We start from the raw sequence: 72,089 nt of genomic DNA on the forward strand, positions 1-72,089 counted from the left end.
TTGTTATATTAAGATAACTTCCATCTTAAACCTTCATAATTTGAAATTGTTCTCATTATAAAACTTTCTAGTCTCATGGTTGGTGGTCATATCTTTGAACTTTGCTCTTCTCGACGTTCTTTGTAATGTTTTCAGTGATGACACCAATTGTTGGATCCACACAACTATAACAAAACACAAGACCAAAAACGAAAGAAAATGACTACATTATAATAAAAGATTCTACATATAAAGAATATGTATTAACACAACATATATAAATACAAATATATATATATATATATATATATATATATATATATATATTATCTGGTCCTTACATTTATGTTTATGTTTTTCTTTGCTCTCTATATTTTTAATCAACGAAGTACTAATATTTCTTAAATGAAGTCAATCTGTCCCTCCACATTGCTCTACCTTGCTCCACCTTTCACTACCTTCCTCCCTCCATTTTCCTCCATCGTAGTTAAGAAAACAAAATTATGATTTTAGATTATCTTTGGGTGTAATTTAGAAAAGAAAATTAAAATTTAAAAGTTTGCCATATTGCTTTGTTGTCTTCTGGTGAAGATTTTTGTTTTTAAAATTGCATAAATAAGGTTCCTTTTGATGTGATGGTGTTTTATTGTATGGAAATGGTACAAATTTGTACTTTATGGGCTCAAGATCATCTCAAGCAACACATCAAAAAATGTATCAGGCCCACCCAACATCTTTTCGCCCAATATCGTTGAGATTACTACTTTAAATGTGACTGAGAGCATCTTGACCACATCAAATTTCGGGATTATCTCGGACGCCATGAACGCATACTTGATATCATGATGACGGAAATCATATTTGTGACGACAATTTTTTTCTTTCTTTTTTCTAATTATTATTATTATTATTTCTAATAATATACTTATAAAATTTAAAGGCAAAATTATACATAAAATATTCACACATACATATATATATATATATATATATAATACTATATGCATCTTATATTTATACCATTTAGTATATCTCATATTTCTTACATTACAAGAGGGAAAAAGAAAGTTATTTATTTACAATTCCCCCTCCTATATTGGTTTTCAAACAGGTGGAGGGAAAAAGTTATGGATAGGGTTCACTTGGACTGTTGGGGGTAAATAGAAGGTAACTCCGATTTGTCCTTCGATGACAATCGACGCGTTTGGAGTAGAGAGAAAAGTAATGGTAGAGTTTCCCGTTCCCTGAAATGTTACCGAATTATTCACTGCATTGGTTTCACATGCATGTCCTGGAAAAACAGCCACAATGTCGACAAAGAAGGGATCATGCATGTTTGGAGCAGCCATCTATGATAAGGTTATAAAATTTTATTTTTTACACACAATCATAAAATAGGGAAGTGAGACAAATATCACATAAAAAAAATACAACATATCATAATAAAATAAAATGAAATGAAAATTCTCCCAATTCAATAAAACGAGATTTTTATTATACTTTTGTAAATATATTGATTAATTTTGTAATGACTAGTCAGGATAAATGAGCTCATGACCAACAAAGTAACTCAAAAACATATCATCTTGAGTAATACTAACTCGTTTAAACCCCCAAGGTCATACATCCAACTACAATAATCAAATCTTTATTTATCATAAATTTTATTTCAATATTAAACCATAATAAATAAATAAATAGATATGATCAATGAATAATTAAAATAAATATAAATAAATAAAAAGAGTCAGTACGTAACTGAAGATAAATATAAATAAGTAAATGAGAGTAAATATAAATTGCATAAATAGGACCAGTGCACAACTAGATATGAATATAAATAAATAAATAGGAACGAAAAATAAATATAAATTAGAATGAGGTTAGGGACACATCACTTAAGATAAATATAAAGACTAAAGTAATTATAAACAGATAAAAAAAATAATAATCAAAGTAAAAAGATAAAATGATAGATGTCTCCTCCCCTTACCTTATTTATCGTGGAAATTATACCAAGGTTGTACTAAGACTTCGTTGATATATATATTTTCTTTCTTTCTTCCTTCTCACATGCATAGCTTCTTCTTCTTTTCCTCTTTTTTTTCTTCTTTCGTTCTCAATATCTCTCATCTCTTCCTATTCATCCTATTTATACTCTTATTTGTAATGATTACATTAGTTCAAATTTAACACATTTCCTTTAGTTCTGCTACTTCCGTTTCAATCGTATTACTGATTCGCATATTTTTTTTCCTTCACAGTAACATGATAAAATGACATTTATTGTTACTTTATCCTTTCATATTTTATTTTTTTAATAGCTTTTACGCGTTATCTACTTGTCACCCTTTTATTCTATTTTTATTTTTCTTCTTGCTTTAATAGAATTACCTTATACGGCAATAATTTAATATTGGTAATAATTTAATATTTATTCCAATGTATAAAATCTTATAGTTTAATTTGAAAATATATATTTCATATATAAGTGATTTAAAAAAAATCTAATTAATCTTATTAGGATATATTTTAAATTTATCTTTAATAATTCTTAAATTATATGAAAATGATAATTACAATTTCATATAATATTCTTACTAAAAGAGTATGTATCTTTTATTTATTTATTTATATTATTATTATTTTTTTGGATGTTACAATTCTCACCTACTTATAGAAATTTTGTCCTCGAAATTTGTTTTTCATTGACTAAAATAACTGATGATAAATTCCTCTTATTTTTTTTCTTTTAATTCCCATGTAATATCTCTATTAGCTTCATTCCAGATGACCTTCACTAGAGGGATTTGTCTGCCTCTCAATTCTTTGACCTTCTTGTCCAGAATCTGTACAGGCATTGCGTCAAATGTAAGGTTATTCTTTAATTATACTGTATCAGGTCTTATCACATGAGTTAGATCAGAAATATATTTTCTTAATTGAGACACATGAAAGACATTATGAAGGTTGGAAAGGAACGAATGTGAGCAAATTTGATAAGCAACATGACCTATTTTTCTAAGAATTTGGTAAGTGCCAATAAACCGGGGAGTAAGTTTCTTTGATTTCATCACTCTACCAATTCCAGTGGTTGGTGTTACTTTCAAGAATACATGATCACCTTCTTAAAATTCAAGAGGTCGTCTTTTCTTGTCAGCATAACTTTTTTGTCTACTCTGAGTTGTTCTTAATTTTTCCCTAATCATTTTGATTTTCTCGGTTGTATGTTGAATCATGTCAGGACCTAATACTGAATTCTCACCGGTCTCAAACCAACACAAAGGTGTTCTACATTTCCTTTCATATAATGCTTCATAGGGTGCCATACCTATGCTGGAATGGAAGTTATTGTTATAAGTGAACTCAATCAAGGGCAAGCATCGATCCTAACTATTAGAATTTTCTAACACACAAGCTCTCAGCAAATCTTCCGTAGATTGAATGGTTCTTTCAGATTGTCCATCAGTTTGGGGATGATAAGCTGAGCTAAGGTGAAGCTTGGTACCTAAGGCTTGATGTAAACTTCCCCAAAATTTTAAAGTAAATCTAGGGTCCCTATCAGATATAATACTTATTGGAACTCCATGTAACCTGACAATTTCTTTTATGTACAATTCAGTCAATTTTTCCAATGAATACCTAATGTTAATGGGTAAGAAATGAGCAGATTTTGTTAACCTATCCACAATAAACCATATGGAATCAAATTTTTGAATGGTTCGTGGGAGGCCAACTACAAAATTCATTGTTGTACTATCCCATTTCCATTCAAATATATCTAAGGATTGTAGCATTCCTACTGGCTTTTGGTGTTCTATTTTAGCTTTTTGACAAACTAGACATTTTGCTACATATTGTGCCATTTCCTTTTTCATTTTGGGCCACCAAAACATTTTCTTGAGATCTTGATACATTTTTGTTGTGTCTGGATGTATGCTTAATTTGCTTTTACGTGCTTCTTCTAGAATCATTTCCTTAATTTCCTCATTATTGGGTACACACATCTTGTCCTTAAATCTCAAAGTTCCGGTTTTATCTATGCCAAAATTCTCCCCACCCCTTTGACCTATTAATTTCTTTTTCTTATTAATTAACTCATCACTTTCTTGTGCCTCATGGATTTGCTTTTGTAAATTGTTAGTGATCTGAATGGAGTTTAATTGCATTTTATCATGGCTTAGGGTGACCGACAAATTCATGTCTCTAAACTTTTCTAACAAATTCATTTCATGAATCATTAGTGAAGACACATGTAAAGATTTTCTGCTTAAAGCATCTGCCACTACATTTGCCTTTCCTGGATGGTAATGTAATTCAAAATCATAGTCTTTTAAAAATTCCATACATCTCCTTTGTCTCATATTTAATTCCTTTTGGTCAAACAAGTATTAGAGACTCTTATGATCACTAAAAACTTCAAACTTACCACCATAAACATAATGTCTCCATATCTTAAGTGCAAAAACAATGGCAACTAGTTCTAGATCATGGGTTGAGTAACTTTTCTCATGTGTTATTAGTTGCCTAGAACTATATGTCACTACCCTTCTATCTTGTATAAGAACACAACCTAATCCCATTTTGGAAGCATCACAAAATATAACAAAGTGTTCAGTAGGATCAGGTAATGCTAAAACAGGAGAAGTGGTTAATCTCATCTTGAGTTCTTGAAAACTATTCTCACATTTTTCCGTCCACACAAAAGCTTGGCCCTTTTTGGTGAGTTGGGTTAAAGGCATAGCTATTTTAGAAAATCCCTCAATGAATCTTCTATAATATCCTGCCAAACCGAGAAAACTGTGAATCTCAGTCACTATTTTTGGTGGCTCCCATTGTATAACTTCTTCTACTTTGGTCGGATCCACTGACATTCCCTTATTGGAGATCCCATGTCCTAAGAATTTTACTTTCTCTAACCAGAATTCACACTTAGACAATTTAGCATACAATTTCTTTTCTCTTAAGATTTGCAAGACAATCTGAAGGTGTTCCTCATGTTCCTCAAGAGTCTTAGAATAAATAAGAATGTCATCTATAAAAACAACCACAAATTGATCTAAAAATGGATGGAAGATCCAATTCATGTAATCCATGAATATTGCAGGAGCATTGGTCACACCAAAAGGCATCACTTAATATTCATAATGACCATACCTAGTTCTGAAAGCAGTTTTTTGTATGTCTTCTGCTTTTACTCTTATTTGATGATATCTTGACCTTAAATCTATCTTAGAAAATATAGAGGCTCTTCTTAATTGGTCCATCAAGTCATCTATTCTAGGAAGAGGGTATTTATTCTTTACGATGAATTTATTTAATTGACGGTAATCTACGCACAACCTAAAACTTCCATCTTTCTTTTTAACTAACAAAACCGGAGCTCCCCAAGGTGACACACTAGGACGAATAAACTATTTTTCAAGTAACTTTTCTAATTGTTTCTTCAATTATGCTAATTCAGAGGGTGACATCCTATATGGTGCCATAGAGATTGGTCCAACTCCAGGCATTATATCTATGGAAAATTCAATTTCTCTGTTAGGTGGTAAACAAGGAATATCATTGGGAAAGACTTCAGGAAAATTTTGAACAACTGTTATATTTTTCAACTCATCTTTCTCTTTTACTTCTAAAGAAGATAATAACAAGTACCCTTGAATTTCATTCCTTAAAGGCTCACTTTTTGAATTAGTATGTGATTTTAGACGATTCTCAGAGTTTGAAAATATCACTGATTTCTTAGCACAATTCAAAAGGACTTGATTGGAAGATAACCAGTCCATACCTAAGATTACATCTAATTGAGATAAATGTAGACATATTAAATTTACAAGGAATTTTCTATTCTCAATGAACAATGGATAGTGTAAACAAACTCTATTGGTAATTATCGAGTCATTTGTGGGAGTTGAAATGACCAAACTAGTTTTTAGAAAGGAGGTCGACATATTAAGATGTTGAACACAATAATTGGAAATGAATGAGTGAGTTGCACCTGAGTCATACAATACATTTAAAGTTTTTCCTTTAATAAAACACGTACCTTGAATTAGATAATGGTTTTCAGCAGCTTCAGCTCCAGTCATGGTATACACCCTTCCTGTTGTGGTAGGTCTTATCTTGGTTGCAGCTGGATTGAAATGTGGCTTTTGTTGTCCACACTCAGAGAATAGGTGACCAAGTTTGCCACAATTGAAACAGACTGGTCCCTTAAGATGACAATCTTTTGCAGAATGACCTTGTCCACATTTAAAGCATCTGATATGATCATATACAGGTCTACTAGAATTTCCTGATGAAGAATTGTTGGATTGGGTTCTCCATTGTGGGCGATTGTAAAGTTTTCCCTCAATATGTTTATTTTTATTTGTTTGGGGTCCAAAATACTTTGATTTGATATTTTGGTTGTTCTCAAAATCTTCCAAAAATCTACACTTGTGAATAAGCATAGAAAAATCAGCAATTTCTAGTATTCCTACTACTTTTCTCAATTCATCCCTAAGTCCATTTTCAAATTTTATACATTTCATCCTTTCCTCTGGGTGATAAAAGAAAGTAGAGTATTTTCCTAATTCTTCAAACTTGGAAGCATATTCCCCTACTGCCACACTTCCGTGCTTCAACTGCATAAACTCTATTTCTTTTGCTCTCCTCACATCATTAGGGAAATATTTTTCTAAAAACTTTGTTCTAAATACATCCCAGGTAATTATTATTCTTCCTCCTTCAAGTAATCTCCTGGTATCATCCCACCAATATTCAACTTCTCCTATTAACATAAATACAACATAATTCACCTTTTGGTTGTCAGCACAGTCCATAACTCGAAATATTTTCTCCATCTCCTGAATCCATAATTCAGCCTTTTCTTGATCATATCCTCTAGAAACTTGTGGGGGTTTGTTTCTCCTAAATTCAGCTAAACCTTGTGATTCAAGGTTTCTTTCAGGTCTTTGATTCCTCATTAGAGCAGCAGCCGTGTCTCGGATAGCTTGCATTGCTTCAGTTAATTCATTGTTCCTCCTAATGTTTGCCATCTAGAATCGTATGAGTTAGTAAATAATGAGCACATTTCACAGATCTCGCATGAAACGTTGCTCTAATACCATATAATGTGACGACAATTTTTTTTCTTTTTTCTAATTATTATTATTATTTCTTATAATATACTTATAAAATTTAAAGACAAAATTATACATAAAATATTCACACACACACACACACACACACATATATATATATATATATATATATATATATATATATATATAGTTACAATACTATATGCATCTTATATCTATACCGTTTAGTACATCTTATATTTCCTACACTACAAGAGGGAAAAAGAAAGTTATTTATTTACAATTTCTCCCTAATATATTGGTTTTCAAACAGGTGGAGGGAAAAAGTTATGGATAGGGTTCACTTGAACTGTTGGGGGTAAATAGAAGGTAACTCCGATTTGTCCTTCGATGACAATCGGCGCGTTTGGAGCAGAGAGAAAAGTAATGGTAGAGTTTCCCGTTCCCTGAAATGTTACAGAATTATTCACTGCATTGGTTTGTCATGCATTTCCTGGGAAAACAGCCACATTGTCGGCAAAGAAGGGATCAAACATGTTTGAGCAGCCATCTATGATAAGGTTATAAAATTTTGTTTTTCACACACAATCATAAAATAGGGAAGTGAGACAAATATCACATAAAAAAATATAACATATCATAATAAAATGAAATGAAATGAAAATTCTCCCAATTCCATAAAACTGGATTTTTATTATACTTTTGTAAAGATATTGATTAATTTTGTAGTGATTAGTTAGGATAAATGAGCTCATGGCCAAAAGTAACTCAAAAACATATTATCTTGAATAATACTAACTCGTTTAAATCCCCAAGGTCATACCTCTAACTACAATAATCAAATCTTTATTTATCATAAATTTTATTTCAATATTAAACCATAATAAATAAATAAATAGATAAGATCAATGAATAATTAAAATAAATATAAATAAAAAAGAGAGTCAGTACGTAACTGGAGATAAATATAAATAAGTAAATGAGAGTTGTAACGTCCCATTTAATTATTAAGCGAAATTAAAGGAAAACGTCACACAATACAAGTACAGTAGCGTAGTCCTGGGGTCTTTAACACAACCCCGACAAAACTCAGGCACACCACGATGCCAAAGGAAAGCTGAATACGAATACAACATAGAGTGTAGCGTAGAAATACAGAAAAAGATACATGGGCCATAGCCCTAAAGAAAACATGAAGGAAAGAAGCGTGAGAATCTAGCCCAGATGGCTAAGCTGCTGGATCACCGTTCCCTTGCTGACCACGAGAACTTCGCCCATCTGCTCCCATCAACCAAGTCGATGATCATCGCAAGAAAGAACAGTCACATACAACACAACCATACAACGAAACGGGTAAGCTAGAGCCAATCAACATATTCACATGCAATCAAATATATTTTCACAGTCCAATATGCATACATCATCCAAGCATGTTATGACCTTCCAATCAATACACTAAGACTCGACTCGACTCATCCGGATACGTATAACTCGGTCGGATTCAGCGGATGCTTGCACTTGTGGTGGATACCCCTGCTCGACCCTGAGCTGCTCGATCCTGAGCTATGTGTTACCAGTGTTACGATGAATCAAAAATCTCTCCCACCACAAGGTTAGCCCTTAATGAGTTTCAGGCCTCCTGCTACTCCCACCACAAGAGTCAGTCCGCTCTAAGTGAGACTAACTGGCTCCTCGGAGCGTCAGGATGCAACCTTACCTTGAATCCTTACCTAGTTATACAGATGGGGCACCACCATGAACACCCACTAGCAGGGGCCATGGAATTACGTCCCGACCACTGAAGCGCGACCCCGGAGGTCTCACCTAGAGACCCCAAGGAATTACACGCTGACACGGACCAACGTTCGTAAATCAGCAATAAGAGAATAATAAAATTATATTTTTCAATTCCATATCAACCCTTGGAGTTTAATCCTCATATCAATCACATCCCAAATCCATACCTCTGATCATCACCGCCCCAATGAGCCTAGGGCCTCGTCTCATATTAATCACGTATCCCTTTAGTTTCAAACCGCATACTCATTTCATATGTTAAGTCCCCACCACACTCATCATTCATTATTTATGAATCATGTCACGCATATATAGCAACTCATTAGGCATATATTCACACATTAGTACATGCATCTTATCATAGTGGTCATACCCAATCAAATCCAAGCACAAGAGAACAAAAATGCAATCCAACACCACACTGTTTCGCCCAAACCCCTCGCTCAGGCTGAAGGGTCTCGCTCAGGCGAGATAGGCTCGCTCAGGCGAGCCCCCCTTCGCCTAGGCGAGGGCTCAAGGAAAACCAGGGCCTGGGCAACACGGGATCTCGCTTAAGCGAGATCCCTCTCGCTTGGGCGAGTTGCCTGCTCGCTCAAAAGTTGAGCGAGCCGCCTGGGCGACTTTTCGCGCAATAAACCTAGGCGAGCTCCCTGTTTCATCTCGCCTAGGCGAGATGGACTCGCTTGGGCGAGATTAACAGGTCTCGCCACTGTTCTTCACTGCCACAGCCATGTTTATCAAATCCATCAAGCACAACAAGCATTTAATCACACCAAAACGAAGGATTCATTCATGAAATCATTAACTCACTCAAGAACAGCCAAGACAACACCTAAAAGACTGAAACCCTAACTTCCCGTACCTGGAAAAGGGTTAACGGAACCTCGACACGGGACCTCGGAGTACGGCAGCTCGCGCGCTGAACTTGCGGACTGGCGGAACAGCGTAACAGTGGAAGAAAAAGGGGGTTAGTTCGATTCTAAACGAGGAAATGTGAATAACAGTTTTAGGAAGCAGTCACAGTAGGGTCAGGATCACTTACATGGAGTGGGAACTGAGTTTGAGCTTGGGTGAAGGGGACCTTAGGGCAAACCCTAGCAGAGCTTTTCGTGAGGGTAAGGGGTGACAGCTGCTGCGTTTCTGCGAGAGTGAGAGTGAGAGTGGAAATTAGGGCAACCTGAAGGGTTTTATACTATGGGCCGGCCTTAGGCCCACTTACAAGGGCAGCCCACTAATCTTTAGGGCAGAAAAGAAATGGGGCCTTACAAGAGTAAATATAAATTGAATAAATAGGACCAATGCATAACTAGATATGAATATAAATAAATAAATAGGAACGAAAACTAAATATAAATTAGAATGAGGTTAGGACACATCACTTAAGATAAATATAAAGACTAAAGTAATTATAAACAGATAAAAAAATAATAATCAAAGTAAAAAGATAAAATGATAGATGTCTCCTCCCCTTACCTTATTTATCGTGGAAATTATACCAAGGTTGTACTAAGACTTCGATGATATATTAATTTTTTTTTTCTTTCTTCCTTCTCACACGCACAACTTCTTCTTCTGTTCCTCTTTTTTTCTTCTTTCGTTCTCAATATCTCTCCTCTCTTCCTCTTCATCCTATTTATACTCTTATTTGTAATGATTACATTAGTTCAAATTTAACCACATTTCCTTTAGTTCTGCTACTTCCATTTCAATCGTATTACTGGTCCGCAATCTTTTTCCCTTCACAGTAACATGATAGAATGACATTTATTGTTACTTTATCCTTTCATATTTTATTTTTTTAATAGCTTTTACGCGTTATATACTTGTCACCCTTTTATTCTATTTTTATTTTTTTTCTTGCTTTAATAGAATTACCTTATACGGTAATAATTTAATATTAATTCCAATGTATAAAATCTTATAGTTTAATTTGAAAATATATATTTCATATATAAGTGATTTAAAAAAAAATCTAATTAATCTTATTAGGATATATTTTAAATTTGTCTTCAATAATTCTTAAATTATATGAAAATGATAATTATAATTTCATAAAATATTCTTACTAAAAAAATATATCTCTTTTATTTTATTTATTTATATTATTATTATTATTATTTTTGGATGTTACAATATTGGCCTCATCACACTGCAATAGTATCGATAGTAAAAAGTTTAAGAGCTAAGACATTATTAGGATAATATTCAAATTAATTATGTTAATTATTTGGTCTTATTGAAAGTCTTACCTCGACTAGAGATAAAACAACTTCATAGTATATAACTGGAGTGCAAACTTCACCTTAAAAGTCGATTTTATGGGATTGAGTTAGATTTATACTCTACTTTCTAACATGGTATTAGAGTATGGTTAGAGCCTAAAAGAAAACATAGGGGAGCTCGAGCTCTATAATAGAAGATAAATTGGATTTTGACATTGGGAGTTTTTTTTTTTTTTAATTGGCTAAAGTTTATGAGAAGTCACATATTTCGTGACACTTTAGTTCCATTAAAAAAATACAATAGTAATAATAAATTATTTAATTCAGTTTTTGAATATACTTATTTTTTATCAATTTCATTATGTAAGAGTATACACCACTGGGTAATTTGTTGTGTTATATTTTTGATTAAACAATCTTATCTTTTAATAAATAAAAAATAATTTATTTATTTAATAAAATAAGTAATTGAAAAATTACTCTTCATTTTAAAATAACTAGTACGAGACCAGTCGGTTTTTTTATTCTTTATATTATTTTTAAGTAGTATTAAAAAAGAATATAATTATATTATATTTTAAATGACAATTATTTTTATTTATAAACATATAATTTTAATTAATCAATTAAAAATATAAAAAAGAAATAGTTATTAATTATGAGTAATAATTAGATAACAAATTAAATTAAATAATGAATATATATACACGTGAATGAAATATATGTTCTGTATTCGTAAATAATATATTTAATAATATTTTTAATATTAAAATGAATCATAATAAATAAAATAAAATAAAATATATATTCTGTGTTGGTAAATTTTATTAAACAATCTTATATTTTAATAAATAAAAAACAATTTATGTATTTAATAAAATAAGTAATTGAATAATTGCTCTTCATTTTAAAATAACTAAATAATTTCTCTTTTCAAAAGTAATTGCTAGATAATTATTTTAATATATATATATATATATATATTAAATTATATTATTTTCGTATTTTTCAAATAATTAGTCATATAAAATAATAAACTTATAAATTATATACCTATACTATACTACTAATAAAAGGAATTATTTTCTTAGTACCCAATTCTCTTACTACCAAACGGCATAATATCGTCTAAAACCCATGGACAGCTGAATATGCTAACTTGAAAACCGTTAAACCCTAGCTGCTGCTTTTTCTTCCTCGTCGCTTGGCGCTCTTCTTTTCTGGGGCTCCGTTTTCTCCTTAACCTTGCAGAATAAAAAGCGTGAGAGGAAACGAAAATGAATATGAACGAAGAAAATGGCGAAGGGAGCGCGAGGAGGATCCAAGTGCGGTTCGTGACGAAGTTGAATGCGCCGTTCATAGTTCCGTCCACCGCCATCGCAATCCCTGCAGACCTCACTCGATTCGGCCTATCATCTCTCGTCAACGCACTCATTCAATCCAACGGTAATTTCAATTTTTAATCTCATTTTCAAACTGTGCCGTGTTTGTTTTGGTTATTTCAAGACTACTGATGAAATTCCTTGGTGGTTGATTTTGCAGATTCTGATTATCAGCCTGAGCCTTTTGATTTTTTGATCGATGGCGAGTTCGTGCGGATGTCGCTCGAACAGTTTCTTCTGGCTAAGGGAATCTCTGCGGTAATACTTTTGAAATGATTACAAATCCTGTTCTACTTATCTTTACAATTGTATGATTGTCTGTATGACAGAAAGTGAACAATGTACATTGGTTTTATGTGTGTAGTAAGAGGATGCGATTTTTCCGAATAGAAATTGAAGCTGCCTATTGATGTTTGTGTCTATTTTATACACTCATTGTTATTTTCATCTTTAAGTTCACAAATTTAAACACTTATACTGTGTTTGGTGAAGAGGAGAGAATTAGGTAGGAAAGGAATAGAAATAGAAATCGATAAGAAATAAAAAAGTAATCAATAGCATTTTGTCGAAGAGAAATAGATTAGAGATGAGGAGAGAGATGGAGAAATGAGTAGAAATAGGCAATACCTCATCAGCCTGACTCTGAACGGGATAAAACTGGTGAACCTTTGGTCTGATCTAATCTCGTCCAAGGTATTTTGGTGCACCACTTTTCTGACTGCCATGCTTCACATCAGTCTGCCTACCACACCCTTTCTTCATGCCAATCCGCTCAACATCTACCATGCCCTGCTACTTTCTTATGTGTTCTTAAGATATATTGTAAAGGAAACTCCAAATTTTATTGGGGAGAGATGCTAATGCGTGTTTTAAGATCAATATAGTCACTACACTGATACATATCTTTAAAAAATGGAAGACAATTTTTTAGTACTCTATTTATGATATAAAATATATATTTAATAATATAGTGGGTCATGCAGTTCAACTAGTAACCTCCTGTTTCAATCAGTGTTCCACTCATCTAGTACCTCCTTGACTGGTCCATAACCGTTTGGTTCTGATAACACTGAAGATAGGTGAGAAACGGTATTGTGGGTCCTTCTACCACACCATATAATCTCAATTTCCCCCTCCTCTCAGTCAAACAAGGGTTTAGAGTTATTTTAAGATGACAAATTCTTTAAGTATGGGACTAAAATGAAATTAAGTGATTATGTTCAGCGACTAAAATGATTGACAGTGTTTAAGTTCAAGAATTAGAATTACAATAAGTGGTTTGGTCTAAAGACCAACTTGACAGTGTTATGTATGTACAAATGTAAACTTTAGCAGAGATTTTCTAATGTCAAGGCCAATGTGACAGAAAAATTACACTTTTGGGGGTCACTTTTTAGATTTTAATACTTTCAGAGACTGAAGTGACATTAAATTACACTTTCTAGAACCAAAGTGACTGTTGACCCATTTTTTATGGAGTTTAGAGTTTCCATGGATTGCAAATATATCTTGGGGAATTACATGTTTAGATAAGTAGAATTACAACAAGTGGTTTAGTCTAAAGACCAGAATGATAGTGTTTTGTGTGTACAAATGTAAACTTTATCATTTTCTAATGTCAAGACCAATGTGATAGAAAAATTGCACTTTTAGGGGCCTCTTTTAGATTTTAATACTTTATAGATCAAAGTGACATTAAATTACTCTTTTTAGAACCAAAGTGACTGTTGACCCATTTTTTATGGAGTTGTTTGGAGTTTCCATGGATTGGAAATTTATCTTGGGGATGCAAACAATAATTACGAATTTCTTTTACTTTATTTCTTTACATGGGAAACTGACCAATTGTTTCCTTTTGCTATTATGTAATATAATCATCGCTAACTGTTTTATGGAAAGGTAGCTAACTGTTTTTTTAATGATCAAGTATTGGAAAGGTAACTGACTGTTTTGAATGGTCAATTTATAGGAAAGGATATTGGAAATTGAGTACACAAGGGCGGTGGCCCCACGGAAGGAGGAAGACCCGTCTTTACATGATGACTGGGTCAGTGCTGTTGATGGTTCTTCTTCTCGGTAAGCTTGTTAATGTGTCATATTTTGATGGAGTTTCTTAGTTTGTGTTAATATATTCTATATTAACTCTTATGTTCGGTACTGCTGCTGGCAACTGTAATATGCCATTATTTTGTACGGGGCTCTCTGTGTGAAAGATTTTATCAAGGTTGAATTTAAGTCAGTGTGATTGGTTTTTGTTGACTTCAATCAATTTGTTAACCATATTTGGTGATAATGGAAAAAGTGATTGGAAGCAGTAGTTACTGCTTGGTTTATTTTTGCATTGGCAGTAGCCAGAGGACACAAGCCTAATTTTGAGTAGTTTTTTTAAAGTTTTGGCGATTGGGTTAATGAATGTTATTGTAAAGCCATTTTTTTAACTCATGAGTTCCCATTTTGAGGTGTATTTTGAATTGTGGTTGATGGTGACAGTGGCAGTATTAAGGGGAAACAGCCTAACCCTCTTTGTGAATAGGTTCTTTAGAGTTTTGGCCATTGAATTAATGATTAGTATTATTGTAAATACTTTTTGTTTGTTTACCTATAATTTTCAGTGATATAATAATTTTGATTTTAGTTTACTAAGTTGAATGGTTTTTTACCTGTATCTCATTCATTAAGAATTTAAAGTTGAGTGTTACTGTTTCTGCAGGTTCTTTTTGACAGGATGTTATGATGGTTTAGGGAGGTATAAGAGTCTTACCCAGTTTTGTTCTTTTAGAATTATTGGCATATCATATTATTGATTACTTTCTCCATTTACTTGGCTTCCACCGTTATATGATTAAATTATATTTTAGGGTATGGAAAGGTGCTGGATTATGCACTCATATATTGGAGGGACATAGTGACGCAATCACTTCTGTCAGTATCATCAATCCAGAAGGTAAGGAAGACAATTATATTCTCCTAAATATTGCCAATTTTGTTTCTGTCCATTTTTCTGATTGCTAGTTGTCATTTTTTTTATTGATATCCAATCTATTTCTGATGAGAAAATTATGTTTATATCTAACAGTAAAATAAAGCTTATGGCTGGTTTTCCTTGGCACTCTATTAATTTTGCTATTTACATATTTGTTCTTTCCCTATTCCTTTGTTAGACTGTGATATTATGCTTTATTTGTCATTAGTAGTATTTTAATGTTTTAACTTCCTTAAGGGATACTTTCATTTATATGTACAACTGTAGTCAAAATTGAATGAGTTTCTGAATGGAAAACTGGGGTGAGGGGGGGCTGGTGGAGGATCATTAACACAATTTATATGATTGAACTAAGCCTATCGTGGAATGCATCCTGGTGGGTACGTAGAAAGCATGTCGGCCAAAACATTCTGAATTAAATGATGTTGAAGCATTTGTGCTTTAGTGGGTGGGGATAGCAACATTTGTTGTTTCTGTGTAATCCTAATATTGTTCCATAATATATATAGTATTATGATTGAATTGGTACAACATATGAATATCTGTACTGTAATCAGGTCTGGAAACTGTTACGGTGGCTACTGCTTCAAAAGACCGGACATTGAGGCTATGGAAGGTAACTAAAAGAAACTACTAAACTACTGTTTCTTATGCTGTGCTTATGCTTATTATGTTATATTTTCCCATTTGTATAAAAGCTCAATACAGAAGAGCCTGTAAGCCAGCCTATGAGGGTCAGGGCTTACAAAATCTTGCGTGGTCATAAGTCTGCTGTACAGAGTGTTGCAGTGCAGACTTCTGGAGAAATGGTTCGTATTTTCTTTTCTATTTTTCTTCACCTCTCTCTCCTTGGTTTATGAGTACGGTAATATAGCAGTCTGTAACATTACTCTTCCTTGTTTCTCATGCATAGGTTTGTTCTGCTTCTTGGGATTGCACCATCAATCTATGGCAAACTAATGACTTTAATGGAGAAGATGACCTGGTTTCTAAGAAGAGAAAAATTGGAGGTCAAGTTGAGGAGTCTCAATTGGAGGTTTGTAGAACTTCCTTACATCTTATTGTTTAAATTATGCTGTCGAAATTGCAATTTGTGTAGTCACACATATTTCTTCCAAATATTTTGCATTTTGAAGTTTGTTTTAACTTTGACTTCTAAGGGATCATCAGATGTGACCCTTTGCTCTTCTTTCTCTGCATATTGTAATTGATGAATGGAATAGTAAAAAGTTAAGTAGGATGCTGTGTTTGCTGGCACTAGGGGCCGGAGGCCATGTAGGAAGATGTTTTGAAGCTATTCTAGAAGAAATTTGATCATCTAATTCTGAGTTAAGTTCAAACTTATGTTAATAACTATTGTAGACTTGTAAAATAGTTATTTAAAACCTTGTAGATTTTGTTACAAGCTTATTTGCCGTTTATTTCCCTTTTGATGTATGAATCTTTTGTCTTCAATGACATTTGAGAAATAAGTTTTCATCTGTTGTATTGTATTGTATTGCAGGGAGAGGCTTTCACTACACTTGTTGGCCATACACAGTGTGTATCTTCTGTGGTTTGGCCACAACGGGAGTCAATATTTTCTGCATCATGGGATCATTCTATTAGGAAATGGGATGTTGAGACTGGCAAAAACTTGACAGATATAGTAAGTTGAAAAGTTAATGCCCCCCATTTTTTTTTTTTTAAATTGTACACATTTGAAGCGTTAATTTTTTTTCTATAGACAGAACTGTGACATTATGCCATTTGATGTCATTTGATGCTCTGCCAATGGCTAATTATTTGTGTATAGTTAGGCAACTAAATTAGAACTGGTTTATGGCACACTTATCAATTTTCTGCTGTTGTTCATTCTATGAATGTCAAAATTGTCATTTCTTTACCAATTGTTCTTGTGGCTTGAACTTATTTGTTTCTTCGGATAAGTTTTCTCTAGTCCTTTTACATAGTGTACTAGATCTTCTACATTTTTTCCCGGTCGATTATTGATTATGATGTTTTTACTTGGTTCTGGTAGTAGTCCAAATTTGTCTTGTTATGAAGCAATCTTTGTTTTGGACCTTGTTTAATCTTAGTTTAGGATAAGTATGTTCTAAAACATAATTAAGTGCTTACTGGGCTATAGGAATTGGAACCAAGATTGAAACCGCTAGCTCGCCTAAGTTGTGGTCACTCCTAGCCCATCTAAGTTGTAGCCTCTTTTGGGGGTTGTATAAATTGCAACCTCAAGGGTTATGATTTAATCCTACATTGACTACAGGTATGACTGATAATATCTTATAAATCAGTTTTATGGTGTTGAATAAGGTTTAGTGGTTACTGCTAGCTCACGTATACTGCTGTCTCCTTGGGAATTGCCTAAATTGCACCCTCAAGGGTAGCGGTTTTAGTCTCACATTGACTAGTGATATGATTAAAATAGAAAATAAATAGGGTACAAATCTCATTTTACAAGTTGATTTTATGACTTTTTTTGTCTTAATCTATGTTCTATGACTCTGATTCAATATGATGGATGTCATGTTTTCTGGTTATGAGCTTCTTTTTTCATTTATTGGTCTAAATTATATTCTATGCAAAATTACTGTTGAAAAATAGGGTTTGGTACTCAGAAATAGAGTAGGAACACTACTATAAAAGTCAATGTTTTAGATTATATTGTCTTCTATGTACAGTTCTGTGGGAAAGCTCTCAACTGCCTGGATATTGGTGGGGAAGGTTCTGTTCTGATAGCTGCTGGTGGTTCTGACCCTGTCATTAGGATTTGGGATCCTCGTAAGCCAGGTGATAAAGAAACCTAGTTGTCATTTTTCACACCTTGATAGTCAATTACATGCATAATGGTATCTTATAAAACATTCTTTTTCTTTGCAGGCACTTCTGCTCCTGTTTTTCAGTTTGGTTCTCATACGTCTTGGGTTTCAGCCTGCAAATGGCATGACCAATCTTGGTTTCATTTACTTTCTGCATCCTATGATGGGAAAGTTATGTTGTGGGATCTGAGAACTGCGGTAATATATCTTTATTCTTCATAGGAATTTTTTTCTCCTTGTGTGATTATATGTCCATCTTTGTGCTTTTTCATGATTTTTCTCCGTTGATGTTGCAGTGGCCACTTTCTGTCATTGAATCACACAGTGATAAGGTATAAAACATTCTTACCATGTTTTTGCTTGAAAATAATACCTTTCCACAACTGAAAATATTTGTGTTTTATGCTCGAGAGTAGCCAAAATTGTCATTAATAGAATTGTCATTCTTTAACTCAGGTATTGTCTGCTGATTGGTGGAAAAGTGACAGTGTTATCAGTGGTGGAGCAGACTCCAAACTTTGTATTTCTTCAGAAATCCCTGTAAAGTAAGGTAAACTTAAATCATATTAGGACAATTATTTTTTGAGGCGGTGGGATATTGGCAGATATTTCTTGTGGGGAACGAGTCAAGTTTTGGCCAATTTTGTCTTAGGCTAGTCACAACTGTCAAGTATATCATCAGTTGTTGTGAACAAAGTTTTATTTGTGTCTTGCTAATGGCTATTGATGTAAACACTAAATTATTCATATAATTTTGTACGACAAATCTTCTAGCATTTTACTTATTTGTGCTCTATAGTTTTTATCTCATTGGGTTATTTCTGTAAACACAACTGTCAAGTGTTTATCAGTTGTTGTGGACAAGGTCTCGTTTATGTCTTGCTAACGGCTATTGATGCAAACACTAGAAGTTATTCATATCATTTTGTACGACAAATCTTCGAACATTTTACTCGTTTCTGCTCAATAGTTTGTTCCTCATTGGGTTATTTCTTGCATTTTGGTTATTCATAATTCTAAAATACTCGCAGTAATCTCGATCATAAAGTATAGTGCTTATTGAAGGTTTTCCTTTGCCTGACTGGTTCAGATCTTGGTTGTGGCCATGGAGCGGTTAAATTGCATTCCTCGTATGATTCATGCTATATTAACTTCCAAGAAATAAATATATTGTTGTATGTTCTGCAGCTATAGAGAATTAGTGAAATATGAACTCACCATCGATGTCTATCATCCATTGTCGATCATCATTGGGATGCTCTATCCCCCACACCAACTATGCCGCTGACACAGGAAAGAAGGCTGCTTCGAATTCTTCTCTGCAACCGCAGACCATGGCTGTTTTCTTTGACTTGAACTTGGTAGTGGTCAAAAACAGGCCTTGCATTCATTTGGTAATGCTAATTCTAATGGGTTTTTATCTCTTCGACTACAGTTTTTTTAAACACTCAAATTAAATTCTATTTGAAATCTACCATTGCATGTGAGTAGTTTTATATAATTTTCAATTTAACGGCTCAATATTCTTAATTTTCTCGTCACGAACTCTGATCTTAGCATAATTAAAATTACAGCACAACTTTCAAAAATAGAAACATCACAATTTAAGCTGCTACGTAATTGACCTGAAATATAATATAGATCAAATAAATTACACACCGATACCAAAGCCAACTTAACCATTAAAGAGAACGCTTCTATCTTGAACACTGCATGAGTTAAGACAAGAGACATAGATAGCTATACTTTCAAGATTTCAGCCAGCTTAACAATCTACCGACATTCTCTGAAGATCCACCACCTTCTGCAATGTTGTTCATGACCGTCTCTTTAAGTTCTAGACTTCTTGTTCTTATTTGTTCATCACTTGTCAAACGGTCCAGTTTTTTCTTAATCTCCCAGCGTGACACAAGTCCATTTTCATCAGAGTTCAATCCCAATCCAACTTTCAACTCATTACAAATGTAATTCCTGTTGCGAAACTGGTCAGTAAAATAAGGCCAGCACAAGAAGGGCACCCCACTATACAAACCTTCTATGATAGAATTCCAACCACAATGGCTAAGAAAGCAAGCTATGGAAGGGTGGTTTAGCACCTTCAATTGAGGGGTCCAACCAACAATCTTACCTTTACTCCCTAAGAATTCATTGGGAAATGCCATCTTATTGTCTTGTCTTACAACCCAAAGAAAGGGTCTATTGATGAGGTCAAGCCCAAGAGCTAGTTCATTGAACCGGTTTTGGTCAAAAAGAGTGAAACTACCAAAGGCAACATACAAAACAGAAGAACGAGGTTGTTGATTTAGCCAATCTATGCAAGAGTGATCTTCTTCCCAGAACTGTCCCAATGATCTTGCAGTTACATTTGTATTGTCATAACTTCTCAACAATGGACCAACTGGTAGGAGCTTTGGAACACAAGATAATGTACTAGGTTCAAGTTCATATGTGGTATTGCAAATGCACCACTTAGCAAGATTTGAATTCTGCATACAGTGCACCAGATACTTGAATATTTTCTTCTCTGTTGTTGGGTTATAGACGTTGGACCACCAAATTGCTTCTGTCTCCATCGAAGGCATGCTTGGTGATATTTGAAACGTCCCTTTTGTAATTGGAAATCCTACAGTGTCAACAAAAACAGAGATATTATGTCTGATATGACAGAACAATTTAACCTATTCATTTCCTAATTTCACAAATAGAAAAATTGATTAGTGACCTGTTGTGATGTACATACCATTAGAATCTATGATGCCATCTTGAATGAGCTTAGGGATGTTGTATTTCAAGGCGAACATAGCTGCTGATGCTGTGCAGAAGAAAATTCCTTTGATTCCCAGCTTTCTCCCTACTTCCAATGCCCATCCCATTATGACATCAGCAACTATGCATGTGATTCTGTCACCACCATTCACATGAATATCTTCTATGAGCTTCTCTAGCATGGAAGGCATGGTGCTTACTATAGAATCACATAGCTTACCCAAATCACTTCTGTCATCATCAGCTTCTAAACCATCAGGGATTGAAACCAGCTTTATGGTTGCTGATTCTTCAAGGCTTTCTTGCTTTCCCACCGAACTCATCACCCTCTTGTGGCTGACATCTGTGTTCACAAAACTGATTTTGCATCCATGTTCAACCATCTTTTGTGAGAAGTTCATGAAGGGATTCACATGTCCTTGGACTGGAAATGGTACAACCAACAGATTTGGATTCTTCATCTTGGTTGCCTTGCCTTTTTTGTTTTGTTTTGGTTTTGAGGCTATACTTAACACTATTTGGGAATCTCAGTGGTTTCCACTTCTCATATACATATACTAGGTTTTGTTTGTATGCTGAAATAATACATAAAAAATGGAAATGATATGTAAAGGAGAGTAGGAGTGGTTTATTTTAATATTAATGAAAGCAAAAACAATATAACTTTACTTTGTTATTTGGATAAATCTTGTTATAAATTTTTTTAGGAAAAAAATATTAAATCAATCTTTTGGTCCTGTAATTGAACAAATTTCATATTGTTTATCTACTTAAAGATAACTACTTTTAGGATTCCTGTATATATTACTTTAACTTCTATCTCTAGATTTAGACAATAAAAACCAAACAAAGTTAAAAATATATTAATAAAAACTAAAAAAAAGGATAACTCATGTGTATGAATTCAAATGACTGATTTTAAAATATGATCAATAAAAGATGAAATTCTACAATTTAGGATTAAATAAATAATTAAATAAAAATTAAAATGAAAAGAATTTTTTTTTCTGTGTTAAGTCAGCATCGTATCACATGATAGTGACAGTATCATGTGTTATTGTCACAAAATATTATTACTGTTACGTAACACGAAACTGACTTAACATGTGACATTTTTTTTAAATATATATAAAAAATAAAAAATAATATAAAACAAATAAAAATTTAAAAATTATGAACTAATATGTGACTTATCTTTAATAATATTAATAAAAATAACTAAATTATATTTCATTTTTAAAAATAAAAATTTAATTAGAAAGAAAATTGAAGATCGAATTGAGATTTTTATATAAAATTGAAATAAAGACCTGATTAAACCCATAAAATAATTTGTCAAAGTTTTCTCGTATCAACTTCTTAAGAAAATATTCTTAATTTATGTATAGACTAATTTATATATACTAATGATTTTATTTACTGTGTTTAAAAAATGTTAATGATGGATGTCATCTCGAGCACGCTGCGGACAGCGCAAAACTTGGTAATGGTTAGAGGATAAGAACGAGTTATATAAAAATATTATATATCCAGTAACTTGATCGTGAATTGTGATTTTTAAAATAACCCTGATATATAAAATAATTTATATACATCAAATTCAAATTAGTGATCGGGTCGGATACGGATAGTACTTACTCGTAAAAAAATATAAAGTTCGTTTATTATCTGTTTGTTTATTCATCGAGTATTTACTTAAAAAATATTTGTGAATATTTTTAAAATTCGTGGATACTAGTGGATATTTGATACCCACAAATATTTAAAAATATATATTTTATAATTTTTTTAATATAAAATTATAAAAATAAAACATAAATTAAATTAAATTTTAATTATAATTAAATTTGACATAATAAAATATACTGTTAATTTTAATTTTAATTAAATTTAACTTAATAAAATATAAATTAAATTTTAATTTTAATTTTTTTCGAATAACGAGTATCCCCAGGTACTGATAATATAATATTCGTACCGATCCATTTATTAGTAAATATTAAAATACCCGTTACCTGTGAATAATAAATATTCGTGGATATTAACTATCCGCCGCGAATTTTATCCGCGAACATGGATAGCCATCCCTACATCAAACATACAATATTTGTTTTTTTTTTTTACATATTATCCCAACCGGATATACTATTAAATCATAATCGGTAAGTAAAAGTTTGAATTTCTATTTAGAAGTCAAATTGAATTAAATGTAAATATATTTCTACAAATGATACAAGAATCATTTATAATTTATTAAGACTTTTATGTTACTTGTTATTAAATTATTGTTAGATCATTTTCAATATTTAATGTAAATTATGTTAAAAACTTTATACCAATATAAATACGGTTTAAAAAATGTATATATAATTATAAAGCAAATAATTATAAATGAAAAAGAAGATTAATTTTTTTATTGACCAGTTGGTACTGAAATAACAAAATGTCAACGAGATCAGGATGTTAATTATTAAAGTGATTGAGCATCCATCACTATGACCTCTGATTAGGTTATGATATTCAATGTCTATTGATATTTTATTTTATTTTAGATATTTATTTATCTTATTTATGTTGATTAGGTTAAACTTTGTTAGACATGAATCTAACATCTTAAAAATTCATGACTTAAAAAATTCACCTATTTATTTATGATTGATATTCTTTTATACTTTGATTTGAATTAAAATTTGTTCTAAAAAAATAAATGTACCTAAAAGAAGGTTATTTTTTTTAATCTCTATAGAGTTTAATGTTCATTACCGTTTGACTTCTCTCTAATACAATTTATCTATCGTTGGTAATATATTACTGACAACTTTTATTAATTCTCGAAAAGTTAAAATTATACTCTGCTTAAACCATGAATTTTGATGTAAATTTTGTTTTTTTTCAAATTTTAATAACATACCATTACTTCTTTCATTTATCATACTCTTACAGATGAAGAAAGCCACCTATACATATTATATTTATAAGTCAAAGATAAGGTTAGGTTAATGAATATAAAATTACAAAATAACATTATGGACAAGATTATTTTAAAAATACTTCCAATCACTTTATAATCGTCATGGATATAATTACTATTAAAAACAAGACTTAAATACCTTTTTTTTCTCATTTTCGTAATATTTGTTGCAGATGGTCCTCATTTTGACAGAATGTTTAAAATGGTCATCATTTCTACCGAATGTTTAAAATGGTCTTCATTCTCGCAATTCGTGTTTTATTTGGTCCTTTTTTGTAACGTCATTTAAATCATTAACGGAGCATTCTACATGTGACACACAATTTGTATTAGGGTGTGTTACGTGTACTGTACATATGGCTAATTAATGTTAATTTTCCAATTTAGGGGAAATTTTGCAATTAGGGAAATTTCTTCATCTTTCTTGAGCTCGGATTTACAGAGGAAGCCGCTAATACTTGCCATTTCATCATTGAATTGCAGTTGCGCTCTTCATTTCAATTTTCCAATTAATCATCATCAACGAGGTAAGTGGGTTAACTTGTACCACACCTGTACAATACACGTAACACACCCTAATACAAACTGTGTCACCTGTACAATACACGTAACACACCTTAAACCACTTACCTCGTTGATAATGATTAACTGGAAAATTGAAATGAAAAACGCAACTACAATCCAATGATGAAATGACAAGTATTAGCTGCTTCTTCTGCAAATCCGAGCTCAAGAAAGATGAAGATGAAGAAATTTCTCTAATTGCAAAATTTCCCCTAAATTGAAAAATTAAGGTTAATTAGAAAATATGTATAGTACACGTAACATACCTAATACAAACCGTGTCATGCTTCGTTAATGATTTAAACGGCGTTATAGAAAAAGACAAAACAAAACACGAATTACGAAAATGAGAATCATTTTAAACATTATGTCAAAATGAGGACCATCCGTAACAAACACTACGAAAATAAGGTATTTAAGCCTAAAAATAAATATTGATAACTATGATTTTGTTTAAAAATATTATTGTATATGTATTTACGATGATTTTATTAAAAACGCTGTGATGATTATGATAACGGTTGCTAATTTTATATATTTTAAAAATATTTAGTTTGTTTCTGTTGTTTTTCTTCGTTAAACAATTTGCATATATAAACAATAAGTGAGATTTAACAATATCATATAAAAGTAGAAAACAAGGATGAAATTAACTGTATAAAAAAGTTATAAATAAGTATTTATACTGTGAAAGAGTATTTTTAGGGGTGTAAGAGTCTTACCAAATTTTGTTCTTTTAGAATTCTGAAGCCGCTTCCTACATTTCATCTACATTTTCATAAAATTGTGAAACAACTTATTTGTTTTTATTTTCTTTCTTCTTCTTCATCTTTCTTCCTTTCTATTTTTCTTCTGCCAGTGCACTTTTCTCGTTACGTGTAATTTAAAATACAAATTTTATATTCTAAATTATGCAATTTAAAATATATATATTTTTATTTTGTATTCTAGATTATATTCCATACCATTGTAGGATTGTGCATTCCTAAATTCAATACAAATCCAATATTTGAAGATAAAATTGAAACTTTCAAATTAGGCCATTCCTTTCTGCACTTCGTAATTATGATCTACACTCCGTATAAATTTGTATATTTTAAATTGTAATATTTGAAATACACATTTTTAATTTTGGATTTTACATTTCGAAATATAAAATGTAAAATTTATTTTGAATTTCAAAATACAAAATTTACATTTTGTAATACAGCAATTTACGGAATGCAGAAAGAAATACATGGAGAAGAAATGTCACCATATTATTATTGTTTACTTTCTCCATTTATTGGGCTTCCAGTGTTATATGATTAAATTAGGTGACTTCTTCCTGCACCTCCAATTATTCTTCTGCACCTTAAAATTTTTTTTAAATTCCCACTTTATCTTTCAATTAAAAGTACCAATATTTTAATCTTCTATAACTAGCTCAACCTCCAAATTTTGTGTTTGAACAAATATTCACATCCAATACCTTATTATATTTCACAGATATCAACATCTGATATATAATTTTATTATTTTCGTTTATCATATGTTTAAAAAGTTTTATATATCATACGTCGACATCCTATATATACATACAAACAAATTTATATTTTATTTTTTAATTTATTTTTTTGTTTTGTTATAATATATATACATATTTTATTTTATTTTTAAAATATTTATTAATAAATTAAAAAAATTAAAATATAAATAAATTTTTAAAAAATTAACAGTATAATTTTTTTATATATATATAGATTAATATTTTATTTTATATTTAAAATATAAATTAAAAAATAACAATACTAATAAATGGCAAAAAGAATTAACAATTAAAAGTAGCACACTGTAGGTTTTAATTACATGAATAACATACTATTTTTCTAAGTTGGGAATTCAGTTTCCAGACATATGAATTCTTAACACCATTTTCATTCTTCGTGGAGTACACATTAGTCTGGAACCGAATTCTTTCTTTTTTTTAGTTTTTGTTTAATTTGATTTTTTTACTTTTCGTTTTTTGTGTTTATAATAGGAAAAAGTAAAAAGTTGGCTTTTTTTATTTGTTTAATTTTCATTTTTTTTATAAGTAATATATATATATATATATATATATATATATATATAAGAATTTAATTTATTAATATTAAAAAATATATATTACATAGTGAAATAAATTAATTTGATTATTATTTTGTTGTTAAAAGTTTATAAATTAGACATTGATGATTTGTAGTTAAGATTTATTGTGTGAAGTTTTAAATAATTATTTTTTTAAATAATGAATTCTATTTTGATTTATTATACAATAGGTTAAGAAATGAAAAAATGTATAAGTATGAAAAATAGATTTATATTTTCTTTTTCCGAGGTACCGAATTCTGAGCCGGTGTATATATTTGTTTTTGTTTTCATTTTTAAAAAAATGGAAGAAAATAATTTAAAAGTTGGTATTTTTTAGTTGTTTAGTTTTTATTTTGATAAGAGGAGTTTAAAAGAAATTAATGTAAGAATTATATAACTAAAAATGTATAATTACATTGCGAAAGAATGGATTTGAAAGAATATTATAATTAAATTAATTAACTGATGTAAATTTTTGAATGAATTAAATATTTTAGAAATAGTATGGAATGTAATGATTATTAAAAATTATATTTTCAAAATAAAGGAATAAATAATTAATTGAAAATTTATTGTTGAAAGAAATAAAATTGTGATTGTAAAAATATATTGTCAAATTAATTGATTTTATTATTAAAATTTGATGAGTTTTACTAAATATTTGATGTTAAAGTTTGTTGTGTGTAGTTTTAAATACTTTTTTTTTTCAAATAATGAATTTTAGTTTGATTAATTATGGGTATGAGAATAAAATTAAAGAATCGAAAAATGTATAAATGAGAATATGTATGGGAATTGGGAACCATCCTTCAAATTGCCGTGGCTGTTACAAACAATGCAAACTTATTTATTAGAGTTTGTATACAAACTCAAAACACGTGCAATTATAGATGGGAGAAGAGGTTACTACAAAAAAAAATAATTTTTTGTATGTAAGGAACAATTTGTATGTAGTTAAATATTATCTATGGATTACATACAAAAATAAATCCGTATGTAAATTAGACGTTGAAAAATTTATATATGGAAAATTTTTTGTATGTAATTTTACATACAAAATTTTTTGTAGATATTAAAATCTGTAAGTAATTTACATACGAATTATTTCGTATGTAATTCTCGATGAATTACATACGAAAAAATTCGTATGTAATTGACCATAATACATATGTGTATATTCGAATGTAAATTATATATGAACAAAATCCGTATATAATATGGAATGTATTAAATACGGAATGATCCATAGATAATAATGAGACAATTTTATATAGCTTATTCCTAATGTAAATATGTATGTAATAATATACTTTTTAAATTAAAAACTATATTTTTTCATTTCCATTTTTTTTTTATATTTCCTGTCAATTGCAATGAAATTTTACCAATACCAAAAAACAATATTTACTTAATCTAAATCCAAGTTAATTATAAACAACATAAAACCCAAATCAAAGATAATAATATTATCCAAATCCAAGTTATAAAGAAAATAAGTAACAACAATTCGATCTAAAAGTACTAATATAGTTTTAAAATGTCACTTGACGGCTTGGTGCATCCTCAATTTTATTCATTTAAACCTTTTTCCCCACCATCTCGTACTCATTAAAACCAGTTGCATAAGCCCCTGAAAAAAAAAAAATAGAGAAGCCAAAAATTATCGTCAAGTCCTAATGGGAAGAAAGAAAATGAACTAAAACCTTTATAAGAACTAAGAAATAAGAAACTAAAAAAAAAAAATTGAAAAAGAAAGGAACAAAATATTACCAAAAATTCTAAAGAGGATTTTCCAAAAAAGTTTCCCTTTAATTTCTAATGCTTGAAACTTTAAGATTTTGAAACAAACCATTAAAAGCCCCAATGTAGCCTGGACCGAGCATCAAACAATCAATAAAAGAACATGATTAAAATGGGGTATTTAGTTTTATCAGAAATAATGCTATTGATTCTCGAACTCCCTAATGAAAGCAAAAACGATTCCAAAATGTGGTGAAAATTATTGACCTCCCAGAATGCTTGAAATTAAACGAACAGAGACATTCCAATATGAGAAAAGAGAAAGTAAAAAGAGCTCAAGGCTACGTGACTTGACACGTGGACATATTTTTTGAAATTAAAAAAAGTTTAAAAAAATTTTAAAAAATTTAAAAAAATTTTAAAAAACCAGGAGCTAACACGTGGCATGTACTGTTCAAAAACGTGAATTATTTAAACACCGTTAATGAAAAGGACCAAATTGACCACAATTTGACGAAAAATAGGACCTAATTGAACACAAAACGAAAATAGAGATCAAATTGAATAAAAACAACAAAAATAGGGATCGAATGTATATTTAAGCTTTTTTTTTTCTAAAAAAACATAGGAGGCATGCCATGCCTCAAGAAAACTTATGTTTAATGTCGGACCACCACAGTTCGATAAGTGAAACATTCAACAGACCCACAAGCGGCTGGACTAAAGGAAACTGCATGCATGTGTATTGCATTCGACACATTGCACAAAATTAACGAAAAGATTTAAGAATACAACCCTAAATAAAAGAACCTTGTTAAGATTGTTAAGTTCTTACATTTATAAAATTTCATTACATATTATATGATAGTTCATTATTCTTCGTCATTTATACTAAGTTATATTTTTTTGTAATTAAATTTGCAGCATACGCAATGATTGAACCACAATGCAACTACTATACAACATCATTAGGAAAAACAATCCAGAAGCAACAACTTGGATTGACGAAATTTCAAGAGAGCAGTGGACACTTACATATGACTAAGGCAGAAGATGGGGTCATCTAAAGACAAATTTGGTAGAAGTAATCAACTCAATGCTGAAGAAGACACAAAAATTTACCAAACTCCTCCATACTATTGAACACATACTAGATACAAGCCTACTTCACAAGAAGAGACGAGCAAATAATTGTAATGATAAGTGCTGGCCATGTATAATCTGAGTATGCAATGAAGGTCCTGTAAGTTTTTTTTATCATTATTAATAAAGTATATTATTATAGATAAAGAAAATTAACTTTGTTTTTTTTTTTTATCGCAGTTGATGTCGAAATAAGAAAGGAAAAATGTCATGTAACACAAGTTTAGGCATACAATAATCCTACTAAAATAAATTTTTATATTTCTAAATAAAATAGTAAAATAATAAAAATAGTCTCAAAATAGGAATGAAAAAATTTTTGGTGCGAAAATATCATTATTAATGAAAAAAATGTGAGGGAGAATTGAATGATAAATATTAAAGTAGTTGAGCATTTATCAATATGACCCCGGATTAGGTTGTACAAGTTGTTGCGATATTCAATGACTATTGATATTATATTTTTAGATATTTATTTATTTTGGAAAGTGATATTTTAATAGTTAAATTTTGATAATTTTCTTTTTTAATTTGAGATATTTTTTACATGATTTTAAAATATTTATATACACTTTTTTTTTTCATTTTCTTTTAAATAATCTAATTTTTATAATAATGATGCATTTTTGTTTTATAATATTGTCATATTAATATTTTGGTTAAAATATTTTATTGGTCTTGAAATAGGTCCCTAGATTTTTTTTAGTCTCAATTAAGTTTATATTTTCGAAAATATGTAACAATTAGGTCTATTCAGTTAATATGGTGTTAACGGTGTTAATGATGTGTCACATGTCCGATCCTCATTATTTTGATTTTTTAAAATTTTTTAATTTTGATTTTTTTTATTTTTTAAAATTATTTATGTCACGTGTCACATCAATATTGTGCCATGTGTCAAATCAGTATGCTGAAACGTGTCAAATCATTATCTGAATCTCAATTTGGCCATATATTTGTTATTTTTATTCCATTTCAATCCATAATTTTAAAAAACTTTTCTAATTTCATTCCTCCAAATTGAGACCAAATTTAACTTTTATATAAATATTAAATGATATTTTAATTAAAATTTATATATTTATTAAATATTTTAACAATATTAAGTTTATTTAAATTTATATTTTACATTAAACTTTACTTATATTTTGTTTTAAAATTTAGATATATTTATTTTAACTTGTTACAAAATTGGTTAAAGTAATTTATATACAAATCTTAAAATTGGTTTAAAAATAATAATTTTATAAATTTAAATATAAAATTTTAAAACAATTTTGTAACAAGTTAGAATAAATATATTTAAAATCTTAAAATAAACAAATAGAGTTTAGAAAAAATAAAAAAAAGGTGCGTGACACATAGTTAATGGTGTTAGTGTACTACTACCATAAATGACCTAATTGTAACGAATTTTTCAATTTGGAGACATGATTGAGACAAAAAAAAAAAAAAAAGAGAGAAAGGAACTTATTTGAGATTTTCCTATGAAAATAGAGACCAATAAAATAATTTAACCTTTATAATATTGTCATATGAAAATAGTACATAATTTTATATTAGATCTTAAACAAGAAATAATTATATTATATACAACCTTTATTCCAACGTAGTAAATTCTACGAAATTACAAAATTATTTCAAGATTTATAATTTTAAATTTACATATTCATCTTAAATTTCGTCATCATAAAACTTAAAAATATAAATTTATTAAAAAGAATAAATCATCGGTGACCCAAATGATTTATGAGGTTGAGGAAGAAAATTTCCAAAAAATTGAAGGAGGTCCAAAAGAAAAAAACCTAACTATAATTTTAAAATCAATACATTTTATTTAACCAAAAGCTAAAACTTCATAATAATTAACCACGTCACAAATACCAAAATTATATAAATTAACCAACGGATACAAGACTCTTGTGCTATAATGTGAGAAAACAACTTTTGATTTGAAAATTCGTTGTTGGTTCTCATTATATAGAAGAAAATATTCTCCATTTTTTTTAATCACTAAACATCAACCTTAAGCAACATTCAAAAACCGATAAACATCAAATTTCCATCCAATTGACAATTTTCCCATCTAACCAATACAATAAAGATGAAAGCTTTATATTATTACTTCCAAATTGCATCCATGTTCATCACAAGTTGATCCAAAACACACACATAAAAGGAAAAAAACCCCTACCCTTTGATCCACTCGACCAATTTGTTAAGGTTCTCCGAAGATCGACCTTTGTCTAATTGGTTTTCCTTAAACTTCAAAGACCTTGTTCTCATGTTCACATCACTTAGTAGTTGGTCCAATTTCTTCTTAATCTCCCACCGTGACACAACTCCATTTTCACCCAAATCCAATCCCATCCCAACCTTCAATTCATCACAGATATATACTTTGTTATAGAGTTGGTCAGCAAAATATGGCCAACACAAGAAGGGTACCCCATTACACAAACCCTCCATGGTTGAGTTCCAACCACAATGGCTAAAAAAGGAAGCTATGGCAGAGTGGTTTAGCACCTTTTGTTGGGGTGCCCATTGAACTATCTTACCTTTATTCCCTTGGAATTCATTAGGGTATGCCATGTTGTTGTCTTGTCTCACAACCCAAAGAAAGGGTCGATCGGTGAGGTCTAGCCCTAGGGCAAGTTCATTGAACTGGTTTTGGTCAAAACGTGTGTGACTACCAAATGCAACATATATGACAGAAGAACGAGGTTGTTGATCAAGCCAACTCATGCAAGAGAGATCTTCTTCCCAAAGTTGTCCCATTGATCTTGTTGATGATGATGCATTCATGTTGCTGTAATTTCTCAACAATGGGCCAATTGGGAGGATCTTGGGAAAGAAGGTTAAAACCCTAGGTTCAAGTTCATATGTGGTGTTACAAAACCATAGTTCAGTCAAATCTGAAGATCTTGCACAAGCCTCCAAGTAATTCAATATTTGTTTAATGTTCATTCCGTCATCCAACAATTTCAACCAGAAAAGGGTTCCTGTGTCTATCTCTAACATGCCTGGTGATAGTTGAATTGTCTTTTTAGTTGTCAACAATGACCCTGCAATAAAAAGAATATTCAATTAGTTAGTAGCAGTTTATGGGAACAGATTTCATCATATTATATATTTACATGATATTATTTGGTAAATTTTAACAGATTTTAACAAAAGGAACATATGAAATTGAGAAAAAAGTGTTTCCCAACATAATAGGATAAAATAAAATCTCGAAAATAAATTATGACATATTCTTATTACCATCAGAATTTATGATGCCATCATGAATAAGTCTGGGAATGTTGTAAACTAAGGCAAACATTGCTGCTGATGCAGGGGAGAATAGAGCTCCTTTGATTCCCAGTCTGCACCCAACTTTCAATGACCAACCCATGTTTACATCTGCAACAATGAATCTGATATTTTCCTGTGTGATGAGGTTCTCAAGTGCATGAGGCATGGTGCTTAGAATAACATCACACACCTTTGCCAAATCCTTTCTGTGATCATCACCTCCCAATCCGTCTGGGATCGACACCAACTTTATGAGTGAGTCTTCTTCATCTTGTTGCTCCACCATGCAACTCACCATTCTCTTGTGGTTGAACTCTGTGTTCAAGAAAACCACTTTGCATCCATTCTCCACCAGCTTCTGTGAGAGGATCATCATCGGATTCACATGTCCTTGTGCAGGGAATGGTAGCACTAGCACTGTTGTTGGAATGCTCATTCTCAACTATAGGGTTCATTATCACTCTCTAATCTTCAATTGGCATATATATATATATATATATATATATATATATATATATATATATATATATATATATATATATATATATATATATATATATATATATATATATATATATATATATATATATATATGTATGTATATGCAAGTGAAAATGTTGTAGGCATCGGCATCGTTATACACATCTAAATGTCTGATGACTTTTTGCTTTTGTTTTTAGCATATGGTTAAAGTGAGTATGAAATTTAACCTAACCGATAATGTTTACGAATACATAGTAATGTATTTTAAGATTAAAGATGTATTTAGATCTTTAACTTGACGCAAAATTAAAATATATTTCTGTCATAAAACTTTGACTTATTTTAATTTTAAATTTTAAAAATGAATTAATATAGTTTTTTAATTCAATAATATTTTTTTTTCTTTTACGTCTTAAATGGCGTTACAAACTAGCCATTTAAATTTGAATGTATCAAATGTTGTAAAATTTGAAAACGAAATTGTGTTAAAATTTGAAACAAAGACGGTTTGGGAATAAAAATATACTTAATCTTATATTTATTATATTATCAACATGAAGTTTTATAAGTTAATAAATAACTTTTATAATGAAATTTTTTTTACAAATCCTTCCAACATATACAATTAATCAGTCCTTAATATATTAAAGGAATTATTGAGTTGTGGTGCAAAAGTTCAAATCAACTCTTCCTGTATGAAATTTTTTACTTTCTTATTAAGCTTATAATTCATTAATCTAATTAAAATATTTAGCAATTTTTTATGTTAGTTGAAAAGTAATTCAATATTTTAATTTGACATAATTGGAAAATGAAAAGAGGGAGAAATTTTATATATAAAATTTTGGTACAAAATGATGATATATAAGAATTATATGGATTGAAATATTCCTTTTTAAACTTCTAAAGTAGATTAAGGTAAGTGTCTTATCTCACACAAATTAGAAATTGATTTTCTTTGAAAAATGTATGCTTTAACTATGTTTAGTCACGGTTAAATTTTTCACTGGTACTATTAGTGAATTACAAGTCATTTACATAGTAGACAATTAATTTTTATTTTATATTATTATTATTATTATTATTATTATTAAAAACCTTATTATTCATTCATTTTCCTTTTAAAGTGTTTATTCAACAATATTAAGATATAACTATTTGTACAGCGAAACAATTTTTTTAAGTATAAGAATGCTATTATAAAAGTGATTATATGAAGAAATTATATTACTTATACTCCTTTTAATTTTAAAATACACATTTACATCCGTATTATTTAATGTAAAATTAAATTCATTATTTTAAATAAATCATACCTACCAAACTTTCTTTTTAGTATATATAGAGTATTATCCTGCCATCCTAAATTTTTAGCCAAAAACGAGAGGAAGAAAGGATTATATTAACTGCAAAAACGTTTACATGTCACTTTCTTATATTATGTTAATGTTATTGTCAAGTAAATATTTGGAAACACAATAACTTACCTATGAGACTCATCATGCTATAAGTAATTAACTTCATTGAACACTTTCTGATATTTTAGTGAAATTTGTTCAAATCTCACAATTTGATGCCGAAGGAAAGATACATCTTTAATGCCCATCTCTAGACACAATTTGGGTAGAGTTGTGCTCTATTTCTCCTCCCTAGTTACCAAACAAATAACCCTAAAATAGGTAATTGATAAAACTGCACCAACAAAATTATTAAAATCTCATAGTATATACACTACAAGAAAATGCTTCGTTTAGTGACAAAAATTTGTTAGTCACTACAGTGACCAATTTAAATACCTATTTAAAAAATAAAAAATGAATGGTTACTAAAATAGTCACTATTGTAAATAAAAAAATTATAATTGGTCACTAAATTGGTCATTAATTAACTAGAGACCAATTTAGAAACTAAGTCATTTTAGTAGCGAAAACCTAGGTAGCTAATTTTTAGTGACTAATTTTCTTTGGTAGCAAAAACAATGGTCACTAATTTTAAAAACCAATTTAGTGACCAATTATAACTTTTTATTCATAATAGTGACTAATTTAGTAACCAATAACTTTCTACTTTGTAAATTGGTATCTAAATTAGTTACTATAGTGACTAACAATTTTTAACTACTAAAATTGGTTAATAATGAAATATTTTCTTGTAGTGATAAAAGAAGTAAATATAAAGGACATACAATCAAAGTAAAAAATATATAACAATGAAAATTTAATCTAAATTTAATATAGAAATTAAAAACTTTTTCAAATATAGTTATATGTATTGGTGGTTTTCTGTGAGTATTTATTAAAAATTCTACATAATTAAGTAATGTTAAAAAAAAAAGTATAAAACTACTGGACTTGATTTGAGGATTGTCATTACCTTCAATAATGTATGTGAAACATGAAACTTGGTTAGTTATATGTTTGAGAAGGTTTTCAGTTTTTTACACAAAATTTATATATATATATATATATATATATATATATATATATATATATATTCTTGATGTAAATTAATTTTAAATATTACTAAGATTTAAGATTTGATCATTTAACTAATTTGGCTTATTATTTTAAAAAATAACAAATAAAGGTGTATCATAATATACGAGAATGATAGTATTACTATTCATTGTCACTATTGCTACAACCAACGTATAAAATGATGACATGTGAAGATGTTTATAAAGGAGTAAATGTGACCTATCAAGAAGAAATAAAAACGACCTATAAATGTCTAAAGAGACAACTCATAAGGCCACTTGTAACAACTTACATTTAAAAAAGACGATCTATCAAAACATCCATCAAGAAATAAAGGTAATTTATGAGCTGTCCATAAAGAAGTTAAATGACTTATCAAGATTTTAAGATTTAAGATTTTGGATTTATGATTTATCATAATTCTAAACCCTAAATCCTAAAAATAAAAATGATTAACAGTGATGTATTAAGCCAAGACACTTTAGGCTGAGGCTAAGAGGGCTAGGGTGGGTTATGATAAAAAGGCTTCGAATCATGTAATAAAAGAGAAACATTAAAGTAGGGATTTTGGATTGTAATAGGAATTTAGAAAGTCACGAGTAGGAAATAGATGACCCTGAAAAGTAAATAAATGACAAAATATTTTTACCTAATCCGATTCTATACTCTTTTAAAAGATGTTATAAAGATAATAAAGAAAATTTCATCTAACGAAACATATAACCGAATAAATCATTTTAGGAACTCCTCCTAAAACCCATATTTACTCCCTTCAAAGTATCTGAAATAGGAATATAGACCGATAATAAATTATTTGAATCGATCAAACCAATAATGCCTAAGGAAATAAAAATAAATAAATTAGGGAAATAGAATAAGAAAGCTAAAAAAGAGAAAATCAAATAAATTATATTAAAATTGAAATTAAATATAGGAAAACATAAGATAAAGAAAAATAGTAGAAGTATTAAGGATATTATCATATGCGCTGAAATACGTAAAACCTTTTGTGGTAAACTCATTTAGATAGAATTACCTCATGAAGAAAGGGTTTAGAGAAAGTAAAATTTGAACTAAAAATTAATAAGACCTAGTAAGTACCTCTAAAGTTTCATTGCTTTCTGTTGGAAAAATTCATTATCAATTAAGAATATTATCGTTTTTATTTGAAATAATCACCCTATTAACATAAAAATAATATTAACACAAAAAAAAAATATGAAAACTCCAAATACAGAGAAAAACCATAATCGTAGAAGAATATAACATGAAAATTCCAAATACAGAGAATAATCACTATGTGTAAATTTATACAACACACAAAAAACACTTTCAACCCTGGACCCCAAGTACACCCACACTCTCCAGATCAAGAATTTAACTACACCTCATAACATCCTACTACAAAAGTATAAGAAAAGTCAAACACTAGCTCAAAGTGTCTTTGACTTGGAACAAGGAACATCATGGACTTAGTCCATTATATAGTCACTAACACCTACCCCCTAGGTTATCTTAGGTGATGTGAAACTTTTCAAGATGTATTATTTTTATCGGCCTAACATTCTCCACCTTGATTGAAATAAGCACATCTTCATTACCTATACCAGCAATCATACTCTACCATAATGAGTATCACTTGGAATCAAATTGTCCCGAGAATTTCCACTTAGAATCAAAATGTCCTAAGAATTTCCACTTGGAATCAAACCATCCCAAGAATTTCCACTTGAAATCAAACCATCTCGAGAATTTCCACTTTGAATTAAGTCATCCCAAGAATTTTCATGCACCCTACATCAATGATAACTAATGCTCGTGTATAATCACCATACACCTTGCATAAATATTAGCTACTACCTGCGCATAAACACCATACACCCTTCGTCGGAACCATGCCGCAACCCATTATACAAAACCACTGAACTTATGAAAAGCCACAGATCGAACATCGGCACTTTGCAACCACTGTGCCATTTGAATCCCTCGCCAGAGATGCTATCCCCATCGACGTAACACTTGCTGACATAACACCACCATTGGCTCTTGTTGGAATAGATCTGTAAATCGTAGAGCACTTCCTCCACGCACATGCCGTAAACCATAACTCACCCAAATCAAATCTCAATTGTACATCACTCACCGAGCCATGCAAGCACCAACTGCAACTTCCTCTACAAATCCAAGAGCATCTCGTCACACGTGAACTCCACTGCAAATCTAGCATGACTCATAGTCCTTGCACCTCTACGAACCTAGCTGCAAATTCATTGCATCAACACAACACTATTACAATGATCCTTTGATCATATTTCTCGTTGCAACTTCAAAAAACAAGGATTATTCTCCAACAACAAGGAATTAGTCTTTTCTGTTGTGGAATATCCAACTATACTGTAACAATAGAGCATACTAAGAAAAATCCTTCCGAACCATAGCTCTTGATACCACTTATTTAGAAAAACGCATCTTCAATTAAGAATATTATCGTCTTTACCCTCAGAAATCACCCTATTAACAAAAAAAAATAAGATTAACACAAAGAATACAAGAATATAGCATGGAAACTCCAAATATGGAGAAAAACCACAACCACAGAGAATAATTACTATGTAAATTTATAGAACACACAAAAAACACCCTCAACCCTTTGACCCCAAGTACACCCACACTCTCCAGAGCAAGAATTTAACTACACCTCATAACACTCTACTACAAAAGTATAAGAAAAGTCAAACACTAGCTTAAAGTGTCTTTGAATAGGAGCAAGGAACATCATGAACTTAGAGCCCATTATATAGTCATTAACACCCACCCCCTAGGTTATCCAAGGAGATGTAGGACTTTTCAAGATGTATTATTTTCATCAGTCTAGCATTATATTGTTGCAGGTGGCATCAGACTAGCATTATTTTCATCAGTCCAAGTGGACCGGGTCACAATCGAATCGTGACACTTGGGCTCTTACACTCTTAAATAAATAGAATTGCGCTATGACTAATGGTTATAGTTTTTGGACTAGTGATAAGCGCTCATCCTAATAATTGGTATCAAAACCAAGTTTAAGAGTTTGATTCCGGCCAAACAATTGCCAAAAGATTATTATTTTTTAAATCAAAAAACGCAAAATAATTTAAACCTTTTAAATAATAAATATTTGTTATCGATAGATTACCCTCAGTTATTAATATTATCTAAAATAAATATTAAAAATAAACTACAAAATTTAGTTAATATTAATTTTTTTATTATATATATATATATATATATATATATTTAAATTAGCATTAAGTAAACTAATAACACTAAATATATTTACTTTATTGTTTATTTAAATTTACACCAATTAGACTTTGAGACATAATAAGACATTTAAAAACAAAATCGATTAGCTGGACATAATAAAATATATTAAATATTTTTTTAAATTAGTGCTAGTTTTTTTTTTTTTTTATGTTCATTTCCTTTCCTGAAATATTTCCTTTGCTTTTTTTTTTTTTCATTTATACTTTTCTTCTTATCTTCTTTCTTTATCTGTGTTCGATCTACTTAGTTCATATTTATCTTATTACAAAATATTAATTTTCTTTTTACAGAAAAAAATTGTATGTAATGCGTAAAATTCATATATAATTGAATATTATATACGTAAAAGAATTCATATGTAAAACGAGTATGATAATTTTACATAAAAAAAAAATTAAATAAAAAAAAATCTGTATGAAATTTTACTTTCGAATTTTTCCTTATTTCGTATATTATTACAAATGGATCTCTATAGTCACCATCACAACTACGATGGTCGACAGAGTTGTAATCACATATCAGCAGGTGCCTATTTAACAACACTGTACTCTACAAAACCTCTCTAGAAACTATAATTCATAAACTATTACAATTGCAAAACATCATTTTCTGACTTACATATCAGTTCGAATAGAAAAGTAGTAAATAAATATAACATTTTCCTTTGGTGTTGGTTAAATTGCAATGTTTTAGCGGTAATTTAACCGATTCTAATCCGATAAAAAAAATTAATTTCTTTTAAAAATTAAAAAAATTAAAATAATTTTTAAATAATTTTGTTATTAATAGAATCAATTTACTATTTCTAAATTGGTCTTAACTACTTTAATATTTTTTCAGCTACTAAGTAAGATAAATATTAAAAATAAATGAGATTAATGTTGATTTGATTGACTAATTCATTTTTAGTGTTTATATTTATGTAAATTAAATGAATTAAGATAAGACTAATTTCTTTATCTTATTGTTTATTTAAATTAGCATATCAACTTAACAAATATTAATATAATATATTTTTAATATTTATTTAAATTATCTTGAGCTTCTTTATGCACGTACGTTTTCTTTGTTTGTATCAATTTCTTCATCATTCGTACTTATTTTCTTCATCAGAAATGATATTTAGACATATATTTTGAACTTACTTTTGACATAGTGACGTATCAATCATTTTTCTTATTTAAAAATTTATTTTATTTTATTTTTTTTAAAACTGAAACACGTGAGGGAGAAGATGAGGAAGAGGTTCAGTAAAGAGAACTCATAGTTTTCTCATTTAGCTTAGAGAACTGCAACTTGAGAGAAGAGAGAAGCAATGCCTCGCGACGTCATCGAACAGAGAAGTAGGGTCTGAGGTTTGGGTTCTCAACGGCGATGGATGGTAGTTCGTTTTGACTTTGTTCTTTGTTTCACTCTCACAATCGCCAATGATTCATTTTCGTTCAAATACCATACGTGATTGAAATGTTTGTGGTTGGTTGTTTTGTGGGTGAGTTGTAGGGTTTCTCCATTCTATCGTTGCTGTTGGTGTAGATATCATTTAGGATTTAGGTTTTTTCTGAGTTGAAGATGACGACACTAGAACCACTCTTAACGGAAAAAAATATGACAGCAGGAGTCACACAATGTGGGGATCTATGTGCAACTAGGTGGGGAGTTACGTTTTTGTATAAATACTAGACAGTTCTGCAAGTATGAGACATCATGTTCAATGTACCTAATATGAACCATAAAATGACATTGAAGTCCTGATGAAGAACTAAAAAGTCTCTTAGACCCAATCTTAATGAAAAAAATATGACAGTGAGAGTCATTGACATGTGGGGAGCCATGTGCAAATAAGTAGGGAGGTGCAGTGAGATTTTTGTACAAATACTAGACAATCATGTAAATATGAGACAACAACTTCAATATACCTAATGTCAACCACAAAAATCACATTACAATCCTCATGAAGAACAGAAAGTTTCATTGGACCTAATCTTAACGAAAAAAAATATAACAGCAGAAGTCACACAAATGTGGGAAACTATGTGCAAATAAGTGGGGAGTTATGTTGAGTTTTTTGTACAAATACTGGACAATTATATATTTATGAAACAACATGTTCAATGTTCCTAATATGGACCATAAAAATGACATTGCAGTCTACATGAAAAACAAAAAAGTCTGTTGGACCTAGTCTTAACGAAAAAAAATATGACAGAGGGAATCATAAACATGTGCGGAACCATGTGCAAAGAAGTGGAGAGTTGCGTTGGGATTTTAATACAAATACTAGACAATTATGTAAGTATGAGACGACATGTTCAATGTATATAATATGAACCAAAAAAGTGACATTGCAGTCTTCATGAAGAAAGAAAAGAGTTTGTTGATTCCAATCTTAATGGAAAAAAATATGACAGCAGGAGTTACAAATGTGGCCATGTGCAAAAAAGTGGGGAGTTGCATTGAAGATTTTGTACAAATACTGGACAATTATGTAATTATGAGACAATATGTTCAATGTAGTATTTAATTATCAACGGGTACCCGCGAATATTTAATTAGAATTACAATTTAGTTTTGACTAAAAAAATAAAAAAAATTGTATTTTTTTAATTGAGTGAACCCGTGAGCCAACTTGTTTAACCCGCCAACCCGTGGTGAGCCAGGTCGGGTTCAAATTTTTTTGGCTCGCTAAAAAGTGAGCCGGGTTGAGTTGGCTCACTAAATTATCAACCTGTGGTGGGTCGAGCCGAGTCGGGCTGGATTACCTGTTTTGACAGCTCTAATTTAAACAGCGTTGAATGATAGTCTACAAATGGTTAAAATGCCTTTTTGGTCCCAATTTTCGTCAAGTTTTGTCAAATAAGTCATAATTTTATTTTTATGCTCAAATAGGTCATAATTTTTGTCAATTTTGTTCAATTTTGTCTTGTTTTTGCTAAAACCGTTTAAATCATTAACGACCATGAATAGTGACTATCACGTATCACTTTGTGTTTTTTTTTTATTTTTGATTTTTGATTTTTTTAGATTTTTTTAAAATATTTTAAATATTTTTAAATATACACGTATCAACTCAACAACGTGCCACATGTCAAAGTCAATGTCTTATATTCAATTTGGTCCCTATATTTGTTAATTTTGTTCAATTTAGTCCTATTTTTATTTAAAATTGACCAATTTGTCCCTATCGAAGATGAGACCAAATTTATTTTTTATATAAAAGTTATAATGATGTGAATTTTAACATATTATATAAAAACATTTAATAAAGAAATGTGAATTTAAATATAAAAATTAAATTTAGTTTCAATTTGGAGAGAGACAAAATTAGTTCATGTTAACAAAAATTGGAACTAAATTGAATAAAATTAACGAATATAGAGACCAAATTGAATATAAAACATTGACTTTGACACGTGACACATTGTTCAATTGACACGTGGACATTTAAAAAAATCAAAAAAATTAAAAAAACCACAAAATGACACGTGACAGTCACTGTTCATGACCATTAATGATTTAAACGGTATTAACAAAAAATAACCAAATTGAACAAAATTGACGAAATTATCACCTATTTGAGCACCAAAACAAAATTACGACTGATTTGACCAAACTTGACGAAAATTGGGACCAAAATGATATTTTAACGTTTACAAATAAATGGAGATTTTTTTAAATCAATCGATAAAAAATAAGTCATTCAAAATAAATATGTTAATGCTTTAATCATTTTTTAATTTTTAATTTTTGATTTAGATTAGAGTATAGCGGGTACGAGTATCCACATGTACGAATGTTATGATAGGATCGTACCCACCCATTAACATGTAGATGTAAAAATACCTATATTCGTTACTCGTAAGTATCCATTTTTAATATTTATTTCTGATTCATTGTGGATTTTATCTGCGGATACCCACCTACAGATTTTTTTCACATCCAATAAATGATAAATTGAACAATAAAATTTCTAAAACTTTTCCATGCCCAATTTAATGGCACGAAGGTTTCAACATGGACCCTACCATATTTATTTGACTGTACAAAAATATATATGAAGATGAACGACCAAGAAAAAAAAAAGATTAGGTAAGCACGTGCGAGTTTCATTATACTACTTTAAATGTAAAAATTAGGTTTAAATCATTGGTCGGCCATAACGATGTTAAAAAAATCTGTACTCACAAATATTTATGGATAAAACACACAACATATAGAAAATAAATATAGTAAATGGATACCCACGAGTAATGGGTACGAGTAATTTTTAATACCCGATTGTTAACTGGGCGGGTACGGGTATCATAGTATCCATACATGTGGATACCCGTAACCGCTATACTTTAATTTAAATTAAAAAAAAAATATAAAAAAATATGATTAAAATATTAACACATTGATTTTATAGTTGTATTTTATCAATTGGTTTTAAAATACAATCTCATTTTTTTTATAAACTGTCATACAACACCATTTATAGTTAAAATATGTTGTTAATTCATTTTTGTAAATATCCACGGGTACCTGCAGATATATGTGGATATTAAAAAGATATATGAATACCATAACGGATACCCGCACGGATATGAGTACGGGTACATGATGGATATTTATCCAACGGGTATGGTACGGGGGAGCTACTACCCGTACCCTACCTGCCCCTTTAACATCCCTAATCAGTACTCGTAAAATATGTGTCACATGTTAGTTTAGTTTGTGTTTTTTTATTTTTTATTTTATTTTTTTAATTAAAAAAATTATTACCTTTTAAAATAGAATTGTGTTAATCTCAATAATATCGCTATATTATTTATATAAAAATTTAATTTTCTATCAATTTGAAAAGTAACAAAATTAATTCAATTTTAAAAATAATTTAGACTAAAATGAGGTTAAGTCATAACAAATATAAGGACTAAATTGATATTAAAATAATAAATATAAGGACAAAATTGAAGCTAAGTCAATGATATGGCAACGATAATGATATGTGGCACATAGTACTAACAGAAAAGACCTAATTTATACACATTTTAAAAAATAAGGACTCAATTGAGACAAGTCAAAATATGAAGACCCAATTAAGATTTTAGAAAAAAACAGGACCAAACAACCTTTGTTTAAACCTAAAAATTAATACTCATTCCTTTTTCTATATCCAACTTATGAGATTAATGTTTTATTAAATAATTTTAAAAATGAAAATATAATTTTTAATGTTAAATATTAATAAAAATTAATTAGATACCTTTTTAAAGTAAAATTTTAAATAAATTAAGTGTTTTAAAAAGTTAAATTGAAAGGTGTATATAGGATGTGAAGGGTATTTATATTTATATTTATACCTTTAGGATACAAAAAAGTTGAGTATCATTCTTATACTTATATCTAAGTCCAAACCTAGTTAATTTAGATAACTTTTAAGATGAGTTAGAATAATACTCATAAGTTTATTTTTTATTCATGTTTGTATTAGAGTAATAAATAATCTTTTTTTAGGTTTAATTAATCGGATGGTATCCACTTTTGTTTATATGTGTCAGTTTGGTATCCACTTTTTAAAAGGTGTCAATCAAGTCCTAACTTAAAAAAAGTGACACAATTAAGTCTCTTTCAGAAAAAAAAAAATATTAACGTCGTTAACTTTATTCATGACTTTTACCACTCAATTTTAATATAAATATCAATACTTAATTTTTTAAGTCATTTTAAATATCAATACCGTTACCAGTGTTAATAATTTTTAATTTTTTTCTAAAAGGGACCTAATGGAGGCACCTTTTGAAAAGTCGAGACTCAATTGACACATTTTCAAAAGCGGTTATCAAACTGACACATCCAGAACAAAATTGAGATCAATCAAACTAATTAATTTGTAAAAGAAAGCTACACTTGAGTTCAAGATGCATGAATCACTGAGGATAATATGCATAAACCATGATGGTAAACGAAAAAAACTATTCCAAACCTAGAATTAACTTATGCACAAAACAATAACTCTTATTGTTTTATCTCTTTCACAAACTTCTCAAGATTCTCATAAGATGTTCCTCCTTTTGCTACGTTTTTCATGACTTTCCCCTTCAACGCCACAGACCTAGATTTTATCTTCTCATCATTGAAAATTTGTTCCACTTTAGTTTTCAACTCCTTTCGTGAAACGAGTCCATTGTGATCTTTGTCAAACCCCAACCCTACCTTCAACTCATCACAAATATGTCTTTCGTTGTAAAGTTGGTCTCCATAGTATGGCCAGCACAATAAAGGTACCCCATTGGACAAACCTTCCATGGTAGAGTTCCAACCACAATGAGTCACAAAACATGCAATGGCAGGGTGGCTTAAAACCTTTTGTTGAGGAGCCCAACTCACTATCTTACCTTTGTGCCCTTTGAATTCTGTAGGGTATTCCATTTTATTGTCTTCTCTTATAACCCAAAGAAAAGGTCTGTTGCTGAGGTCAAGTCCTAGGGCAAGTTCATTGAATTGGTTTGAGTCAAAAAGAGTGAAACTTCCAAATGCAACATACACCACAGAACCATGAGCTTGCTCATCTAGCCAACTCATGCAAGAGAGATCTTCTTCCCAGAATTGTCCCAATGATCTTGGAGGTGCATTATTAGTTTTGGAACGATGATCAATTCTCAGCAATGGACCAATTGGAATGAGCTTTGGAAGAAGTGTTAATACCTCTGGTTCAAGTTCATGAGCAGTGTCACAAAACCACCATTCTGTCAAATTTAAAGCTGGAGTACAGTGATGCACCAAGTAATTAAGGTAATGAGAACTATCTATAATTCCAGCCATGTGCAACCAGAAAAAGGTTCTTGGTTCCATCTCTGGCATACTTGGTGATAATTGAATTGTCTTTTTCGACGTTAATATGGACCCTGCAATGAAAAATAAAATAAATTAGTAGAAAAATATGTTTTTAGATAGACATATTATTTATTAAAACTGGATCAAACAAAAGCCTAAGGTACCAGAATTTATAATTAAAGACATGTTTGACTGAATTTATAATGATCTTTTAGAAATTCATTAAAGTGATACATAATTAGACAACGGATTAACACTAATGAGACATGTTAGAATTAACGTATCAAAATCTATTCACACAAAATAGTGACACTACTTCTTCTGTAAGTAAAGTATGATAGTATTTACCATCTGGATCTATGATCCCATCATGAAGAAGCCTTGGAACACTGTACAACAAATGAAACGCAGTTGCAGAGGCAGGCCAAAAAAGAGCTCCTTTGATTCCCGATTCACATGCAACATTCAATGCCCATCCCACATGTAAATCTACAACAATGAACCTGATTCTGCTATCATTATTATTATTATTATCATTATCCTGTATGAGCTTTTTAAGTGCTTGAGGCATGGTGCTTAGCATAGAATCACATAACTTGCCAACGTTGCTTCTGTCATCATTGGGTTCTAAGCCATCTGGGATTGAGACCAACTTCAATGGTGATTCTTCATCGTATTGATCCACCATGGAACCCACCACTCTCTTGTGGTTGAACTCTGTGTTCACAAATATCACTTTGAATCCATTCTCCACCAACTTTTCTGATAGGGCTGCCATGGGATTCACATGTCCTTGAAATGGAGATGGGAAAACTAACACACTTGAAATACTCATCATCTTGTGTTTTGGTTTCTGTTCTTCCACACCTACTTTGTAGTTCATAGCCATGGCTTTGTTTATATAAACTGGTTACCAATTCTTCTAGCTTCATTGGATCAATCTTTTATTGGATACTGTTCAATTACTGCAAAGTTTTTGGACCCACAAACTAAATTTTAGGTTGGTTGAGACTTTATATACGAAGTAATAACGAAGCATTTTCTATTGCTTGTCAGAACCCATCAGACAATTCAGAATACTACTTTTCAACATAATTAGTTATGTGTACCATCATTAATAAAGAAAATTTATTTTGTTAAATGTATATAATTTTCTTTGAATTTTATTTGATTAATAACTTTTTTTAATTTAAATAATTGTTTAAAATAAGAAAAATTCATTTGTTTTTACCTTTTCAATAGTTATTTTTTAAATACAAATAATTATCATAATAAAAAATTATTTATACAATAAAATAATTATTCATAATAAAATTATAAAAATTATTTGTTTTTATAAGTTTCCATTTTTATAAAATTATTTTAGAGATTAGTAATGTTTTTGTTATAGAAAAAATGTGTGTTTAAATTAAATATACTTTTATTTCTAAATTATTGTAAAAAAATATTTTTTTACTTTTAAATTAAGTTATGAAATGTTTTACTTTTATATTTTATAAAAGTAATATAATCAGATGTTATTAAACAAACTTATATTTCAAATTAAAATGTATTGTGATGGTTAAGCTTTTATATCCAAAGTGTTGGGAATTAAGTATGAGTCTAAGTCCCACATTAAGTAAAATGAGAGAGTTGAGCATGATATAAAGATGAAGATTCATAAATCCATTGTCTTACTTTGTATTTGGATGAAGCATTTCAACAATGCAAGAAGTTGAAATGCATTCAATTTGAATTGTTTGCAATTAAATTCCCTTCATTTTCTAAATAACTTGTTTGGATAAAGAAATTAAAATACCTTACATTTCAATTTTATGTTTGGATAAATCAATTGAATTTCTTGTGACATAAAATTTCATTTTAATAATATTTATTCTGGGCTTAATAAATTGAGTCTAATAGATTTTTATTCATTATTGAGTCCATCAAATTTTAAAACTTTAAAACTTTTCAATTGAGATCCTACCTTAAGTGTGTGACAGTTAACGTTGTGACATGACAATTAACATTGTGATATGACAGTGACACCTTTAAAACTTTTCAATTGAGACCTATAGTTAAGTGTGTGACTATTAATGTTGTGATGTGATAGTTACACTGTTACTATCCATAAATGTCGTTACATAATATTTTGTTACAATAGATATTGATGTTTGATGACGAGATCTTTTCTGAATATTGACTGCAACGATTTTTTTTTTAATTTAATTAAACTTATAAATTAAAAAATTAAAAAAATATAAAACATGTAACTATAAAATTATGAAAACAAAATTAAAAATTAAAAAATATAAATTACAACAATTAACAAATTATAGAACTACAAAATTTATATTTTTTAATTTTAATTTTGTTTTTATATTTTTTCAATTACTTGTTTTATATTTTTGTAATTTTTTATTTTATAATTTTAATTAAATTTAAAAATTATTTTCATTAAATACCGTACATATTTGGAACAATCTCGTCATCATTGTCTTTTGTAACAAATATGATGTGGCAGTATTTATGGAAAGTGACAGTACAAGATAACTATCACATCACAAAGTTAACCGTCACACTTAACTCTATGGACTCAATTGAAAAGTTTTAAAATTTTAAATAGAGACCACAAAAATTTATTAGAAATTCAATTGAAAGTTCCTAAATTTAGCATAGACTTAAAACATAATTAAGCCTTTATTTTAATGTATAAAATTCTAAATTAAATTTAAAAAATATTAGTCAACTTAAAATATTTAAATAATTTATACAATTTAAGGTCTAGAGAGCCTAGAAAGTCCAGAGTGTGAGGTTGTGGGTGAGAAGAATTTCAAATTCTACCTATTTTGAGGGTATTTGAATTTCTACTAATTTAGCTTATTTAAATACTTTAAAAAAAATGCTTGCATTTAAATTCTTTTTAATTTCTCAATCCAAACAAAGCATTTCTTTACAAATAAATCTAAATTCTTCAAAAAAAAAAAAGAGAAAAGAATTGCTTCATTAAAATACTCAATCCAAACACACCATTCAGGTTTTAGGTTAAGCAGGTGTCAATCCCTTATGTGTGAGTTGGGTTCATGTCTCCTTGGTGTGTATCTTCCCATTGATCCTCTCTTGAAAGATCCAACAATGGTATCAAAGTTATGGTTTGGTAGAATTTTTTCTTAGTATGCTCTATGGTTGCAGCTTAGTCTGATATTCCACATAAGAAAAGATTAATTCCTTATTGTTGGAGAATCATCCTTGTTTGCTATAGTTGCTATGAGAAATTTGATGGAAGGATCATTGTTAGCATTGTGTTGATGCGGTGAATCTGCAGCTGGGTTCGTGGAGGTGCAATGACTATAAGTCGTGCTAGATTTGCAGTGGAGTTCACGTGTGGCGAGATGATCCTGGATCTGCGGAGGTGTTTCGCTTTTCGCATGGTGGAAGTTCGATGTCTAGTGGTGGAGTTTCACGCGGTGCTTTGGCGGCGAGATGTCGTGGTGCCATGGTGGTGCTATGTCAACAGGTGTTACATCCACTGGTAATGCGTCTTCGACGAGGGAGTCTAACGACCCAGTGGCTACAAAGTGTGGACGTTTGATCTGTGGCTTTTCGCATTGTTCGGTGGTTTTGTGTCGTGGGTTGCAACATGGTTCCGATGAATGGTGTATGGTATTTATGTGCGAGCATTTGCTAATATTTATGCAAGGTGTGTGGTAATTATACACGAACATTGGTTAGCATTGATGCAGGGTGAATGGAAATTATTAGGATGACTTAATTCAAAGTGGAAATTCTTGGGATGGTTTGATTCCAAGTGAAAATTCTTGGGATGGTTTAATTCCAAGTGGAAATTCTTGAGATGGTTTGATTTCAAGTGGAAATTCTTGGGATGGTTGGAAATTCTTGAGATGGTTTGATTCCAAGTGGAAATTCTTGGGATGGTTTGATTTCGAGTTGAAAACCTTGGGATAGTTTTATTCCAAGTGGAAATTCTTGGGATGGTTTGATTCCAAGTTGAAGTTCTTGGGATAGTTTGATTCCAAGTGGAAATTCTTGAGACAATTCGATTCCAAGTGATACTCTTCATGGTGGAGTATGACGACTAGTATTGGAAATGAAGATGTGTTTATTTTAATTAGGGTGAGGAATGTTGGGTTGATAACAATAACATGTCTTAAAAAGTCTCACATCGCCTATGATAACCCAGGGGATAGGTGTTAGTGACTATATAATGGACTCTAAATCCATGATGTTCCTTACTCTGAGTCAAAGACACTTCAAGCTTGTATTTGAATCTTCTTATTCTTATTTCTTATACTCTTGTAATAAGAACATTGTGAGGTTTGAGTTAAATTATTGCTTTGGAGAGTATGGGTGTACTCAAGGTCAAAGGACATGGAAGAGTTGTCTATGTGTTTCCTTGCATTTACTTTATTTCTCTATTAATAAAGTGATTCTCATTTCCCAACACAAAGTTACTAGTAAAAGATCAAATAGTGAGATACAAATCTATTAGCAACAAAGCATTAGACGACGAAAGTTGGATAAAATTTATTCAAGAGCTATACCAAATCTAAAAGAATGGTGTGTGAAAGCTTCTAAGCCTACTCAAATATAAATATAAAGTGGCTACTAAGTGGGTTTTTAGAAAGAAACTTCACGAAGAAGGTATATTAAGAAACAAGACTAAACTTGTACCCAAAGGTTACTCATAATAGTAAGCTATACATTACACCTAAATCTTATGCCCTCATTGAAACTAAAAGATTACATAAATTATATATACATTTATTGTCATAAGCAAAATGAAACTTTATTAAATAGATGAATAAAACTTTCTTTAGTGATTTGATAATATAGACGATATTACATTTTATGCCAATACTAAACTTCTGTGTGAGGAATTCGCTAAGTTTATGCAAAAAGAGTTCAAGATAAACATGATGGGATTAGTATGATTCTTCTTAGGCCTACATATCAAACAATTAGATGGTGTCATATTCAGACAGGAAAAGTATCAAAGAGCTTCTAAAGAAATTTTAGCTAGACAATGTCAAAGAGATGAAAACATTGATGCATCTAACAACATCTATTAGAATAAAGAGCGACTCTAAGAAATTAGAGAACATTGTCTACAAACAAACTATTAAGTCTCTTCTATATCTTACAACATCTATACTTGACATCATGTGCATTGTATGTTTATGCACTCAATTTCTAGTTAATCCAAGAGAAGTACTAATGAAGGATCATCTTAATTCGAAGAAATACAAGGTTTTTGTGATAATGTTCTTTATGAAAGCTTCAAGAAGATTCTCACTAGATACTAGATGTGAAAGTGCACTTCAAAGGAGTTCAAAAGAGAAAAGAGAATGTTCAATTGAAATAGGAAACAAGACAATAACAAATAAACAATAAAAGAGATTAGAAGCATGAAACATAAGAACATAAAAAACTTTAATGAACAAATAAGTAAAAGATGGAAATAATAGAAGGGGGACAAGGATGGAATGAGGCACACCACTTAGAGTATTAGGCACCCAAGAAAAGTGGTGGTTGTAGCCACTTGAACCAATAAGGTTCCAAATAAGACCAAGAGTCGAACACTCTCACAAGAGCAAATCTCACAAAAGAATCCTAAGGTGTCTTCAATTTAACATTAATTAACCCTTTACAAGTGGCCTAGAGGCTCCATTAAATAAGCATAGATAGGGAGCTTTTAACAATTATAAAAAATCATGTTCCTAGAAATTAGGGCAACCTATGACCAACTCCTTTGCCTTGGAGAGCTAGGAAGACGTCCTCCCCCTTCTAGAACGTAAAAAAATTGATTTCTTTGACTCCTAGATCAACCCTAAGGTGTTGGGTAGGCCGATGCTAATGAAAATAAATTCAGAAAAAATTCTCGTATAGTAGTACCTTTGTATTCAACAAATATAAATAGAAAATAGAAAAAAAATTGTAATGAACAAAAGAGAAAAATAGAGATAAATGTGTATAAGAGGGATGAATGTGGATGAAAGAAATGATTATGAAGGAATGAGATAAGAAGCAAAATGTGAATGAAAGAAGATGAAGAGAATATGGATGAAGGAGATAAGGAAAAAATATAAATGATATATTTTTGGATAAACAAGATAAGTGTGGACACGAGCGTAGTGTACCTATAGGAGGGCCATGCCCCACCTACCCCAATTTCTCTCTCTCTCTCTCTCTCTCTCTCTATATATATATATATATATATATAATTTTAATGCATTTGATATTTTTAAAAATTTTATATATCTCTTGTGTTAAATATGTTTTTAATTTATGAGTTTTGATGTAAAATTAAAATTCGTTCCTATCTGAAACCTTAATATAGTTTGGTCCCTAAATGTTAGAAATGAATGGATGTCCTTTTAATTCAATTACTTTACTTCTTTTTTTTTTAAAGTATAGACGTGTTTCATGCTAGCATTTGAGTGGTTTACGGTGTCTAACACGTTTCCGTTTCAATATCTAATGAAAACGCGCTTGACACATAAAAAAATTAACGTAATTGGGTTAAAAATATTATATACATTCATTTAAATTTTGAGGACTAAAATGTATCAAAGTTTCATACCACAACAAATCCCAATTTTGCTTTAAGATTTATAGAATAAAAACATATTTAACCTTTTATTTTGGCACGCCCTAAGTTTTGTGTGAAGATCCTCTCCTGAATGTGGATAAAGGAGAATGATATGGGTGAAAGATATGACTGTGAATGAAATATATGAGTGTAAGGAGATTTATAATTGGTAAATGAAAAAAGTGAATATGATGATGAGATTTATATAGAAAATGAGATAAGAAAATTATGAGTGGAGAGATTTGTTATCTTTAAAACTTCATCGTTAAATTAAAAGTAGTGTACAATTCGTATTTAATATGAATACATACAATTTCGAATATAAAATTTAGTGTTAACTAAGTTTACACCGACCTAAATAAATATAAATATTAAAAATAAATGAAGTTGATATCGATAAGTTCATGTTAACTTTATTTATTTATAATGTTTATTTTAATACAAATTTTTGTTTAAAAAATTATTCTTTTGTGTCAAAGTAAAATCAATTAAACCGACACTATTAGCATTTGACCAATTAATATTTATAAGTTAAATTTATGTTATTTTTTTTATAGTTTTATATACATTGAAAATATGATTAGATTGGATCAATCAAATAGTAGGATATTATTGGAATAGTTGTAATTATTTAGACCAGAAAATTTATGATTCATATAATTTCGATTTTTCTATGATGGAGCGTTGCTTCTTTCCCCTCGCTGTGCCGTAAATGTGGTCCCTTTTTTCTGCAACATTTTTCATATTTAATTAAAGTAGACCAAGTGAAAACGACCCCATGAAATGAACTCCATTCAAGTTTCTTTTCTCTTTCTCCTCCATTCTCGGAAAAACCATGTGCTTCATCAAAAGTTTTGAGATTGAGATTTTTTTTTTTTGTAATAACAACCCTATTTTTGAATTTTTTTTCATTCTTTTTCCTTAGCTTACTCTACTCTATTTTCACCAGTGTAGTAAGGGCTTTCTGCCCCGGTTATTTTCCACATTTTGCCTCAGTTCTGGAACCGAGGCATATTGGGACGAGGCCAAAAGGTACACCTTTTTGGCCTCGGTTATCACCCGAAGCCATAAACCCAATTTTATGCCTCGGGTTAGTTAGGACCGAAGCCATAGGTGATAATTTTTTTTTAATTCAAATTTTCGCAAGCCACCATGCCAGACTGAACCTCACCCTTTTGCTCACTCATGGCTGCTGCAGAGTTATCACAGCCACCACTAAACTTTTCGATGATCCGATGAATCCAAACATGCAATTAAGGTGGACACCAACTAGTGAATGATAAATTCTCAAATCATGATCACGAACCCAAACTCCCTCTAGAGTACCAAAACAAACCTGTTGAAAACAACGGCAAGGGTATCAAAAAAAATTGAGAGGATCCTCCAAGAAGAACTTCAACTGTGCAGCCCTCTTAGCAGTGGAGAACCTCACAACAGGTGCCCTTGACATGCAATCCCTCAAAACAACACTGCTGGCCCCACCAGATGCATATATGGCTTTGCACCCTCGATTGGTGATGGCAACAAGGCACCCCTCCGTGGTGGCCATTGGCATCGTGTACTCGAACCCGTCCAGCAGCAACGGCCCCGCCACCCCACAGGAATCTGCACGTATCCCACCGGCAAATCCGCCGGCACGCTGTCCAATGCCCTCCCCGCCTCCACCACCATTAAAGCCTCGTTCTTTCCCTCACTACTGTGTTCCTCGTCACCACCGCCGCCACCATGACCCGTGTCCATGACCACCATGCCCACCACTGTGTCCTCCGACAGAAGCTCCTATTGTGGAGCACAGAGGGAAAAAGCGATCCGCGTGGCGGCGCGGGATACGGACGGTGAAGGAGGAAGAAAGGGAAAGTGAAGGAAGGGCTCGTGCTCGCGGAGAGAGAGAGAGTGGAATTAGAGAGGCGCTGGCGCGGGGAGGAAGAAGGGTTCGCGAATTTCGAACCCTAAATAAACCCTATGGCTTCGGTTGTTAGAGGAACTGAAGCCATTGACCCCCTTTTGGCACCGAGTCTCCTTGGACCGAGGCCTACACCCCTGACTTCCAGCCACTTTTTGGCTTCGGGTCCTACTGGACCGAGGCCTATACCCCTCTTTGGCACCGGTTTTGAGTGAACCGGGGCCTATACCCCTCTTTGGCTTCGGGTATTTGGAGAACCGAGGCCTAAACCTTGGCTCTAATTGCAAAAATGCCACCGCACCATTATATGCTTCGGTTTCTGGCCAACCGAGGCATATAAGGTGAGGTAAAATGGGAATTCTGCACTAGTGTTTCTTGTTTATGTATTGTTTGTCTGCTTATTGAATTTTTGATTGGTTATTGAAAACTTGAATTGTTTGTTGGTTAAAATGACTTGAATTGATCATGAGAGAAATTAAATATCTCCTTGATTATACAATTGAATATATAACACTTTATTCAAATTGGATCAATTCAATGTGAGCATATGAATTGGGTGGTGGAAGTATAAAAAAAGTTAAATGAAATATTATGAAAGACTATTCATATCAACTATACCTTTAAAATCTTATATTATGTTCATTAAAATAACTAATAAATAGAGATAAAATTAAAGACTCAATAGTATTTTAGAAGTGATAATGGTTTAAAAATTACCGAGACTCAATTATTTTAATATTAAAAGATTTTAGTATAAATAGTTTTGTTATAAATGAGTTTCATTATTTTAAAACACATAATCTCTCTAGAAATCACTCTTTTAGAGTTCTATGACTTCTCTCTAAAAGTTCTTCCTCTATAGGCGTTTGATTAAAGAATTAAGACCGTAGGAGTGATCCTCACGACAAGCTTCTATTTGGACCCATCAGTTTCTTCGTTCGTGAAAGTTAAGTTTTAACCATTTTTTTTCGTTTGTATTTGAGCTCTCTTCCACTTGCACACGTCCTTTTAATCATTAGTATGAGTCTCTACTGATCAGTGATCATAGTGGTATGTCCTGATCATTCTTATGATATTTTTATTTGTAGATAGAGCATCCTGTGAAGTTATAGGTGTTTGGCATTTTTAGAATTGTCTAAGATGAATAACAGGTAAGGGAAACTAATTATAATATTTTTAAGTTATAAACATGTTTGAATTACTAATTTCATGATTGTAGTGTGAATTGCCGGCATGATTGAGTTCTTTGATGAGTTTAACTTGTTGAATTAGAGGTTAAATCTTTAAAATTTACATGATTTGGGTTGTATAATGAGATTATGTAATATTGTATGATTAGTATTGTAAATGTGATAAATTGAGTTGATAAATGTTGTGAATTTGAGTTTGGCATGTTTTTGACAATTGGAATGACTATTGGACTCCTTATACTAGATTGAAATGCCATAATTATGCAGAACCAGATTCTGCAGAATTATGCAGACTCGCTGAGTGAGAATATGCTCACCGAACAAATCCAAGTTCAAGAGCTCACTAACTTTGTAGTCACTGAACGAATCCAAAGTTAGGGAGCTTACTGACTTTGTAGTCGCTGAGCGAGAGTACATTACTAAGCGAATTTTGGAGGACTTTACCTTTGTGAAATACAGTGATTTAGTGATTTATTCACTAAGTGAGCCATGTGATCGTAGAGTGATTCATTTGGTCACTGAGCGAGTGGACATTTGTGCACTTTGCGCCTAGTGAGTGGATTATTTCGTTGAGGGAATACATCAAAATCTGGTAGTCTTTTTCTATGATAAAACTTTGGTGTGTTTTGGTAAATGTGGATTATTGCTTAGGAAATGATTGATATATGAGATGTAATTGAGATTGGTTATATAAGGTTGAGTTGAGACTTGTTTATGCTAATTCAAGGAGTTAGTAGTTTATAGTAGTGTATGCATTGATGTAGGTATTTAGTTGGAAGTTATCCTGACGTTGTAATAACTATCCAATTCTCAATTAGAGAATGATAAGGTATGTGGTGAGAGGAGCAAGAGGTCCTAGCCTAAGGGTTTACCTTGGCCAAAGGTGTTAACAGACTAACCTTATGTGTGGTATAGTAAAACTCTTTGTCTATCTCTCTATAGAACATTAGATGTCACCGCAAGTGCACAACATACCGGGGTCCAATATCAATGCATGTATCTAGATAATTGAGTCTTGTTTAAGTCATTGTATGTGGTATGCTTGTCTTTATACCAATGATTTATAAGATTGATTAAGTGTGTGATGTAAATTTTATTTCTATTATATGGAAACTCTTTTGCGCATTAGCTAACCCTTCTTCTGTGTTTCTGTTTCTTTTTGTTGTTTGTCTTTCTTTTGCGATGATCACCTAATCCGTAAGAGCAAATGTGATTGCAGGTTTAGAGGCACTTTTGAAGGATGGGGAGCTATGAGTTAAGTTAGTGGAAGGTCTTAAGAAGTTGTATAAAGTAATGAAAATGCACACTCATGGCTAGATCAGATGTAATTTCCTTTCTTAATTCTTAGCTAACTTTTTTTTTAATACTTTTTTATAGTTAATGTTGATTATGTTGATACCAACCTTATTTATTTTTAATATTTATTTTAATTTTTCTCCAATCAATACTAATACAAGTATTTATTTAATAAAAAATAAAAAATAATATTATAATTTTTTAACTCTTTTTAACTTAATTTTTTGTATCAAATTAGAGTTAATTAAGTCAACACTAATAATGTTATAATTTGACCAACACTAACATTTGTAATAAGTGAAATTTATATTCTTTTTATAGTTTTTAAATACACTGAAAATATTATTAGGAGTTATTATAGATTCATTGGAAATATATAAATAAAAGTAGGATATCACTGGATTAGTTGTAAATATTCAGACCACAAAATTTATGATTCATATAATTTGGATTTTCTCTAAGATTTGCCGTAAATATGGTCCTTGTGCCTTAAATATGGTCCTTGAGAATGTGATGCTATACCTTCCTTTTCTGCAACATTTTGATATTTAATTAAAGTGGACCAAGTGAAAAAGACCCCATCAATGAACTCCATTCAACTTTCTTTTCTCTTTCTCATCCATTCTCAGAAAAACCATGTGCTTCATCACAAGTTCGGCTGAGATTCAGAATTTTTCTTTTTGAATTTTTCTACGTTTCCTTATCTTACTCTGCTTTGTTTGTCTTCTTATTGAATCTTTGGTTATTGAAAACTTCGATCGTGTGTCGGTTGAAATACTTTAATCGATCAAATACATGTTGGGAAATCATGCACCAAAATTAATCTCTTCAAGCGGAAGCACACCCAGAAGAGCAAAAAAATATAGAAGAAACACACCCATAAATAAGAACAAAAAAATATAAATAAAAACACACAGAAAATTTAACGTGGTTCGATACATTAAGACCTACATCCATAAATACTCAACAAGAAGTATTATCACCAAAATGTAATTTTTCGGACAAAAATTACAAACCTTCTTACAATTTTTTATGGGCAAAAAATACAAACCCTTCATAGTGCAATTTTTTGTGGACCAAAATTGCAAACTTTTCATAGTGTATTTTTTCTAGCAAAAAATACAAACCTTCCAATGACACAACTACATAAGCTCCTCATACACCTAAGAGACTTATTGAGTTGTGGTGATAACTCCAAACCAACTCTTTACTTTTATAGTATTTTTCTGCTACTCTATTCTTCATATTACTCGACATAGGACTTTGATAAATAGCCACTTGAGAACCAACAATACATGAGAGGAATTAATTATCTTCTTCGTTATATAATTGAATATATAGCACTTTATTCAAATTGGATCAATTCAATGTGAGGATAATTAATTGGGTGATGGAAGTATAAAAGAAGTTAAATGAAATATTATGAAAGATCATTCATATTAACTATACCTTTAAAATATTATATTATGTTCATTAAAGTAGCTAATAAGTAGAGATAAATAAACAACTCATAACTTAACTGAAGGTTTCACTATAAGAAAAACTAAAGGTTTCACAAATAAGTCGGTAATGATGTTTTACCGACGGACTTTCGACGATAAACAATCCGTCGTTAAACACATTGTCGGTAATGTATTACCGATGGATTATGAAAGTCCGCCGGTAATTTTCGACGGAAGCATCCGTCGACCAAACCGTCGGCCATTACTGACAGATGCCTCCGTCGGTAATTATTGACGGCCAATTTTGTCCAAAAATCCATTCATTCATCCGCTGTCAGTATCGACGGATTTATCCGTCGGTAATTATCGTCGGATTTTTCCTTCGGGAATTACTGACAGATGGATCCATCGGTAATGGCAGTGGATGAACGAATGGATTTTTCGACAGATTTGGTTGTCGGTAATCTGTCGGTAAGTGTTTAGATTTTATTTGTTAGTTTAATATCCCACAATACCTGCATATAGAAATTTCCAACACATACAATCCATCATTCCAACGTAGACAATCCATCATTCCATTGTATCAAATTTTGTATCATCATCAAACTCCATCACAATATATATCACATGACACACTTTTATAAAACATAAAAAATAATATGTAGCATAGGAATATTTTGCCAAATATTACATAAGCACGATCAATACCAAGTAAGCATAATTGTACACAAGTTTATATTAAGTACATGCTAAAGAAAGTATTTCTTAAGGACATGAAGAGCTAATAATCTTCATAATCAGGAGAAGATTCTTTATTTACATTATTGTCCTCTTCATTATTTGGTTGCTGAGACTGGGGTTGAGGGATTGTAAAGTTCTGTTGAGTAGGGTTTTGATGTGGTGGTTGTGCCTGTTGAAGACGAGCCTGAGCATCAAGAGGGAGATACTGCAGGACTAGTGATTGAAAGGATATGTAACATCCCGTCAGGATATTACGGGTTTAAATAATAAAATAAAATAAGAAAATAAAAACTCATTATTTATAAATCCATTTCCCAAAAATGCGGGAAATTTCAAAACTTTATTTACTTCAATAATAATTTCAAAATCCTTGAATATAATTACTATTACCATTAACAAATAGTCCAGTAATATTAATAATTACAATTGATTTGAAATCATAAACACAATGTAAAAACTCTGAGAAAATTGCCCAAGACTAGCCCCGTTCTGGCTCTATGCCTCACCAGATCCACCTGCAACACCATCTGCTCACGTATATCGCGTATACGATCATCGCCAAACACAAGCAGATAGGGTGAGCTAACAGAATAAACATATAAATATAAACACATTTATATATATCACACAAACACACCAAAGGAATCCTTTCCCCTGATTCCACACCACATGGCCACAACCATGTCAATCATGTTCTACGTCTTCTAATGAGTACCCCAAGGTATCTTGCTGCCATACCTATCGGCCACAACCGATAGAACACGTGCGAGAAACCATTGCTACGGATCATACACCATAACGCCAGGTGGAGTTCCCAAATACGAACATAGTTCGTAACGTCCTAAGACTACCAAACTCGTCAACTAACTAGTGAGGAGGACAATCTATCTGGACCCATCCGTACTGGCCACATCTAGCACACTCACACCGGTAACACTCGCCAACCTGAGCTCAACTCAAGGGTTCCTCGTGTTCATCCGCCATCGCAAGCTCAACTCAAGGGATGCCATTCCGAGCTCAACTCGAGGAATGCCACATGCTTAACCCCTATCCCGAGCTCAACTCAAGGAATACGTTCCGAGCTCAACTCAAGGAACACCGGCAAGCTGACCTTTAAGATATCCTAGAAGCCTTGTAGATCATGCACATCATAGCAAGTATAACACCAATCAGCTGCAGCAAAATCGCCTGGTGGGGGACACGTACCGCCAGGCGCTAAGCGCCTTAGTCTTCACTGCCACTGCAACTATCGCCTGGCGAGACTTCCTTTACCTTCAAGCGCCACGCGCCTTAGTATTCACTAAACTACAAACTCCACCTGGCGCACCCATCTTTACCGCCAGGCGCTACACCAATACTTGCACATTACTGGTTTTAGTTCAGGTTCAAGCACACTTCACACAGGTTGCTCTCATTTGGTCTCATTCTAGAGTACCCCTAATGAAAAGCATTGTCATCTATAATGTTCCAGGCCTTATAGCATCTCACATGTGCATTCATCCCCTAGTCATATAGACCATTCCAAGCATGCTCAAACAAAATATAAGCAACAACACTCTAACAATTTTAAGCACATGATCTTATGCATCGATGCAATTTAATATTGACACCCATGCCTTCACCAAACCAATTCTCCATATGTGACTAACCCAAAGGAACATTCAAATTGATAGAGACTTACCACATAACCTAATCGTGCTTCTTTAGAAGTTACTTGAACTTATCAAGAACTTGTTCATGTATTTTGTAGACTCCAAAATCAGCAATATTAAGCAACATATATCTCTAGTGACTGACCTCCAAATGCAATCTCCACCTTTCAAAGTGAAGAACCACATGTTATGGACCACCTATCAAAATTTCACCTAAATCGGACGGTTAATGAACCGGGAAATGCAGTTTTACGAAAACTGCGCAAACCAGAAAAATGGTGGCGCCTAATGCCCAAAAGTGAGGATGTGGCGCCTGGCGGGACTGAGCTAGCACTGGGCAGTTCCCATTCCGCAAAAAATACGAAAAACAGCGTTTTTCGTGAATCAGAACACCACACATCACTAGTATGGCGCCTGGCGGCCAATTGGGTGCCGCTAGGCGATTCCTGCAATTCCAAGAACCCATAAATCCAACTCGCACCTACGAACCTCAACCACTCTCCACTACTTTTGTTTCATTCAATTTACGACTCAAAAGGCTGTACTCACATGTTTAGGTTCATGATCCATTCCTCACACTTCAAAGTACTACATTTTATTAACAATAAACGCTTAACTTTGTCCAACTTTAAAAATCCCCAATCATCCACCTTAAAATTCACATTCATACAATTTCTCCCCAATGAATATCCAATTACAGCTCAATTACAATGGTTATTGATCCTCAACAATCAATACATATACGAATTCCATTTTCCTTCGATTAAAAACGTCCTAGAACCCCAAGAACAACAAAATCAAACCAAATTGGTTCGCGTCGCCTGGCGGGTGATCATCATCGCCAGACAATTCATCAAAACCCAGAAAACTGGGTGCATCAAACATGCGTCGCCTGGCGGTCGGGAGCTTATCGCCAGGCAGTTTCTCTTTAGGAACCCATATTACACTTAGATGGGATGAGTCGCCTGGCGGGTGATGAACTACCGCCAGGCAGTTTCTGGAAAATTCCAGAAACGTGGATTTCATGCAGATTCAGACAGTTTATATTCACCAAATCATCATATAGTTCATACAATTATACAATGCGTAAAAAAGTACAGTTCAAGCTCCCTTAACTTGGTTTCCTTTGCTTAAAACTTGAGTAGCCCTTGGTTCTCCCTTACTTCCAATAGCCTTCCTTAGTTCTCCTCGATTTAGCTTCAGTGCCTCACTCAATACACTCACCTTACTCTGATTTTCGTATTCCTCTACCCATCCAACAAAACCAGCCACACAACCTCTCTTTTTTTCCCTTAATTGGCCAATAATTGGTGTTTTAATGTGGGATTAATGATGCAAAACGAAAATTAAAATTAAACTAAGGTTAATGCCATTCAATTTGTTGTCTCATGATGGTTTTCCAGCCCTCCCTTGGCTGCTAGAGTTTCCTTGCCCTTTCACCTTCATGCCAAAGAAGATTTTGGCAAAAAAAAAAAAAGTTTAATTTAGGTTCACGAAGGTTTGAACCCTTCACCATGCCAAAGCCAAATTAATGTTCAACCATTTAACCAATTCATGTTTCATGATGATTAATATAATTTTATGATTATATTATCACTCAACATGCTCTAGCATATTATTAAAAACAATAATAATTAAATAACACACAAATGGCATACATAGGACTTGAACCCAAATACAAAGTACTCTCAACCACTTGAGCTAGTACTTTTCCATGTCATAGCAATCCGAATTAAATCCCTTAAAGGCTCCTACTACCCGTATTTATTAAATAATTATTTAATTAATTATTTAAATTTCTTGGGTCTTACAGGATCGAAACTCGGACCTCAATTGCTCATTTTCCTCCAGGCTGCATGAAAGTTGCTGCCTAATATTATTGAGGTCCTCAGTATTAGGAGTGGAAGAAGCTGGTAGTTGGTTGCTTTCATTTGAACCGATATATTTTGAAACAAGTTGACCAACACCATAAAGTCATCCTTTCTTTTTTCCTCCTACTGTCTCAATCCAACACCTAATCCTGATATTCTCATCATGTGTAGGATCAGCAAAGGATTGATCTTGTGTTCCATCAGGACATGAGGAAACCTCAGATCCAACTTGAGAAAGCCTAGTATGAAATTCTTCTTGTAAGTGAAAATTGAACAATTAATATTATGTGGTGGGATACATATATAAGTTTAAGAGTAAATAATATTGAACAGTAAAAGAGACTTACGTTTGTCTTCCTAGACCTCTCATCCACATACTCGTCAGTACCCTTCCGTATATATGTCTGTTGAAAGACTTCATCAAGAAACACATGCCGTCCCAACTCATGTGCCTGCAACAACATATGTTATAATGTTAGATTTGATCTGATTTCAAACTCTAAAAATGTAGTTCAAATGTGACAAATACAAATAGTTAATGTGTATACCATACGAAGGGCATGCTCGTAAGTGGTAATGGATCCACCTATGTGTAGGGCCCCACCCGTTTCAGAAGCCCTATTCTTTTTTGTTGCAATATATTTGCTCCGATAACTTGGAGAATTCCAATGTTCTAGCAGCCTTGTCCACACATCATTAGGAATCCATTCTAGCCTTTCTCTAGCCATTCTAGCGTCTTTAAACAGCTCAGATAGACGATGAGAAGCTCTGCTGTTGAAATTTCTCTTAATTTGAACTTCATGCTCTGGTGCCCATTGAACTCTCCTCTATAACAACACAATTTAAACATATAATACATTATAAGTATATTAAGCATGAAATAGTAAAACAACTTAATTTACCTATATAATAAGTTAGAACACATTACCTTGAAGCGTTGCCAGAAAATATTCTTGTCTTTTTCAGGTATTGCTCCCCATGATGGCCAAGGATTAAGAAACTATTGCTTGATTGTCTTTGTGATAGCCTGTGAAGCAACTCTAGATGGAACAAACCTAGAATTCATGGAAAATTGTTAGAAAATGAAATAATTTACATAATATAAACAATGAGAATAATTGAATTGAAATATTACCCTCGACCAACAGGTTCAATCATTGGGCGTTCCTGCTGAGAAGGTTCTGCATCTAAATCAGGATCAACCATAGGCTGTGGGGCAACCATATCACCTACAACTGGGGATGATGCAAACTGCTGACCAATAATAGAAGATGGGCCACCAATCGAGGTTGGGGATGGTACAATATGAGGTGAAGGGGATGCTTTAATGTTTGCAGAAGGGGTTTGTAACCTTGTGTGTGGAGCTGAGGAAGATGAGGATGGTATATGTAAGGGTGGTACAAAAGGGAGTCTGAGAGCAGCAACAGGGGTATGCAACCCTTTGGGTGGAGGTTAAGAAGATGAGGACGGCATATGAATCGCTAGGATAGAAGTAGGGTTTTGTAACCTTGTGGTTGGAGGTGGGGAAGATAAGGATGGCATATGTAAGCCTGGGGTAGGGGTGATGGGTCTGAGTGGAATCCGAAGAACATAATTATTACGTCTCTTTCTTTGCTTTGCAATACCTTCTTTCCCCTTGTCAGCTGGGGGTGGTCGAGGTGGATCTCCCGATGACATGGCGTATGTAGTGTAGGATCTAAGTGTCAAACAAATTATGATGGTGTATGTTAACAAAAAAATATACCAACAACTTAATAAGTATTCATTAGACATATTAAAAATGTTGAAGTACAACAATAAAAAGTTCTAATGAAATGAAAAAAAACCAGACATATTAAAAAGTTAAAGTACAACAACAAAAAAGATAAAATTAGTCATTAGCATCACTGTCATCCTCATTGTCCTCATCCTCTTGCCCCACTTCTTCTTCAATTTCTTCTTCTTCTTCTTCATCTAGATATTCTTTCTCCTCCTCTTCTCCCTCTTATTCTTCTTCTTCTTGTTCTTCTTCCTCCTCCTCTTGTTCTAACTCTTCATCATGACCTTCTATGTGATGAAATCCAGATACACGTTCTACTTCAATTACTTCATTTACATGTGACATTTCATCAACTTGGTAAGGGACATCGTCTTCCACCTCATTTGATTCAATGCGACCTCTTGGCTTTGTTTTAATTACAACACACCAACCACGATTGTCTTTTCGAGATGGTGGATATTGTACATAATAAACTTGTCTAACATTGTATGCCAAAATAAATGGATCAAATGGTTGGTACCTTGAAGTCATGTGAATGTCCACAATGTTATATTTAGGATCCACTCTTGTACCTTTTCTTGAGGGATCAAACCATTCACAAAAAAAAGTACAACTTTCTTTGGTTTATTAGAAGTATTGTACTCTAGTTCATATATTCTATGAATGATCCCATGAAAATCATCTTCACCTCCTTCAGTAAGGCCCTTAACATAAACACCACTATTTATAGTCTTTTTCCCTTTGCTCCATGCGTTAGTATGGAACTTGTACTCATTCACAAAGTACGTGTGCCATTCTTTGACACATTTCATAGGCTAATTTGACAAATCCCTTAGGTCTTGGTTCCTAACACTTAATGGCTCGTTATAAACCTACAAATATAGAAAGATAAATGTGGAATTATGATACATTAAATTTGGTTTGTTGTATAATTAATGGTACAATACATACTTGATATTTGAACCATTCAGAAAACTCTGAATGAATACGAGCAGAAGCACTGGTCTCAGGTATTTGCAAGCACATAAGGAATGAGATGGCAAAAATAAATTCTATTGGTAAATTTTAAAGGCTTATATATAATTGACCACAAAGTTATTCACAAAGGAGGGTATAACTTACTCAAGATATGGTTTGACTTCAGTGCAATTGATTAAGACATGAACATGAGCATATTTGAACTCGACATCAGTTAACTAATGAATCTATTCTCTCCCTGCATGTCGACCTTGTTGTTGAAAAACAGACAATGTTGACACATCTCTTTGACATTCAACTTCATTCCTCCAATTGCGTGGTGACAACATGAAGTTGTTGAAATAATGAGAACAAAAGTATGTTGTCTCACGGTGTAAATAGGATGCACAAATAGAACCTTCAACTCTGGCTTTATTTTTTATTGATCGTTTTGAATCACCCATGAATCTATACAAATCAAAAAATACATGATGATGAAAAAAATTGGTGACAAAATTAATTATAAATATGAATATGGAGGTCCTTTAGTACCTTTCAAATGGATACATCCATCTGTATTGCACTAGTCCACCCAACAATGCTTCATAGGGGAGATGAACAGGGAGATGTTCCATGGAATAAAAAAATCCAGGAGGGAATATTCTCTTTAATTTGCAGAGAATGATTGGAATATTTTCCTCCATTCTTCTTAGGGATTCCTCTTTTAATGTTGTAGAGCACAAATCTTTGAAAAAATGACTAATTTCAGTAAGAGGATTTAAAACATGAATGGGCAAAGCACTAAATGCAGTAGGAAGTAATGACTCCATGAATACATGGCAATCATGACTTTTCATTCCATGGATTCTTCCCTTTTCAACATCAGCACATCTAGCCAAGTTGGAACTATAACCATCTGACATCTTAAGTTCCTTTATCCATCGACAAACTGATTTAGCTTCATCTGGGGTTAAGGTGTAATTTGCTTTAGACTTTAACATTTTCCCATTTTCTTGAACCTTCAACTCCAAGTCTTTTCGCTTGCAATACAATCCTAAATCCCTTCTTGGCTTCTCATTGTCCTTTGTCTTTCCCGTCACATTCATAACAATTTTGAATATGTTCTCAAAGAAATTTTTTTCTATGTGCATTACATCAAGATTATGCCTTAACAAATTATCTTTCCAATATGGAAGATCCCAAAATGCTTCTTTTTGTCCAATTATGCCACTCTCCATATCCATCATTCCTTGTTACAACATTTTCAGTGACTTTTGAAAAATGTTTCACTCTTCTTCAAACTTGTAATGGTGTCAACTTATGAGGTGGCCCATCTGTTTCAACTTGGCCTTTTCGGAAGGCTTTAATATTTCTCCTAAAGTGATGGTCATTAGGTAAGAACCTACGATGTGAGTCAAACCAACAACGTTTGCAGCCATAATTTAACGTGAATGACTTACTATGCTCCATGCAATGCGGACAAGCTAATCTACCATGTGTGCCCCAACCAGATAACATCCCATAAGCAGGGAAGTCATTAATAGTCCACATCAAACATGCTCTCATCATAAAATTTTGTTTCCTTGAAACATCATAGGTCAAGATACCAACCCACAACTTCTTCAAATCATCAATTAAGGGCTCCAAGTAAACATCAATATTGGCCTTTGGATTGGATGGCCCTGGTATAAGACAACTCAAAAACATATAAGGTTTTGACATGCACATTTCAGGAGGAAGATTGTATGGAGTAACAATCACGGGCCAACAAGAATATGGTGAAGATGAAGCCTGTATGTAAGGGTTAAATCCATCTGAACATAGACCCAGTCGCACATTGCGTGGATCAAACGCAAAGGTAGGATGTTTACGATCAAAGTGCTTCTAGGCTTCACCATTAGATGGGTGACGTAACATTCCTTGACTTTGGTTATCATGATGCCAAGTCATATGTGGTGCGGTTTGCATAGAAACAAACATTCTTTGTAATCTTGGGATTATAGGCAAATATAACATTGACTTAATTGCAATTGGTTTTTTACGCCTTGATCCCTGATGAAGTGGGTGATATCTTGGTTTGTGACAAAATTTACATTCAAGCAATGCTGCATCTTTTTTTCCACTATCATTGTCATAAAAGAGCATACAACCACTCACACAACAATCAATCTTCTTAGCCTCCAATCCGAACTTTGATACTAACCTCTTAGCGTCATAATAACTCTTCGGCAAGCTCATATTTGGTGGTGTGAGTTCTAACAAAAGTTTGGTGAAAGCCTCTAAGCATTGGTTGGGAATATTCCAATTAGACTTATAAGATAAAAGTCTAACACATACTGACAATTTAGAGTCTCTGGCCCCTTCAAATAAAGGTTGATTTGCCTCCGCCAACAAATTATAAAACCTCTATGTTGATTCATTAAGACACTCTTCTAAGTTAGTGTCATTGGGTTGTTAGGTTGATTGAAATTGACATAGCATTATTGACCATCTCTTCCATGTCACACAATTGCTCCATTTTTACAGTACGTACACCATCTCTAGGGACATAATTATCACCTTCATGTAAATCAATAGCTGGCATATCTTCACCGTGTAATGTCCAAATCCAATAATTTGGTATGAACCCTTTTTTATAAAGGTGAACTTTGACAACCTCATCTGTCAAAATCCTTGTACAGTCACACTTAATGCAAGGGCATCTAATCCTACCTTTAAGTTCAAAATATCTAAATTGTCTTGCTACTCAGACAAACTCTTCAACGCCTAAGACAAAAGACTCCTTCAACCCCCTTCTACCACTATAACAACGATCATACATCCAAGCACGACTGAAAGGAGATTCGCCCATGTTCTATAAAACAATAAAGGCCTTAAATTAGATTGTTAAAGGGAGAATTGGAATTAAGTGGAGCAATGTAGGGATATATCCCACTTATTGTGTAAGATATCCAAATAGAAACCAAACATCACTATTCTAATTGGAACGCAAGTCCCATGACTATGCAGACCAAAATTAGTAATTAGAATTACCTAGTTATAGGAATCCCAATAGTAATTACCTAATGATAGAAAAATGGATCCTAGATGGATCCAATATCAGATTCAAAGCATAAATAGAGGGAACTAACACACTAACTTGTATTGTGTGACTTTATTGCACCTTAGCAACTCAAATTTAACAAATTAAAAGTGATTAGAGGTTGCTGAACTTAAAAATTCAGCATGGGTTCAGATTTCCACCTCTACAAGTTACTTTTGATGGAGAGTTGACCCAAAGGTTGACTTTTCAAATCAAAGTTCCAACTCAAGGTTTAAGCATCCTAGCATCTTGGTTTAGTGATTTGAAACATGTTTGAGCCATCAATTATCTCATTCCAAGCATTTTACAAGTTTTGAGTGTGATATGCTCATTTTAGGTTTTCTAGACTACCTAGAATTGGGATTTTTATTCTCCACTAGTTCTTTAGGAAAATTCACTATTTTAGTAACTCATTAGCATCATATTAACCATGTCTAGATGGTAGAATTATGCATTTGCACACTGCTACACGTTTTGACCCTTGATCACCCAAGCATGTGCATGATTGGCTTAGTTTTCTTACTTGAAAGTGGGGTTTGGATAGTGATTTCGTGAACCTATCATTGTTGGAGGGTCCTAACTATTTATTCTACACATTTCAACATATTGGAACGTGTTCAAGGTATTTACAGCACTTGAAACTCATTTTTTGTCTTCATATGCATTTTAAGCACTCTTTTGCTAGCCATTTTACACTTGAACTAGTCATTTTGTAATTCTCTTTATATTTTGTTCATTTGTTTGTTTCTAAAGTTCACTTGCATCATATTATGCATGGCCAAAGGATAAAAAAACCATTTTCATACCCAATTTGAAACCCCACACACTCAATTTGAAGAAAAATCCTCATTTTAAGCCTTTAAAAGTTGAGATGAGAGTGTGATATGTGTTTGCTGTTTTGTATTGTTTCATTACTGTTATTGAATCATTTTAGATTACATTTTGCTTTCCATTTACTAAAAACTAACCCTTAATATGATTTTTATTAGTTTGGGACTGACTAGTTAGCCTAGTTTAGCCTATTTTTCTTGTACCTAGGGAACTAACACACTAACTTGTATTGTGTAACTTTGGTGCACCTTAGCAACCCAAATTGAACAAATTAAAAGTGATTAGAGGTTACTGAACTTAAAAATTCAGCATGGGTTCAAATTTCCACATCTACAAGTCACTTTTGATGGAGAGTTGACCCAAAGGTTGACTTTTCAAATCAAAGTTCTAACTCAAGGTTTAAGCATCCTAGCATCTTGGTTTAGTGATTTGTAACAAGTTTGAGCCATCAATTATCTCATTCTAAGTATTTTACAAGTTTTGAGTGTGATATGCTCATTTTAGGTTTTCTAGACTACCTAGAATTGAGATTTTTATTCTCTACTAGTTCTTTAGGAAAATTCATTGTTTTAGTAACTCATTAGCATCATATTAACCATGTCTAGATGGTAGAATTATGTATTTGCCCACTGCTACACGTTTTGACCCTTGATCACATAAGCATGTGCAAGATTGGCTTACTTTTCTTACTTGAAATTGGGGTTTGGATAGTGATTTCGTGAACCTATCATTGTTGGAGGGTCCTTACTATTTATTCTACACATTTAACATATTGAAACGTGTTCAAGGTATTTACAACACTTGAAACTCATATTTTGTCTTCATATGCATTTTAGGCACTCTTTGTTAGCCATTTTAGGCACTCATATGCATTTTAAGCTACCAAGTGTGTTGTTAGATTGTAGATTTGAGTGTCAGCTACCATTCAGGACTTTGTCATTTGCATTAATCCTATGTGGCAACTATTAAGACTGATTGGTGTGAAGAGATGAAAATCATTGATCAAGATTCATGGTTTTGAGTTTGCCTCCAAACCCATTTCACAACCCATTTGTACTTTTTAAGTTTTAATTTCGTTTTCAGTCATAACTTCTTGTTTTTACCCATTTTCAATCATCTTTAACATGTTCCAATTCATAGTTTTAGAATTAGAAGCTTAAATCATCATAACACCAAAAAGTATTTAATTTAGTTTAAGTTCCCACAACTTGTTCATTCTTTGAGTTTCAATATGATTGTTTACTATTTTTCTTGATTCATGCAGTATTTTGATCATTCAAATATGTTTGTTTAGTGTTTAGCTTCATGTTGGTTTCAAGTTTTAACAGTTTGAAGTCATGGGTACCAAATTTGACCTATAAAGTGTGGTTGTGTTGTCACATTAATAGTAAATATATATGTTGTCAAGTGTGGTTTAATTAGTATGTCTTTGCTGTCTTGGCTATCTCCATATTGGTGGCAGGAACGTCCCAAATGGGCAAGTTCAATTCATTCAAAAGAAAAAAAAAATCCTAAAAGTGAGTGTCCCTCATGTCACCACTCTCTAATTTACTACATGATACATTTACTATCAAGTGAATCCATGCACAAAACAGATTCAAAGCATAAATAGAGATAAAAATCCAAAATTAGATAGCTAAACAAGACACCCACCTTTACTGCAGACCACAATTAAATGGGATAGCAAATTAGATAGCAAAATACCTACATTGGCACAAATCATAACCAATCAACTATCCTATGTTGGTTCACTGCAAATTCCCATGACTAAAACATAGAAAATTCTAGCAAGAGGTGCTATTTTAGGTTGCTTAAGTGAAATATAGCCTAGTGGGTTGCATAGTCAAGTTTGTTTACGTTGATTATTTAACTTGACTAACCTTAACTTAAATTATATGATTCTAATGCAGCTAAAACATGCAAATTTAGCACTGAAGTAGTGATTGGAAGAAACCAATGCATGCAAATAAGCCAAAGACTCATCAAATTATGCAAACTTGACTTTTTCAATCAGAGTTGACTTTTTCAATCAAAGTTGACCAAAGAGTTAAAGATTGACTTTTTGCAATTGAGCTTCAAATGTTATGGCAGTTGTGGGAGAACCTAGGGGACATCTACCTACACTCTTGCTGAACTTAAAACAAGTTACAAATAATAAGGGTTGCATCCAAAATCTAGTTCTAATTTGCATTTACCTAATTGACTAGTCTAGTTGTACTTTATAGTTAAGTCCTAGATTTATAATTTTAATTTGGTTTATTTGATTCTTAATGTAGATAGTGTTATGTGCTGAAGTTCTAGAGTTGTCCCTACACTAAAGGAGGTTGGTGAGTTGAAAGTGGCAGAATAATTGGAGAAGAAACTAGAGCTTTATACAAAACAGGTCGAGGAAGATTGTGTTCACAGTTCATGAGGTTGCAACACTAAGTTGGAAAATCAAGGAATCTAAAGACTTGATTGACAAAATAGAAACAACATCCATGGCTCAGGTGGAAGCAATCAACATAAGAAAGAATGAAGTGAACAAAAAGTGGAGACAAGGTGGAGATTTTTGTTGCTTTTGGTCACAAATTTGTGGTGAAGAACACAATACTCTATTTTAAATGTCATGAATAAGATTAATTGACAAAAGAGCTAGAGTCAAAGATGAATCACAATGCTTGTATGAGACATGAACACATTCACAAAATGCATCAATCAACTTAATAACTTAATGGAACCCAAAACAAAACAAAGCAATCAATTTGGGCTCCAACCTAGCAATCAATTCAGAAATGCAAATGGTTGTATGAGACATGAACACAAAATCAAGCAACTTAACAACTTAATGGAATCCAAAA

At 31.7% G+C, this 72,089-nt stretch overlaps 4 protein-coding genes and 2 pseudogenes across 4 annotated transcripts; 1 reads left to right on the forward strand and 5 right to left on the reverse strand.

Annotated features, from left to right (window-relative positions):
- Window positions 1-12,203: 12,203 nt before the first annotated feature.
- On the forward strand, window positions 12,204-19,182 carry LOC114182091 (Transducin/WD40 repeat-like superfamily protein). Its single transcript, XM_028068848.2, has 13 exons — window positions 12,204-12,529; window positions 12,626-12,723; window positions 14,435-14,541; window positions 15,176-15,211; window positions 15,324-15,409; window positions 16,006-16,064; window positions 16,147-16,257; window positions 16,362-16,484; window positions 16,953-17,096; window positions 18,127-18,235; window positions 18,326-18,462; window positions 18,561-18,596; window positions 18,721-19,182. Exons 1-13 carry the CDS (start codon window positions 12,361-12,363, stop codon window positions 18,811-18,813), a joined length of 1,308 nt encoding a protein of 435 aa, XP_027924649.1. The 5' UTR covers window positions 12,204-12,360; the 3' UTR covers window positions 18,814-19,182.
- A 662-nt stretch (window positions 19,183-19,844) lies between these two features.
- On the reverse strand, window positions 19,845-21,573 carry LOC114182090 (UDP-glycosyltransferase 83A1-like). The gene is made up of 2 exons (XM_028068847.2): window positions 21,005-21,573; window positions 19,845-20,887 (listed from the first exon to the last, which is right to left on the reverse strand). Exons 1-2 carry the CDS (start codon window positions 21,489-21,491, stop codon window positions 20,013-20,015), a joined length of 1,362 nt encoding a protein of 453 aa, XP_027924648.1. The 5' UTR covers window positions 21,492-21,573; the 3' UTR covers window positions 19,845-20,012.
- A 10,083-nt stretch (window positions 21,574-31,656) lies between these two features.
- Window positions 31,657-33,328, reverse strand: LOC114181670 (UDP-glycosyltransferase 83A1-like). The gene is made up of 2 exons (XM_028068181.2): window positions 32,822-33,328; window positions 31,657-32,622 (listed from the first exon to the last, which is right to left on the reverse strand). The coding sequence occupies exons 1-2, from the start codon at window positions 33,288-33,290 to the stop codon at window positions 31,748-31,750; spliced, it is 1,344 nt and encodes a 447-aa protein (XP_027923982.1). The 5' UTR covers window positions 33,291-33,328; the 3' UTR covers window positions 31,657-31,747.
- Window positions 33,329-44,966: 11,638 nt separating this feature from the next.
- On the reverse strand, window positions 44,967-46,870 carry LOC114181746 (UDP-glycosyltransferase 83A1-like). Its single transcript, XM_028068291.2, has 2 exons — window positions 46,285-46,870; window positions 44,967-46,007 (listed from the first exon to the last, which is right to left on the reverse strand). The coding sequence occupies exons 1-2, from the start codon at window positions 46,823-46,825 to the stop codon at window positions 45,118-45,120; spliced, it is 1,431 nt and encodes a 476-aa protein (XP_027924092.1). The 5' UTR covers window positions 46,826-46,870; the 3' UTR covers window positions 44,967-45,117.
- A 17,734-nt stretch (window positions 46,871-64,604) lies between these two features.
- LOC146886688 (uncharacterized) lies at window positions 64,605-65,971 on the reverse strand (annotated as a pseudogene).
- An 89-nt stretch (window positions 65,972-66,060) lies between these two features.
- On the reverse strand, window positions 66,061-68,187 carry LOC146886689 (uncharacterized; annotated as a pseudogene).
- Between the last annotated feature and the right edge of the window lie 3,902 nt (window positions 68,188-72,089).

This window comes from Vigna unguiculata, chromosome 4, assembly GCF_037176805.1.
Source record: "Vigna unguiculata cultivar grain cowpea cultivar isolate G323 ecotype 2 chromosome 4, ASM3717680v1, whole genome shotgun sequence".
NCBI lineage: Eukaryota > Viridiplantae > Streptophyta > Magnoliopsida > Fabales > Fabaceae > Vigna > Vigna unguiculata.

Excerpts from the sequence above, each read along its gene's own strand:
- LOC114182090 (XM_028068847.2), bottom strand. The coding sequence starts at position 21,491 with ATGAAGAATCCAAATCTGTTGGTTGTACCATTTCCAGTCCAAGGACAT. Across the intron at positions 20,888-21,004 it reads TGGCATCATAGATTCTAATG|GATTTCCAATTACAAAAGGG; the intron begins GTATGTACATCA and ends TTGACACTGTAG.
- LOC114181670 (XM_028068181.2), bottom strand. The coding sequence starts at position 33,290 with ATGAGCATTCCAACAACAGTGCTAGTGCTACCATTCCCTGCACAAGGA. Across the intron at positions 32,623-32,821 it reads TGGCATCATAAATTCTGATG|GGTCATTGTTGACAACTAAA; the intron begins GTAATAAGAATA and ends TTTTTATTGCAG.
- LOC114182091 (XM_028068848.2), top strand. The coding sequence starts at position 12,361 with ATGAATATGAACGAAGAAAATGGCGAAGGGAGCGCGAGGAGGATCCAA. Across the intron at positions 15,212-15,323 it reads TGTTATGATGGTTTAGGGAG|GGTATGGAAAGGTGCTGGAT; the intron begins GTATAAGAGTCT and ends ATTATATTTTAG. Across the intron at positions 16,065-16,146 it reads GGACATTGAGGCTATGGAAG|CTCAATACAGAAGAGCCTGT; the intron begins GTAACTAAAAGA and ends TTTGTATAAAAG.
- LOC114181746 (XM_028068291.2), bottom strand. The coding sequence starts at position 46,825 with ATGGCTATGAACTACAAAGTAGGTGTGGAAGAACAGAAACCAAAACAC. Across the intron at positions 46,008-46,284 it reads TGGGATCATAGATCCAGATG|GGTCCATATTAACGTCGAAA; the intron begins GTAAATACTATC and ends TTTTCATTGCAG.